A 60490-nucleotide genomic window follows, 5' to 3' on the forward strand; every position below is an offset into this window, starting at 1 on the left:
GTTCTGATGCTTTTGCTGTTTTGCAGTCCCCTTGGAAACCACGGCGTTGCTTGGAGCAAAGTTGAACACTTGGTGCAGGAGATCGTTTTCCTGCAAGTGCCTCTGAAAGCCTTCGCCCAGGAGCCTTCGGAAGGCATTGAGCTGCACGGTTTGGCTCCACGTACCGATCTTGAGCGAGTCACCATGCTTGAGCTTGACACAAAGTCTCATGACACGCACCACCTTGGAGAGTCGCCACCATGTCCCTGAAGCTGCTCCTCTGCTCGGATCTTTCTTTCTTCGTCTGGCCCTTCCGGCTGGAAGAGGCAGCCAGCGCTTTCATCTGATCCACCACCTGCAGCTCCATTGCCGTTGCTCCACCTTCGCCAAGAGCTTGCTCCTCCAACAGGTGGATGCTGCCAACTTCGAAGAGAAGAGCAATGGCTTCCCCGGCAGCCTTGCAAACACCTACATCTGGATCCTCGAGCAAACAGGACAGAGCTCCCAACACACTAGGGAGCTGGAGGGCCATGACTCTCTTGGAACTCAACGTAGAAAGCAGCAAACTCCAGGCCGTGATGGCGGCCGCCTTGACTGGAGGTGTGGGTTTGCTCGTACCAAGAGTTTGATCTGCGTGAGCACTGCCTTTGTGGATGACAATCTGCCACAGGACCTCCATCGCGCTTGCCTCCTCCAAGTCCACGCCACCAACGAAAGCCAACATCCCGAGAGCCTCAATCGCTGAAACCCTCGCGGCAGAATCGCGTCCGAGCTTGGAAATCTTGGAGAGATGAGGGAAGCTAGCCTCGAATACGTGCTCGGCCACTTTCCCTGCCCCCGCGGTGATGGAAACCATGGCCAGAGCACGCCCCGCAAGAGCAGCCTCTGTCGAAGAACTCTGCTTGATTGACGACAGGATTTGATGAGTCAACGTTTCATACTTGTCGTCGACGAAGTGGGTCATCACCCTCGCCACGAAAGCGTCGATCATGCCCTTCAAGCCGGCCTCTCGGGTGCTGGATCGCTTCTCGTACAAACAATCCAAGCTTGCCTCCAAGTCCAAGAGTGTGGACGAAGAGTCGTCGTCCATATGCTCCGTGTCACACTCGTGGTGTTGTTTGAGTTTGTTCTCCTTGTCTTCGGCATGCCTCTTGCACTTCTTGGACAATCTCTTTGACGATCGCACCTTAACGCACTCCATCGCCCGTTTGCTGACTGGGAGAATGAGAAAGCCCTAGTTCTTTGCGATCTTTTATACTCGCAGAGGGCGAGGCTTAATATTACTTTTGAACTTCACCTGGAGAAAGATAGCAAAGATGAGAAAAAACGAAAGAGTTGCTGATCACACGTTAAACAAGGGCAATCTTGCTAGACAAGGGGAAAACTAGGTTAACCATCTGGCCATGAATATTCCTTACTTTATTCTATCTATAAAGAGGAATCGAACCCGAGAGCTGTGGTTTGGGAAACCAAATCCTCAACCGATTGGTCTAAGCTTTTTTAGTGAGCTAGCAAACCAGAACTAGGGCTACTTATTGAGCAAAAAACTTTAGCATAAAGTCCTTGTTGGTTGGACTCTTCGGCATCGAACCCGGGTCTTCTACAACGGTTTAGATAGCCTTGATCTCAGCAACCGGGCTCCGATAATAAAATAACGTACCATGTACTTAAACCATATTGGCAGGGTGTGTTTACGTTTTGGTCGATTGCCTCATTACTCTCAAAAGCTTACCACTATGTTCACGCGGTCAATCATGTGACATTTACGTTCCTTTATCACATCTTCTTGCATCTTCTCTTGGTGGAGGCAAAGCAAGACGAACTTGCCAAAAATCGGTCCAATCGACAATGAATGTCTCGAAATCTAGTGATCTTTTGGATCGTTTTGATACAAAATAGAAGCAAGATCTTGGTTACCACCCGAAAGCTTAAAGGTGCAATTAAAACCAAGATGGGGGCTTTTTTGGGAGAGGACGACATCTTGAAATTGTTCACAGTCCACGCCTGCCTGCCATTCTTCTGCCAATCACCTTCAAGACCCCCACACTTGTGCACAACTTTCTCGCTTGCTCACTTTAATTCTGAGCATGTTTTTGGTTTGGGAAGTCAAGATTGGGGGCTCTGTTTTGCTCTTATGTCGCTGCCATACAGAGCTGAAAGAAGAGGCGGGAAAACCTGGTGAAACTCAAGGAGATGAAACGCGCTGAGAAGATGAAAGACAGGTATAACACGCAGTCACTACAAAGTCTGCTCGTTTTCCTCTCACTTGCGCTGCAGAATGAGGAGCAGAAAGTTTCTCCCCTGGAGGGTACGAAGCTAGAGAGAAGTTGTAAACATGCTAACGAGGCACTCAATGTTCAGCGCTCAAGAAAGGCCAAGCTGAAAAGTAAACCGCTTGAAGAGGTCGAGTAGAATTCTCGACATTTTTTCAGCTTGAGATCTTTGTAGTATACACAAGTCGTTTTAGTTCTCTCTCTTAAGTGATCTTAAGTTTGATACATTTGAATAGTAGAGATTTCCACTCCTCTAGCATATTTCAACGCTACCATCGTTAAACTTTCGAGTGGCCTCAAGCGCACACCTTCTCTGGTTCATGAGCTGGGTCTTCATTTTACTCGCCATGCAGTTCTGATGCTTTTGCTGTTTTGCAGTCCCCTTGGAAACCACGGCGTTGCTTGGAGCAAAGTTGAACACTTGGTGCAGGAGATCGTTTTCCTGCAAGTGCCTCTGAAAGCCTTCGCCCAGGAGCCTTCGGAAGGCATTGAGCTGCACGGTTTGGCTCCACGTACTGATCTTGAGCGAGTCACCGTGCTTGAGCTTGACACAAGTCTCATGACACGCACCACCTTGGAGAGTCGCCACCATGTCCCTGAAGCTGCTCCTCTGCTCGGATCTTTCTTTCTTCGTCTGGCCCTTCCGGCTGGAAGAGGCAGCCAGCGCTTTCATCTGATCCACCACCTGCAGCTCCATTGCCGTTGCTTCACCTTCGCCAAGAGCTTGCTCCTCCAACAGGTGGATGCCGCCAACTTCGCAGAGAAGAGCAATGGCTTCCCCGGCAGCCTTGCAAACACCTACATCTGGATCCTCGAGCAAACAGGACAGAGCTCCCAACACACTAGGGAGCTGGAGGGCCATGACTCTCTTGGAACTCAACGTAGAAAGCAGCAAACTCCAGGCCGTGATGGCGGCCGCCTTGACTGGAGGTGTGGGTTTGCTCGTACCAAGGGTTTGATCTGCGTGAGCACTGCCTTTGTGGATGACAATCTGCCACAGGACCTCCATCGCGCTTGCCTCCTCCAAGTCCACGCCACCAACGAAAGCCAACATCCCGAGAGCCTCAATCGCTGAAACCCTCGCGGCAGAATTGCGTCCGAGCTTGGAAATCTTGGAGAGATGAGGGAAGCTAGCCTCGAATACGTGCTCGGCCACTTTCCCTGCTCCCGCGGTGATGGAAACCATGGCCAGAGCACGCCCCGCAAGAGCAGCCTCTGTCGAAGAACTCCGCTTGATTGACGACAGGATTTGATGAGTCAACGTTTCATACTTGTCCTCCACGAAGTGGGTCATCACCCTTGCCACCAAAGCGTCGATCATGCCCTTCAAGCCGGCCTCTCGGGTGCTGGATCGCTTCTCGTACAAACAATCCAAGATTGCCTCCAAGTCCAAGAGTGTGGACGAAGAGTCGTCGTCCATATGCTCCGTGTCACACTCGTGGTGTTGTTTGAGTTTGTTTTCCTTGTCTTCGGCATGCCTCTTGCACTTCTTGGACAATCTCTTTGACGATCGCACCTTAACGCACTCCATCGCCCGTTTGCTGACTGGAAGAATGAGAAAGCCCTAGTTCTTTGCGATCTTTTATACTCGCGGAGGGCAAGGCTTAATAAAAATGTAATTTACTTTTGAACTTCACCTGGAGAAAGATAGCGAAGGTGAGAAGTAAAAACTCTGCTAGGATGTCTTTGGAAAATACATGACGTTTTGGTACCATCCCCCGCATTCTCGGCGCTTCGTCCTTGGAAGAACCCATTTGGTCGATAGATTGCGCTTGATCGTTGTGTTGAGCTGAGAGAAAGAGGAGAGAGGCGTCACCAAAGTTCTCCATTGTCATTTCATAAACTTGGTGTAACTTACCTGTTGACGAATTGGAAGTGATCATCAGGCAACCGATCCTTGGTAACTCTGAAAAGCTTACCACTACCAACGTTTCTGGGCCTCCTGTTGTATCTAAACTAATAGGCACGAGCTGTTACAACGAGTCAAACGAATGTCAAGAAAGACAAACCTGGACGAGCTCTCATTCGATTCCCCTTCGACAGGACCAGCCACTGCCAGCTTTTTTGGCACTTGGCATCTACTAGCTCATCGGAGAACTTCACAAACCGTCGCTTGTTTTCTCCTTGGTTGTCAAACTGCATCAGCTTCTTGGCTTAGCGTGACGAGGCATTGCTTGCGAGGTCATACTCCAGCCTACACAACGGCAGCTCGCTCAACACAAAACCTCTTTGAAATGTAAGTGACAAAGCCACCCTCGGAGTGCCAGGCAGATGTAAAGCTTCAAGTAGCATAGCCCATGCCTAGCATAAACTGAGCAAGGTCGTCATGGTGCTCTCGTCCAAGCCTGAAAGCCCTGCAAAACAAGGACTACTAGTAAAGCAAGTACTACCAATCAGTAAAGCATACCATTTCACAGCGCTAGCAGCGTAACGCCTCCGTGAGCAGCAAGACATCGGTGGATAAACCATGAACCTGTCATATACAAAGTGCACGTCCACAAATGATCATGCTCTGTTAAAATGAATGCAATCCAGTTACCTGTCAACAATCCAAAGGACGCCGTCTCAGACTCCAGGACGCTTGTGCCCCATAGGTAATCTGGATACTGCTACAGCAACGCCGCCTCCCCCATCGCAACGCCACGCCTGCAACCTTCTGGTGTCTTCCACATCCATTTGGCTGGCGGAGGCCGTGCAGTTGAAGGAGCAGTGTGGAATGGAGCGAGCCGGACAACCTGTGACCAAAACAAATTTACCAAACTTCTCAGCGTATAACCAACGTACCTCTAACGTCTAACGTGGTCGAAGTGTCCACAGTCAACAAAGCAATCTGCCAACTCTCTATTCTATCTATAGGCACAATAGAAGAGTCGAACCCCAGACCAAAGGTCTGGGAGACCAGGGTCCTAAGCGACTGGTCTAAGCTTTTTTAGTGAGCTAGCAAACCAGAACTAGGGGTACTTATTGACCAAATTTTTTTTTCATAAAGTCCTTGTTGGTTGGACTCTTCGGCATCGAACCCGGGTCTTCTACAGCGGTTTACCTCTACACTTACCTGATAGCCATCATCTCGGCAACCGGGCTCCGATAATAAAATAACAATACCATGTAGTTAAACCATATGGCAGATTGTCTTTGGAAAATACATGACGTTTTGGGCGATCGCCCACCATCCCCCCACCATCCCCAGCATTCTCAATGCTCCAGGCCGGCGCTTCGTCCTTGGAAGAACCCATTCGCGGATTTTGGAGTTCGGAGGAGGACGGAATCTATCGAGATTGGTCGATCTTTGCGCTTGATCGTTGTGTGTGAGCTGAAAAAAAGAGAAGAGAGGCATCGCCCAAGGTCTCCATTGTCACTTCATACACTTGCCTAAACTTCCTTTGTTACGGTTTCTCCGCTTGAGGCCACCTCTGTAACTTACTTGTTGACGAACTGGTCAGGCAACCGATCCTTCGTAACTCTGAAAAGCTCTTCTCCAGGTGGTCGATCTTCACAAGCTTCCCACCGATGTGATCTGTGGCCTCTTCTTTCGTGGCAAGAAGGCTGCAAGCTCTGAGAGCCGCCATGAAAACTCTCCCATCTGGGGAGATGTGGCTTTCCTCGTCGTCTTCTTGGATCATCCGGAAGAAGAGATCCATCGCCAGCTTTGCGTCGCCACACTCGACGTAGCCGAGCAGCAGGGAAGTCCACGAAACCACATCTCGAGCGGCCATCCTATCGAAAACCATCCGAGCGTCCCACACTTCGTATAGATGTCCGCGAGAGCGTTGGTGATGAAAGCGTTGGAGTAGCAGCAGCGAAGCGTGGACACTGCCCGAGAGTGGATCTCCATCGCCGTGCTAAGCGCCCGGACCTTGACGAGCTTATTCCTTCCGGAGCTTCCCTCGCTGCCAAGCTCGAGCAGGCCCTGAGAGCCGCCACGAAAGCTCTCGAGTCCGGCGATGGTGTTGCGGAGCTCTCATCCTCCTCACTTCCATCGTTTCTTCTCAGCCGGTGGAAGAGCTCCAGCGCGATCTCTCCCCGCCCAGCCTCGGCGTAGCCCAGCATGAGATTGACGAAGGAGGCGGCGTCGCGCCGGGGCATGGCGTCGAAAACCCTGTGAGCGTCGACGAGGCTGCCGCATTTGGCATACATGTAGATGAGAGCTCCGCCCACGCGAGTGGTGGAGCTGAAGAGCGCGCTGGCGATGGCGTCGCTGTGGAGCCTCTTGCCCCGCTCCAAATCCCTCGACGCCGCGCAAGCCTTGAGCGCCGTGAGGAGCTCGCGAGCCGCGGGCTTGTAGCTGGCGATGGCATCGCTGTGGAAATCTCTCGCGAGTGAGCGCTCGGCGCGAAGGAATGCGGCAGAGAACTCACCTCCCAGTCGCTTGGCCCAAAAAAGCATAACCTAAGAGAGAGGCGAATCTTTTAAGGTCCAAGAGCATATTCGTATAAATCGTAGAATATCCTTATTCTCCACTCGTCAAACTTTTCCAAGTCCTTATCGAATGGATTCTAAACAGGGATAGAAATTCTTGGAAGGCGCTCTAATCTAATCATCTGTTTCCTCCCATGCAGCGAATCTCCCGACTGGAGCATTCTCTAAGCAGCTGGCAGAGAAAGTTTGCGGGATTTCCCTAGGGCTGGGCCGAGGCTTGTTTGGGATGGTGACGAACGTCGGCTGGAATCCATACTTTTGACAATGCAGAGAAAACAGTGGTAGGTCGACTCTTGTGTTTGCTAGGAAGAAAGCTCAATTAGTACCACTACAGGAACCCTGGGCATTGCAAGGAAGATTTCTATGGAGAGGAACTCTAGTGCCGAAAGTACCTAGTTCACGATGAAATGATTTTAAATGGAAATAACGGTTGTTTTGACGAATCACACACTCTTAGCATTTTCTTGCGTGTTTTTTACTGCTCCTTAAGATCCACAAGTTTAAAGCTCTAGCAGAACAAAGCGACCTCCTCCAATCGTTTCAACGAATCGCTGGAAAGAGTAGTCGCTGAGCTTTTCCAACGAAAGTCAATACAAAGTCAAACATGACAATGACTTTGAGACTTAACGTAGAATTTCGCGATTCTTATGTTTCCATTCGAGGGAGAGCAACACGGCCTGGATCTTAAATACGAGCCGAGATCCAAATCCATGCCTGCCAGTGTAGCCCCTTCCCTCCTCCTACAACCTTCAGCGAAAAAATTCCAGCTCGATTTCTTTGGCAAGAGTATCGATCGCCTGCTCTTCCACGGAGCATAGCTCCGCACACACAATAAGAACAAGATGTCTGAAATAATCTTGAAAAGGTTTCAATTTCAATTTCAATTTCATCTGGTATAAATGGTAACCGGAATGTTGGCCACACATGTTGCTAGCTCTTGGAGCTCACTACGGTTGGCCTCATTCCCAAACAAGACAATACTTTGCAAAGCTGGGCAGGATTGCACAAACTTATCCAGCAAGACACGGAATTGTAATGGTTTGCCGCAGGATACGTCTAAACACACCTTCCTTAGCCTCGGAAGTTCTTGAATCTCACTTGGAAAACCCCTGCTGCATTGGCATCTGCTTCCAAAACAGCTGAGGATCAACTCCTGGCACTCCTTAAACTGTTCCAACACAAACACCGCCCATGCGACCTCATGAGGACAAGATCGTCGACAGAATGGTCCATTGCACTCCAACCTCATAGCTTTGAAATGCATCCTTTCCATAGCGGCAACTGTCGTCTCCAGCGCACCCAATCTAAACGCAAGAGTTTCCAATGCGTTACATACAAGCTTAAGCACCCCGGGTACCTTCTCCGACTCCACAAATGTCTCACAGTAGCCAAGCGACAGCTTCTTCAGGCGCGGAGCTCTCATCTTGAGCCTCTCGCAGTCACCAATGCAAGCGGTCTCTAGATTGGGAAGGTCCAACTCGATCAGGCCGCCCGCGCTGCCTGGCGTTTGAAGGCTCAACACTCTCAGGCTTGATGACGATAGGGAGCCCCAGAAGCCCCACACGTTTGCCGATAGCTCTTCAAGCGCTGGGCATGCAGGCAGGAGCTCCGTCACGAGGTCTAGACCAAGCACATTGTCAAAGCTGCAACGCGCGAGAGCTGGAAATGTGAGGCTTAGCGGAGCCTTTCTGCGGTACATGAGCTCCTTGCCCATGGGCACAAAGCAAAGCCTGTAAAACCTCACGAACTTGAGCTTGGGACACGACTTGGAGACCAGCTCTAGATCAAAGCAGCTGTACGGCGTGTACTCGTCGTTCTCAATCGTGAGCTCCTCCAGAGTGGCTGCAATGCTTGTGATCCATGAGTAGTTCATGTGTAGAGAGGAATTGTATCTGTGAATGACGAGCTTTCGGATGGATTGATGCACCAGCTTGAGACCCATGCCTCGTGGCTTGAGATTGATTGATACGAGACCAACCTCCTCCTTGGCAATTCTGTGCCACCTCTTGCTCACCAGAGCGTACATGATGTTGTGACGCGCGCCAGGAAACCTGGTATGGGGTACCTTGTCCAGGATGAGCGCAAGAACAGCGTCCGGTAGGCTGTCAATGGTGGTGCCCTGATCGCCAGGAAGATCTGGACCTTGGACGTCCATCCGGTTAGAATTTCCCTAGCCACGATCCTTTATCCTTTATCCTTTATAGCGTCGCTAAATACACAGTTGTAACCTAAAGGAGCCAATAATAGCATAACTCATACTCGTAGAATATTCTTATTCTCCACGAATAAAGAATATCCATATTTCAAGCATAGCTAGGGCTTTGCTGCGATGTCTCTCGCTCAGCTGCCTCCTGCGCGGCTCTTCTCTCCTCCTCCATCGGCGCAGCAGCGCGAGAATCGCTGCGGCGTTCATCGAAATCTCCATCGCCGCGGGTGTGCGCCTGCGAAATTCGTAGCGGCGGCGGCGCAGGATCAGAACGCGGAGCCGGATGAGTGGGATGTGAGCCGGAGCTGCGTGAATCCGGTGTTTAGAGGCCCCATTTTCCAGGTACGCCGCCTGCATTGTCTTGTTCTTGTGATGATCGAAGCTCTCAGGAGCCTAGCAAGGGCGAGCGGCTCTATGTTGTGTTTGCCAGCGAAGGGAATGTGTGCCGGTCTATACTTGCGGAGGCCATTTTCAACAAGCTCGCGGAAGAATCCGGCCTCTCGGACCTTGTGGAATGCAAATCAAAGGTTCTCTTTTCTCTTCTTCCTTTTCATAGTTTTCTTTTCCTCGTTCTCAAGCTTTGTGTTGGTGGTTTGTTCTTCGTTTTCATGGCCAGGCTACAAAGGAGTACAATGTTGGTGAATCTCCGGAGCCTCAGGCTATCCAAGTCGCGGAGGAACGCGGGCTAAAGCTCCCGGATGGAGCAGTGTCTAAGATGTTTGAGAACCCCACAGACATCGTAGAGGCGGATTTGATCATTGTCATGGACAAGGTAAGACAGAACTTTGTTTTTTTCTTTGATTACTGGAGTAGGATGCAGGGCTGCGGCCGGATATTGGATTCGGCAGTTCAATGCGTCGGACTTGCTGAAGCAAATAGTTTTGCAAGAGGTTGTTGACAAGAGGACTTCTTACTCGCACAAAGTACGTCGGCTTGGAGACTTTTGTAAATCGCGACTGGTAACTACAGCTTGCATCTTTTGCTGCTTCTTACCTTCTGATTTGCATTGAATGACAGATAGAAGATATAGATGATCCTCTTTACGGCAATATGGGAGGCCCGGAAGAACTTGTGAGTTTTTTTGCCATTCGGGTGTCTCCTCCTAAGTTTTTTGTTCCTGCAGAACCTTGTAAGACAAGTGTATAATGATATTTTGGAGTCCTGCGAGGGATTGGTACATTATCTGTTGCAAGTGAAACGAAATTTACAAGGTTTGCTACTTTACTACCGGAAATTTTGACTCACCAGATATAACACCCGAACAGGAACTCAAACTATGAAAGAGGGAGTGTCCAAGTTAGTCACTGAGCTAGGAACTATTGACTGGGTGGCACCACCTATGCTGCAACGCTCGTGATAAACCCAGAACCTTGCAGATTTTGAGAAACGCGTCTTACTTTGCAACAGGAGAGCTTGTAACTTGTAAGTGAAGTGGTGTCAGTGCTTGCTACTAAGAGTTTTCTTTTTCCAGAACTGTGATACTGTAATCCAATACCTAGGAAGAGCATATGTTTTGCAAGTTAAAAAAAGGTTTGCTGCCGCATTCCAGTGAGCTTTTGTTGACCACGATCTGTATTCAAGCAGGACTGAAAGAGCTAGGAACCAAGATTCTCTCGCAATATGCTTCCACTAGAGAGTTGGGATTTAGGAATTTAACCTTTTTTGTGCGCAAGGGTAGCAATCTGGCAATGGAGGAGCCAATGTCGAATGTGATTTTCGATTTGGACGGGACATTGTTAGACACAGGTGGGTGGGTTTGCTTTGCTTTGCGTCGCTGCTCCGACACCATCGGCCTTGCCTTGCAGAGAGAATTGTGGACGAAGTGTGTGAGGAGTTTTTGGTAGCTAAATACGGCAAACAGTGGGATGGGAGGAACCTGGAGAAGCGGCTTGGCAAGAAGCCTCTTCAAGCTGCAGCCGCGATTGTGGAGGATTACGAGCTTCCTTGCACTCCGGAGCAGTTTTTGGCTGAAACCGTGGATCTAGTACGTGGAAGGTAGTAAATCTTTTACAGCTTCCTTTTTTCTGAGGTCATTTACAGGTTCCGAAACGCTAAAGCGCTCCCAGGTGCTAATCGTCTTCTCAAACATTTAGTTGCGCACAAGATACCAATTGCGATCGGCTCGAACAGTTATCGGAGTTTTATTGCAGAAAAACTCGCTCCACATTCAGGTAACTCGGTCTGGGTAGAAGCGTTCGTTTACATATTACGATTTTTCTCAGGCTGGACTGAAAATTTTCCGGTGATTGTGGCTGGGGATGAGGTCCAAGAACCCAAGCCTTCTCCACAAATGTAACTGGCACATTTATTTATTTATTTTTCCTGGCTTTTGTAAGAAAAAATATGTTCCCAGATTCTTGGAGGCCGCTAAACGACTCAATGCCACTCCAAGCTGCTGCCTTGTCATCGAAGACTCTCCGTAAGTTCAAAACCTCCACGTTAGTTCTTGGCATTTTGTGCTAACTATCCGACATTATAGAACTGGTATCACAGCAGGCAAAGCAGCAGGAATGAAAGTAGTGGCTGTTCCGTCTCTGCCATCCAAGGCCTCACGTCATTTGTACGCATCTGCTGACCAAATTCTTTCGTCCTTGCTGGATTTCAAACCAGAGCTATGGGGACTTCCTCCATTTCAAGACTGTAAGTCATCTCATCACACTTTTCTCAGTCCTGATCGAATGGATTCTCAACAGGGATAGCAAATGCGCTGCCAATAGAGCCCTGGTACATCTCTGGACCCGTGATCAGAGGCTTTGGTCGAGGCTCCAAAGTCCTCGGAATTCCCACTGGTACGTAAAACTTCTTGCAAGGCGGTCTTGATCATTTGTTTCCTTCCGTGCAGCGAATCTCCCGACTGGAGCATTCTCCAAGCAACTAGCAGAGCAAGTTTGCGGGATTTATCTAGGCTGGGCGAGGCTTTCGGACAAGGGAGTGTTTAAGATGGTGATGAGCGTCGGCTGGAATCCATATTTCGACAATGCAGAGAAAACAGTGGTAAGTGCAAGTTTTACGTTTGTTAGGAAGAAGCTCAGTTGCTGCTACTACAGGAACCCTGGTTATTGCACGAATTCCCGGAAGATTTCTATGGAGAGGAGCTCCGGCTCATTGTTGTTGGCTACATTCGTCCCGAGGTAAACAATCTTTATCCATTTCGTTTCAGAAACATCTGTCGACAATGGTTGTATCTGTCCAGGCCAATTTCTCGTCGCTAGAGGATCTGATTAACAAGATCCACGAAGATGGACGTATTGCCAAGGCGGCTCTTGACGTGCCACCTTATTCGGCTTTTCAGGAGGACAAATTCTTGCAACAGTAAGTGTTAGTGTTCACGATCATCGAATCAAAATGGAAATAACAGTTCCTTTGGCGAACTTGGGCCAAAGGAAGAAGAAACCAAACACTCTTGGCATTTTCTCGCGTGTTTTTCACTGCTCCTTAAGATCCACGCGTTTAAAGCTGTAGCAGAACAAGGATGTTTCAACGAATCGCTGATAGAACCAAAAAGAAAATCTAGAGCCGTCATTGTAGAGTTTTTGAGCTCACAAAAGCTCGAAATGTCAACGACAGTCACTACATAGTCAATATTAGTCAAAACAAATCTTCAAAGACTATGTGGACTTTCATTGACTTAAACGTAGAATCTACGGCAACTTCTCGCGGGCACAGGTGTTCTTATGTTTCCATGTGAGTCTCATGGAAAATGCGTCTCAATTTCTCAAAGATGAATACTGCAAGATGGTTTGAGTAAACGAGTAGAAGCTTGCCTTCATAACAAGAACCGAGATACCATTTTTGGCGAAATGATTGTGCTGCCCTTGGCATGGACGGCAGTAAGGATTTCTGACGAAGACGGAGGAAACAATATCAAAAACTCGTTTTGTTCCAGATTTCAGTTTTGGCACAGCTCTTCGATTGTCGGTGATATTTGATTATTATTTGAAGTTGTAACTTTAGGAAAATACGATCCTTCCGCTATAAAGACATCCTTCCCATTGACATCGAGAATTCACAAGAAACCAACCATCCGCCACTCCAATGTCATCCCTCACGCATTCGACTTGTACCTCTCCAGGCGTGGGTGCTCCCCTACGGTCGCATCCTTTCCTTCTGAATCAAAGCTTGTTCCTGTGCAAAAGGAGAATTGGTAGCTGCTTAATCCAGTGCTGCATCCTGCTGTTCATGACAAGAGCTCTTTGAATGCAACCTTACAAACACAAACACAACACTTGCTAAAAACAATTCTATGCAATCCGGTTTTCGTCATGAAGTCAAAAGCTAGAACACGAGGTGAAGATGCGGGATATCTATCCCAGTGCCTAAGCGAGCGCTCTACCATCTGAGCTACATCCCAAAATTTGCAAGCTTCTCTTTTATGTTCTGTTAACTAGGAAATCCAAGTAACCTTCTTGACGATGAGCAATCTGGACAGACCTAGCTCTATACTACTCTCGGCTTCTAGAAGGCATAGTTTGGAATATCATTTGTTTTAAGCAATATTGGAGATGATGATTGATTTTATTCCTTCAAAGTTCTACTACATTTTCTACCTAGGGAAACGTTTTTTTCTCGTCCTTGTCTTCTCCCTTCTCACGCTTCTCTTGATTGTCTCTCAGTTCCTTGTCTTCGGCCTTGTGCTTTTCTTCTCTCTGGTCATCCTTTTCCTTGTGAATGTCATCCTTTAAATCAGCACGATCACACCTATTTTTGAAGTTGATGTTGATGTTGATATTGTTGTTGTTGTTCATGTGCTTGCGCACACCTTGCCCAATATCATCACTGTCTTCCACAGAGTGCAAAAGAAATTTAGGAACTGATTGAGCTTGATGTGAATCTTGCTATTCATGAACTTCGACAGAGAAGAGCTCCCTCTTTGAAGAAGACAATGCAACCTTCACAAACACAAGCACAAGAAACACTAGAGCAGCCTGAGAAGAGACAACCTTCAAACAAGTATTGCTTGCTTGGTGAAGCAGGTTTATGGTCTAGCATGCATTTCATACATTGCCAAGTGTGTCTTCATGCAATTACATCTTTTGCTATACAAGATTTGCAAAATTAAGAAATGGAGATGTCGGGTATCGATCCCGATGCCTCTCGCATGAAGATTCTCCAATATCGAGAAACCTTTAAATGGATCTCTGATTCCATAGCAAAACCTCGTCGCTCCCCAACACCTCTACGATTTTGATGTCTCTAATGAGCCCATAGAGCTCTCCAAAAACTGTAGAATTTGGATAGAGCATGATCCACTCGTCCCAAACTCGAGCCCACGAAAATCTCTCCTCCGACCACAGCATCTTGGAATTGAATGCCAATCCAGTCCACTCGTGAGCGGGGACACTTTGAACAAAAGCGATGCTGGTGTTGGAGGAATTGGACGAAAGCTCCCAGCCGCTGACTAGCTTCCCCGCAGAGCCAAAGGTTGTTCTTTGAGTGAAAACTCCATGTAAAGATGGTGAGGTCCTTGCGAGACCTGCTGGGAATGCCGCTACCCTCGCCACCTTTTGGAGTTCGTCAAAGAGATGGAGGCTGGCGGTGCTGTGCTCGTCGATGAAGACGATGATGCCTTCCATCTTATTTTCTCGTATGAAACTGGCCAAAAAGATTGATCTAGTTTGTAGAAAAGATAAGTCTAGAGAACTTACCTGAGACTTTGGATCCTTCTCGACAACGCCATGGAAGAAGCCAGATCATCCATCCGCGGCTCCAGCAGCGCAAACTTCGTAGCGCGGCTCCTCGAGAGAACCTCTCTCGTGGTGTCTCTTTGGTGATCATTCGTGAAATTGGAGCATTCCATGACGATCCACGAGATGGAGGCCCGCGAGGCAGCGCAAGCCAGAGTGTTTGCCATGGCCCCCAATCTGAGCAACACTTGCATTCTTCGCTCTCGCTGCTGGCCACCTTTGCAATCTCCCAGCGTGGTCACCACGATCACCTCTTGCTTCTTGTTCATGAGCTCTTCCTCCTCAAACGCCCTTCTCTGCTCGAGCTGGACGCGATCCATGATCGCCTGTGCGGCGGCAAGTTCGCGCGGATTTGGGTGAGGCCAGGGGCGGACGATGATCGGGTGGCGACCCGGATGGACGCAACTCGAGGGGGAGGAGCTCGCCATCGTCTTGGGTGGACTGGCCGCGCTCATAGCCATCCTTGGAGCTCCTCCGGTTCCATGGCTAGCTATCGTGGACTCGAGCAACAGGGGTTGACCACGATTGGCGCGGTGGTAATCGCTGGAAGAAGAGAAGAGGATCAAGGAGAGCTCCATCCCCAGCATCAAGCTCGCGATGCAAGCCACTAGATGGACCGACACGCCCAACGCCGCGATCGACGAGAATCCACTGCTCCATCCACTCCAAATCATCAGAGAAGAGCCACTGCTCATTGATTGCTAGCATTATCCTCCTCGAGAAAGAATCGATAGAAGAGAGAAAGGAGCTGGAGAAGTCGATCGATCGATGGAGGAGAAACGCTGTGGAGGGCGTGAACTCACTCCTGGGGCGTGCTATGCCAGTGGCAGTGTTTCCTCTGTACTAAAGTCACGGGCTTCATGGCATGGCCAACTTTCTTCCATTCTTTTTAATTAAATTTCCCTGCTTTGCAGGTCTTTTTTCTTGTTTTTCTTTTTAATTTCTGCAAATGCCAGCAAAGGTGGCATAGCCCATCATTCTCTCCAAAGTGTTTGCCAACTCACACTAGCTATGGGGTTTTATTCATTCCACTGCCGTATGGACCACCTGGCTGATACTATACGATCGTATACTAAAAGTTGGCAGACTTCCCCGTGGAGACCAAAAGGTTCCTTCTCGCGAGAGGTGGCTTGCCTGGAGCTTTGACAAGCTTCTCCCTGAGCCACGATTCAGAGGGTCCTCTTGGAACCGGAAGAGCAATGCTAGCACCATCGATCTCCTCCCGAAGATCACGACTATCATCGCTCTCTCCCCAGTAGATCCTCGCGTTTGATGGAGATTTGTCGTGATCCTCGCGATCTTCGGCTTCTCCGAAGGGGTTGTTCTTCGATGATCTCGGTGTGACTGTAGAACTGGCTGTGATCTTGGTCTTGGAAGGCACGTAGATGAACAGCCGATCTTCCTCCACACGCTGCTTGGATCCCATCGACGAGAAGCTCTCGTCTGGGATCACCACGCCTGGATGAATGCCTCTCTCGTCCAGAGCGTTCGCGCTCTTATTCCTGGACGACTTGATCATCGTCTTGACGGGCTTGGCTGGATCGAAAGTTTCCGTGAGAACTCCCTGCCGCATCTGATCGAGCGTGTCGAGGCAGAAAACTTTCTCCGTGGCCAGGCCGCCACTGTAGGAGTTCTGCCTCGAAGCTCGTCTCGAAAGTTGGATCGACGTGAGTGACTCGCTCGAATCGCTCTCGTTTCCATTCGCTGGATTGCTGGTAGCGTTCCTGCTGTTTGTCTGGAACTTTGCGGCTGTTTTGCTGTCCGACTTGACGATGGGATACATTCGCTTGATGAACGTGGATCCAACTCGTCGGTCTCTCGGCATTCCCAGGAAGCCTTTGCTCTCCACCATGGCCGGAGATTTGAGACCGCCGCGGGATGGAGTGTAGCGGCAAGCCAAGTAACTGGTGTTCTTCCGAAACTCGCTCGATTCGTCCTCGAGATCATTCTCGTCGCGACCACCATCGCCACCCTGAAGGAAGCTCAAACTTGTGTCAAGAGTTTGGAATGAAAATGAAAAAACGTAAAAGAATTTGCTACTCACCTCGTCACTCCACCACTCCGTGCTGCAGCTTTCATCGCCGTCATCTTCGCAATCAAGACTTTCTCGTTCCACCTCCAACTTTTTCTTTGAAGCTCTCGCTCGTCGAGGAGAAGAAGAAGATCCCCTGCCTTCATTGCCGCTGGCTTGGATCATCCTGAGCAGCGGGAAGAAACCACAAACGCTGCCAACAATGGTGGTGTAGCGCTGGCTGGAGAGATCCCCGTCGCCACCCTCCGAGTCACGAAGACCACCACTCCTCCTCGGCTCACTCCGAGAGTTTCCAGCATCGTCATGCATCTTGATCAGCTCTGCAAAGCTTTTCTTCTCCGGCCTTGGCGGTGGATGGTGGTGTTGTTCTTTGCGATACTGGTGGCCTTGCGGAGAAGGATGAGCGATCAAAGGCCTCCTCCACGCCAACTCTGTTTGCTGCGCCATCTCGCGAGCCACAGCCTTGGCCGCCGGCAAGAACCTTTGCATGATCATATCTCGATCGCTCGAGTTATACTCCACCATAGCCATAGCCTCCTCTTCGTTGCAATCCCACTCGCCACCATCTTCTCGATCTTCTCCCTCTTCCTCTCCTCCTCCAAGCTCACTCACCATATAAGTTGGAGCAATCGACAGCGTCTCGGTGTGAGCAAAGTCCGACCTCGCGTCCGCGAACTCCAAGAAGCTCGTCGTCTCTTTCCTTCCTTTCTTCTTGCTCGTTGTCTCTGGAGGTGGAGCGAGCACCAGGGCAGTAGCAGTAGTAGCATCTGATTGGTCTCCACCATAGCCAGTCACAGCGCGATCGTCTCCCTCGCGAAGAGCGATGGATTCGATGGGTGGCCGCGGCGGTGGCAGCTCCCAAGTGAAGAATGGAACCAAAGGCCGCTGGCTGAAGCTACTGCTGCGCCGGGAAGTCCTGGCGGAACTGCGAGGATTGGGATCGCCGCGAGAGCCACATTCCCCGGGCGCTCCATCTCGATTCCTTCGCACCGACAGCAATGGCGCATTCAAATCCAGCTGCTTCTTACCGACATTGCTCGCGGGCGCGGGCGCCCTCTTTGCGTCCTCGACGCCGCGGAATTCCTCGCCCCAGATCCATGGCTTGAGCAGCCGCGCGTCGCCCGCCTCGACCTCTTCCTTGCACCCCCTGCCCTGGATTGGATAGAGTAAAAAAGGAAGAAAGAGCGAATTTTAGATAGATTCCTTCTTCTTCCAAGACGAGATTTTGGCCAACCTTGTGAAGCATTCTTCCAATCCAAGCGATTGCATTGACGAGGAATGGATTGCGCGCGGCGCTGCTAGAGCTCGTCCTCCATGAATCATAGAGGAAGAAAGGTTTGCTAGAAGATAGAAGAAGATAGAAGAAGCGAGGTAATGTTCTTGGGAGTATGTGGTAAAAATTGCAAAGCTTTGGTACTAGCACGCGCGATAAATGCCGGCTCCAAAGCTTGGTTTTCACAACACACCACGACGAAAACACGATATGCCCAAGTCTGGTATCCGCTGGCTACTTCCCACCAAATCTCCTTCAAGGCCAATCTTTCTCCTTCCTCCACGGAAAACTTTTCCTCCTCTCATTTTTTCTTGCTTGGACTCTCACGGGGGTTCGAATCTCACTTCCATACCGCTTAGCTTAGTTCGTTGCCACATCCTTTTCCTTGCCAAGCGATGGAGATTTCGCGAAACTCTCGTCGCTTTGATCGTCGCTTTTCTCTTACGTTGATCCACACAGAGATTGCTCGAGGAAAGCTGCCGCGCAGCGAATCTCTGCCGACATCTCACCAAACACACACGATGGACGAGAAAGTGAGACAAAAAAAGAACCAAAGAAAGCGTACGAAGCACAGACAATCGAACCAACCTGGTTTTAAGGCATTCGTACGAAAGAATGGAGAACTTAGCTACGTGCCTGGAACTATATCTCTAGCTCTAGCTCGGTGGAATGCAAATGAATGAAGGAGAGCCCAAGTACCTTGCTCCGAGAGCTCACACCTTGGTGGCTGGGAGGATTTCCTCCGGCTGCTGGATCTGCTGTGTGGACGACGAGGAGACTTTGTGGCTCACGTATCCATAGAACGTACATCCCAGCAGCGTTATCGTGCAGCCGATCCCGTTCATGACAGAGATTGGATTCCGGAACACAAACCACGACACCGCAATTGCCACCGCAACCTGCAAAGATAGTAGTAGAAATGGAGAGGTTAGAACGCAGCTCGAGACAGCTGACGAGCCAACGACCGGAGCTTTCTCTCTTTCTTTTTGAATTGAAATGTCTATAGCATACCTTTAAGTTGCCGGCGACATTGAATGTTAAAGCTGTCGTGGACTGGATCACGTAGAAAATAGAGAAGTTGAGACAAAAGGCCACAACGCCAGAGCCGACGAGGACGAGAAGCGGCATGCCGAGAGACTCCTGCTCCTGGATCCATCTTAGAACGCCGCCGCCTTCTACGAACGGTGCCACCAGACAAAGAACTGCTGCGGCGTTTGGAGCCATGTAGTAGACAGTGTTGATGCTGTGCAAAACCAAAACAGAGAAAAGAAGGCATCAGCTACAAACTTAAAACTCCGACGACGTTTCAACAATACCTGTCGAAGTTGAAGCCGTGTAGAAGCCTTTCTGCTAGGATTGTCTTCGTGGACGTAACCAGGCAGCCGAAGAAGGCAGCGAAGAAGCCAATTGTGTTGAAGCTAAGCTCCGTGAGCGAGGCCAGTAATATGCCACCCACAACAGGCAGCAGCGAGAGCCAGACTTTTCGATCGAACACCTTCCCCCAGACCAGCCACTGCAAGATCACTAATCCAAGTCCAGGTACAAGTAAACAAACGGAAAAAAAAAACCAGAAAACTTACGAGTTGTGGCTGGAGTGAGGGACTTGACCGTCTGCATGAAGGAAACCGGGATGTATTTCAGGCTCACATTACCCAGCACGATGTTGAGACAAAAGACAAGTGACATAGGGAGTATCCTCTGAGCGCGATCTACAGAATTTACATGGATCAGAGGTTTCAATCTCAACAAGCTTATACTGATGAAGGCTCCTACTGAAGAAACAACCAGGTGAATGATTGTTACTGTTAGAGGGAACTTAAACTCGAGAATCTGTCAAGCGGCATGCAAAGTCAGTGGAAGTACACTTTTTTTCTTGTCTCTCGTATTTGTTCTTGACTCTCTCTGTGTCTATCTCTTTCACAAGCCAAACTTACCTGAAAGATCCACTTATTTGAGACCACCGTCATAACGTTGAAACACCACCACAGAAGTATAGCACCAACACCCATGCTCAAGCTCCTCTTGCCTTCCATCTTGGAGCTCCTAGTCCCTCCTTTATCCTGCACAGCAAGAGCAAAGGCATTAGAAAACCACTTCCTTCTCTCCAAACTTTTCTTTTGCTACACTTCTGACGGAGCCCATCTTTCCAATTCAGAGAAACGCTTCACAGATCTGCACCTGGAGCGAGCCAGCCGTTTTGCTCATCTCTCCTTGCGATAGCCCAAGCGAGCAACACTTTGCTCCACACAGCCGAAACAAGAAATGGTATACCTAGAAAAAGGAAAGGAAGAAAATGTTTGTACCTTGAAGCGGGACCGAAATGCTGGAAGGATCGACCTTCCCGATCTTCCTGTAAGCTTGAAAAGTGAGTGATACAAGGAAGAAGCGAGAGAGAAGTAAAGAGAAAAGGTCTCGTACAACAATAGGAAATACATGACAACCCACCAGAAGCTTACATCACTTTTATAGTCACACTCTCTTGCTTACTCGCTAAGGAGCAATGAACAGCTTTTTAGCTCGCTCACAGTTCGTTCTTTATTCTCGCTGCTAGTACCTATGGAGAAAAATATAAAAACCCGTTATCATCATCTAAAGCCGAGAGAAGAATAGCAGACTACCACCACCATCGCATTGGCGCTTCTCCGCTTCTTTGCGCAGCGTGTGCGAATGCCAGCCTTCGCTTCGGTCACTCACAGCTTGTGATAGTTCTTCTCGATTTTCTCAATCTGTACCAGGCGCTTCAAAAATTGCTGAACCTGCGAGCCCGCCAAGCTCAGCTTTTGAGAACCTTCCTTCCTCGGAAGTTGGATGTGATAGATCAACGTACCTCAGATGTGTCCCGTAACGAGTAAGTCGCTCCTGTTGTTTTTGGAACGTTGGAAACTAGGATCCCGTAGCCATTAAACTTGTTATTTAGTATCTGCACATGCGCTGGAGTTTTAGACTGGAAAACCATGAGCTTGTACTTACCTCAAACGCATCTTCGTCCGTTCGATCATCCCCAATATAGACCGGCAGAACATCTCGGCTGTCGCCTAGGCCTTCAACCAAAGAAGTTTAAAGATCGCACCTTCAACAAAAAAATAGCAAACACTTACCAAGAGCTTCTAGAAGATATTCGACTGCTTTTCCTTTGTCCCATTTTATGGATGGACGGATTTCGAGTACCTAAAAGTTTGAAACCAAGTCACGCAATGTCTAAAACAAAAAAGATAGACAAAATCACACGCGGCACAAACCTTTCGGCCGTGCGTTATGGATAATTCAGGATATCTCTTCAAAACGCTCTGAACTTCCTGAGCTAGAAATTGCCAATCCTGTAACGGCTTCCGGTTGTAGACAAAAGAAAAAGACAAGACAACTCCCACCTGTTCTCTGACTTGGCGGAAATGTACGCTAAGACAAAACTTGTTGTCCTCAACGCGGGCTCCCTCAATGAAACTCATCTGCCTTTCCAAAATGTCGAAAACCTCCCTCATTGTGGTAAGAAATCTACTGGCCGGCTGAAAGAAAACCACGTCTTCTCCCTGCACAGTTTTACGTGAAAATACTGGCACACGGAAAAATATCAAACCTCTTGATTTTTTGTCAGTGTTCCAGAAACAGTGACACCATGAGAACCTTTGGCAGGTCCCATAATATCCATCCCGTGGCTGCCTGCGTAGTAAAGTTCTGGCAGCTGAACAAATTCATACACCTGTAACATCAAAATCAGAAGATTAGGAGTTGCAAATATATATATGATTCACCTTCTCTCTGGATCTTCCAGTAATTATCGATGTCGGGTACAGCTTAGCCACGCTCTTCACTGCCGATCGCATCTGAAACCGAAGAATTACTTCACAACCAGGAAGCAAAACACATGTATTTTATTTTACCTCCGTTGACATGAATGCCCGCGCAGGATCTTCAACAATGGGTGACAAAGTTCCATCGTAATCGAGGAACAACGCAAGTTGCCTTCCTTTCAGAGCATCGACAATTTCTTCGAATGAGTCCAAAGCCGATGGATGTTCCACCTGCGCAATCAGATTCGAAGTAGTACCTTGCAAATCATAAACAGAACAGAGCACTCAGCACTCACGACCCAGTCCAAGTAGTCAGGATTTCCAGGAAGTCGATGCCCCTCCTTAAGCGCGTCTATGTGAGCCTCTTCCTTAGAACGTGGAGGCGAGCTAGCTCTCATGACAGTAAGGCAGCCGTTGACAGAATCGCTTTGCACAGAAGTTTTCTTCCAGGCTGCAGAAAAATGAGCAAACAAAGGGCCCGATGGAGGTGAACATTTCGATGGGAAAGTTGCAGCTTCTGTGAAGAGAATTGCCTGCTCGGAACTCAAAGGCATGGCTGCAAGCGGCAGTCAAGCTGTACGAAGGATCCCCTGCGACCTTAGATACTTCGTGCAGCTTGTTTCCTAGGAGGAAGAACAGAGAACTGGTTCAAAACCAAAGCAATTTATCGCCACCACACAGCAACAAACAAGACTTGTCGAAATAATGGACTACAATGTAGGAGCGAAAGCTACACTGCCAAAGTGGACCAGTAGACAGGCAACAGCGCAACTAGGAAAAAAACCGAAGATAATAAAATTTACCTCCTGCTTGAGATACGACGATCCTTTAATACTGTACTATCTTTGATACGTAACTATAGCTTAAAAGTCTGAAGTATGATCCAAACAAAATTGCACTTCCGAATCTGCGATGACAACATGAGCTCCCCGTAAGCAACAACAATAATGCACGCTACGAATCACTTAAAAACTCCCAGACGCAGACGCGGGAGCTAGAACAAAAGAAAAGAAAGAAAAAGAGTTGCCACAGTTCCATAACTCACATAAAAACAGGACCAAGTCGACGTAGCGTATATATGCCAAGAAATCCACACACACAGACAGTAAAAATTTAGGGATCCCATCACACAGGGAGGGAAATGCAGCTGGCTCTCACCAGAAATTCAAGCAGCCAGCCAAACTCTGGAAAAGCGAGAGACGAAAAGAAAGAACGCCCATCCTAGTCGAGGACAATGACAATGAATGCCGACCAGACCTGACCTGACCTCACCCCGCCTTGCCTGCTCTGGCCCGCGCGTCCAACAAATCCTGGAAATATCAGCCTGGCGCCAGGATCAAGTCACGCAATTCGAGCAATTCGTGGCCAGATCGACGAAATCTTTCACGAAGGACGAAGAACCCTAGAAATCCTCGCCCGAGGGAGGCGGAGGCGGAGGACTCCGAGAATGCCAAAGAGAAGAAAGAGGGGGAAAACCAAACGAAATACTATATTTATAAGCAAAGGGAATTGAAGCACGTGGCACAACGTGAGTCGTTAATCCGTTGGCGGCCGATGGCCTCCATTCCCTCTCACACTCGTGCGCGCTTTACACTGTTGGATTAAGACAAATCCGACGGCTGGCCGATGCACTTTTGCCAGTTAGGCGGATATTCTGTCTCCAAGTGGCACCTTTTAAACCTTGCGTCGGGCATATTATATATAGCCACGTGGGCCCAAGCGCAATATTCTTTACAGATTATTAGAAAGAACGCGAGTGGAGTTGGCACAATGTGAATGGGCCAGATAATCAATAGAAAATTCCTAATTATTGGCGGGAATAGAAGCATCGCATTGTAGAAGAATCATAGCGATTTTAATAATCCAAAGAATCAGGTAAAGGACCAAAGAAAAAAACAGTGAAGATTCTTGGGATATCTTGACCTTCCGTGTCGTTTGGTATTTCGTACGGGGAGGCTACCTTTAAACTTGTTAAGTCAAAATGTTTAATAGAAGTGGTATAATAGAATATTCCCTTCATTGTATTTTCGTGAGAACTTGGCTAGGGTTTAAGCGCGTCGCCTAGGTCGCGGAGGAAGGGATGAGCTGATCCAATGCGTCTCCAGGTAACGATAGCGCGCTTTGTGTAAGCTCGATTTGCTCTCGCGCAGGGATTTCTTTCCGAGATGATCGTCTCAGGCCGGGCTTCTCATCGAATCTCTAAAAGAAGCCTCTACGCTGGATTATGGAAGTCCTTCGCTCGCATCAATGAGGTATTTTGATAGGTTTGAAACTTACATTGCCTTGCGATCGTTTCTCTTTTCTCTCTTTTCTAGAACGAGTCGCGAAGGTGTTTCTCGAGTCCTGCAAAGGCTCCAACACCGGATGAGGCCGGGCAGCAAAAATCCGAGGCTACGAATAAAGCTACTCCCGCTGGATCGCCGAAAGTCCAGCCAGCAGCTGGAGCGCCGCCAAAGACCTCGAATCCACAACAGGCTGTGCAAAAGCCTCCAGTAAAGCCCGCTCAAGTTCCAGTCGCCGGCGCAGCAAAGCCTATCGTTTCTGCTTTCAAACCTCAGGTAGCTCAAGCTGCTGGATCTGCTAGCCAGAAACCACAAGCTCCACCTTCCACCGTCCACAAAACTCAAGCTTCTCCTCCTCCACCAGGTCAGAAAGCTCAGGTTTCTCCAGGTGGTGGTGTGAAGACGGTGCCTCCTCCAGTGACCAGAACTGTTCCTCCAGCCGGACAGAAAGTATCTCAAGCAACTTCTAGCGTGAGTCAGAAACCAAGTACGTGGAAGGTGTTAATGGCCTCCGGGGCTGTCGGAAGCGTGGTGCTGGGATTGTTCTACTGGCAGTTCCCCAGAATTCACGACGGATCGACAGATGCTGGAGATAAAGGGAAGGATGCCGGTGATGCTGGCTTTCTTCCTGATCAGCAGAACGCGGATGAGAAGTCAGCTGCGGAGGTTGGGAGTTCCGTGGCAACTGATTCTGGTGATACAGAGAAGAAAGAAGAAGAAGCTGTTGTGAACGTCGTGGTGGAGCCTGATAGCATCACAGTGGAAACTGTGCCGGTGGAGTCATTAGCTTCTGATCACGCTGAAAAGGACGAAACCGAGACTGGGAAAAGTAATGAGGTAGTAGAAGTTATCGAGGCAGAGGTCCCCTCGGAAGAAATCGTCGTGGAGATCGAACCAGATTCGCATGAAGATGTTTCTATTATCGTCAGCAAATCGGAGGATGAAGAAGCTCAGATAACTGTATCTGACGATAATCTGGTATACTTTCTTTCCATTTCTACCTCGTTTGTTTCTAATCTTTCTGCATATAGGTAGTGAAAATAAGAGAAGGAAATGCAGATATCTCAGAACCTGTTTTGATTCAGCGCGGCCACGAAGATCTTGTTCAAAGGCACGACAAGGGAAACCTGGTGGCATCTGATGACAGTGCTACCCCGAAAAGCACTGGATTGGATGTTGTCGCTGCCATTCATGCAGCCGAACAAAGGCAAGCAGAGATTGATGCAATGGTTTTCAAGGAACAGCTACAATTTCTTCAGGTTTTAGTTCTTTTGGAAGCGTGTTGATGCCTGAATGTTTGTTCAGGAGAAGTTCCAACATGAGTTGACAGATGCAGAACGGAAGGCCTCGTCGTACCAAGAACAGATCAGACGCCTTCGGGAGGTACGTGGTTCTTGAACAATTTCCAATGGATGGATGAAATATCGTTTATATTTATTATAGGGCATGGAGAACCAGAAGCTCACTCATGTCAGCCATCTGAAGAAGCAACAAGAGGAAGCTGAGTCTAGATTTCAAGAAAAAATGAAACTAAAGGTGATGATTTTGTTCTTGTATGGGTAGTCATCCATATTTTTTCAGGACGAAGAAACTCAACGGCAGTTGGAGGAAGCTGAGCTTCGTGCGAAGGCGGAATCGGCTGCTGCAATAATAGAAGAACGGACATCCTTTTTGAACGACATTGGTAGTGTTAAAGTGCATGTCCGTAAGAAAGTGTTGTAACTTTATTCTTTCTTGGCTGCTGAAACACGTCTTTTGTAGATGGAGGCTATGAACGCTGCCTTGGAAGCGAAATCGGAAGAAGCCCGTGAGGGCCACGAGATAAAGCAGCTTTCTTTGGTAATGTCCACAGCTTTCTTGGACGTGATCACTTACATTATCATTGTCAGGGGGCTTTCGCTTTGGAGGACGCCTTGCAAAACGGAGCACCCATTGAGAAAGAGGTCACGTCACTTCTAAAATCGGCCGGTGGCGACCCGCTGGTGGAAGTTGCAGTGATGACACTGCCAAAAGAGGTATTGGAAGTGGGAACCTTGACCCCCGCAGAGCTGGACAGAAAGGTAATATTCTTTTTTCTCTTTTCCTTTGGGATAAGTCTTATACCTTGCAGCTGAAAGACATGGAGGGAGCATTGAGGGAACTTGCGTTGATGCCCCCCACTGGCGGGGGAGTCTTGTGCCACTTAATCGCTCGTCTCGCTTCGGCCCTCAAGGTTGCATCTATGAGATCAAACCACTGCTATTGTGACTTACAAGCTCGTGTACGCAGTTGCCTGATCACGCTTTGTATCTCGACTCTGGAGTGGACGCCGTCCTCGCTCGAGTCCAGGCCTTCGTGGCGAGCGGCAAGCTTCTCGACGCAGCCGAGGTCCTGTCGCTGGGCTTGTCTGGAACAAACGCCGATAAGCTTGCCGGGGAATGGGCCACTCAGGCCCGAAACAGAGCCGTCGCGGAACAGGCCTGCGCACTGCTGAGAGCTCACGCAGCGGCACTGGCACTGAGTGAGAGCGAGCAAGCAAGCTAGAGGTATAAACAACTCTTTTCTATATCAAAAAACATCGAAACGCGATTTTTTCAGATAGAAGACGCCATTGTGTGCTTCCTCTTTAGAGGCACAGGCAAGCGATTGACAAAGAAGATGAGATAGGTGACGAGGAGCAAGAGAAGTAGAGCAGCGATGAGAGCCAGCGAGATTCTATTCCTCTTGACGGCTTTTCCATAATGCTTTGGCCTTGGCGGCGGCTGTGCTGCATCCGAGGAAGAAGGGAAAACGATGCGAACTTCGTCTGACGATGCGCTCTTGTTCACTAAACACCACTCGTCCATGGCTGCCCTAATAAAGCCGCTCGCCACCTTTTTTATACGGCCAACAAATAGCCATTGTCATATATGGAAAGCATTCCGGCCACCTTTAATAAGAATATCTTTAAGATAATGCCCAATGATGGCATCAAGCTTAAAAGCTGCCTCTGCAAGCCTCGTTTCAATCTCATTTGGCTAGGGTATACATTTCTTTTCTCTGCAACATCAATGGCACAATCCAAGCTGTTTCTTGCGCTTTTGGTAATGGCAACGAGTTTGTTGTGGTAGAGAATTCCATTTGCCCGATATACATTGGACCAAGTGAATTATGTGTTCTTGGCTGCTTCTACACTTTCTACATTTGCTTTGCTACACTAGGCACTGTTCGGGGCTCAGTTTCTTCATGTTACTGTTAAGCATGTCCCATCAAAGCTAGAAGCCACCTGACATGTGTGTGATATATTGAATAATTAGTGTTCCATTTCATAAGAATCCATATTCCAATATAACAAGAAGAAGAAATAAGGCACACGAAAAAAGCTATATATATTGTTTGCATGGTTTTGCAAAGCATGAAATTGGAAAGATATTTCTTGGATGATTGTTATTACAATGCCCACACTGTTGTCTTCATCTTTTGCACCATCCTCATCCTCAAGAAAAAACTCATGAAAGCTTTATATTAACAAGGCCTCACCAAGCTCAAAAAAAGTCAAATGGAAAGTCAATAAGTCAAATAAAGTATTCAAAGACTGTTTGGCTACTAATTTTGATCTATAAGTTTTATATTTAGATTTAGTTTGACTAAGAAGCATTTTTATACAGCCAACAAATAGCTATTTTCATATTCATATAATTTTATTTCACTGTGCCACTTTTAAAATATTCTTTAGTGACTCAATTGATGATAGTGTTCATGGTGTGTGGTGTAACTCTTTTGTTCTTGTTGTTAATATTTGTGTTTGGCTAGATTTCTTTTGTGAGAATCTCAGAGATAGTATGTGCCATTGGATTGATCACTTTATAGTGATTGCCATCTATCATTTTTGAAATGATATGTAAAATTTGTGAGAGTTTACAAAGGATAGTGTTGCAGTATAATTTGAGCATAATCATTTGCTTGGATTGGAGTTTTCTTCTAGATGTTTTCAAGCATGCATTTCAACATATTGATTAATATGACAATGCATTTTAACAATTACATTATTTTTGTTAAGGGCTCTTTAAGTCATGGTATTTGCTTTTGGAGGCTCTTACTTTGTACAAAATTAAATATATTGGAATGGATTAAGTAGGACTCTTTATTTATGTATTTTTTATGAAAGTTTGCAAGTTAATTCTAATAAACTTGTGGTTATTTTGACATCCCATATTCCAAAGTGTGTGAATAATATGCAACACAAAGTGCAATATTTCAATTGTCTTATTGATCATCTTTTTTATCATACTACACCATTACGAGTATTGTTGAAGTTATTAACACTATTTTTCATTTGGTCTCAAGATGTAAGCAAACATTTGTGAATTTCAAAGAATTATTAATGACTCCTTTAGTTTTAACGTATCATAACTAAACTTAATCTTTCATTTTGCACATAGATGTTTTTGATATTAGTTTTAAGGGTATATTGATGCAAGAGACTATAAGTGTACTTGTTCAGTATCATCTTGTTGTATATCAATCATTATTATAATAAGTAAAGATGAACCACTCTATAACATAGAAGGAATGTTTAACAATAGTTTAGGGTTTTGATGTAAATTTGCATGATTATACTGTTATTATTTCATTATTGAAGTGAAAGAACTTAATTAGTTGTATTATTTGGTGAGCTCTGAAGCTAAAGATATATAATTTTGAGATTGTTCATCACCTAGAGAGTTTTATAATTATTATTAATGCCCTTTCTTGAATTCCTTTTCCTTCTTCTTTCTCTTCTCATGTTCTTAATAAATCTATTGTTTCAGTATTACTGAATTTTCTAAACAAGGATTTTATGTTGATGGTACTTAATATTCAGTATCCACAAAGTGCAAAGCAAATTTTACTTTATTTTGATGAGGTTTATGAAGCTTATAAAGTCAAGCCATGGACTTGAAGGTTTTATAATTGATTTAAAAATTTTGCATCATTTTCTAATAATTTATCATTTTGGCATTTACATTCTTTTAAGGATGACCCTTATTTTTTAAAGATTAATTTAAATAATTATTTATGATTGGTGGTGCCTTCAATCTTTATTCCACACTTTCTTCACATTTACTATGACTCTCTAATTCTAGGCAAGCACATGGGATATTGTTGTGTGACCAAGAAGCTACATAAGTTTTTCTATTGGCAAAAAATATGGCATATTATCCAATATAATTGCATTTTGTGCAAATGTTATAATACTTCCCTTGTGCTGTAGAAGAACAGTTTGAGTTAATTGCAATTTCTCATTTGTTTGGGTTTGTGGCATTTAATCTTATATAGCCTTTTCCATGGTTGATTGTTAACAATGAATATATCATTATTACCTTTATCATGGATTATTTAAATTAAGGGATGATTTATGTAAAGCACTATTATGTACTTAAAAGGAAAATGGAAGTTTTGTAAATGAAGAACCATCACTATTATTTACTGTGAATTGTTGATATCAGTGGACCTTTTAACCACCGAAAGTAAATGTTTAGAATATCAGCTTACAAGTTTCTGTCGTCCTTCTAACTCTTGTGCTTCTGGGACCATCTCCATAAAAACAAATTCATGTGTGTATCGGCAACAAAAAGCAGCCAGCCAGCTGGCTGAAATCAACGTTTCTGTCGTTGCTGCAAGCTTCGAGCATAAAAGCCTACGCAATCCTCTGCTCAATCTCGCTGGGCTCGCATATATATTTCTTATTTGCACAATTCTACACTTGTTGCTGCTGCTGGAAGTTGCGTTGAGGAGCGCAGCGCGCTTGTTGGAGCTGGCTGCGATGGATGCCACTGTACCGAATGCGTTTGCCCGGTAGGAGTTTGGACCAGGATGCACTCCCGCGTGCCACTGCACTTCTTGCGTTTGCCCTGCCTCGCCGCTAGCTCAGGAACTGCTCGGGGCTCAGTTTCTTCGTGTTTCCGTTAAACATGCCTAATCTCTCATAGCTCATGGGAGAAGCCGCCTGATGTGTGTGTACTTGTATCGAATATAATATGTTGCCACTGCATCGAATAATATGTGTTGCCATTTCATAGAAGAAGAGAAAGAACTCCAAACAATTCAGTGAAGGCCCCACAATGCAATAGAGTGAACATATATTGTCTGTTATTTTTAACTCTTGGAAATCCCAAAACAAAACATTACAACAAAAAAGCCTATCAAAGTCTCTCGCGAGCTATACATCTCAATACACCTCATGTACACTTCTAGTCAACTTCCTCGATCTTGGGCCCCGGGCCATCGGATCCGCCCGAGCCTCCTCCAAACCCAGCGCCGCCGCCTGGAGCGGCGCCACCAGCAGCAGCACCACCACCACCCTGGTACATTCTCGCGATCACCGGGTTGCAGATCCCCTCGAGCTCCTTCTGCTTGTCCTCGAGCTCCTCCACCTCCGCCAGCTGATTCGCATCCAGCCACTCGATCGTCTTGTTGATCGCCTCCTCGATCTTCTTCTTGTCCGCGGGATCCAGCTTCCCGGCCACATTGTCGTCCCGGATCGTGTTCCTCATGTTGTACGCATAGTTCTCCAGCGCGTTCCTGGCGTCGATCTTCTTCCTCGCCTCATCGTCCTCCGCCTTGAACTTCTCCGCCTCCTGGACGAGCTTGCTGATCTCCTCCTTGCTCAGCCGCCCCTTGTCATTCGTGATGACGATCTTGTTCTTCTTGCCGGTCGTCTTGTCCTCCGCCGAGACGTTGAGGATACCATTGGCGTCCATGTCGAACGCCACCGTGATCTGCGGGACACCCCTCGGAGCCGGAGGAATGCCGGAGAGCTCGAACTTCCCCAGGAGATTGTTGTCTCGGGTCCGAGCACGCTCGCCCTCGAACACCTGGATCAAGACGCCCGGCTGGTTGTCCGAGTACGTCGAGAAGATCTGCTCCTTCCTAGCCGGAATGGTGGTGTTCCGCGGGATGAGCGTCGTCATGACTCCTCCGGCCGTCTCCAGTCCCAGCGAGAGCGGAGCTACGTCGAGGAGCACCACCTCTTGCACCTTCTCGTGCTCCACGCCGCTGAGGATCGCCGCCTGGACCGCCGCGCCATACGCCACCGCCTCGTCCGGGTTGATGCTCTTGCACAGGTCCTTGCCATTGAAGAAGTCCTGGAGTAGCTGCTGGACTTTGGGGATCCGGGTGGAGCCGCCGACGAGAACCACGTCATGGATGGATCCCTTGTCCATCTTCGAGTCCTTGAGGCACTTCTCCACTGGCTCCATGCACTTGCGGAACAAATCCATGCACAGCTCCTCGAACCTGGCCCGGGTGATGCTCGCGTTGAAGTCGATCCCCTCGTACAGCGACTCGACGTTGATCGTCGTCTGGGACGTGGACGAGAGCGTCCGCTTGGCTCGCTCGCAGGCCGTCCTCAATCGCCGCAGCGCTCTGGCGTTGTCACTGATGTCCTTGCGGTACTTCCGCTTGAACTCCTGCGCGAAGAAGTTCACCATCCTGTTGTCGAAGTCCTCGCCACCCAAGTGCGTGTCTCCGGCCGTGGCCTTGACCTCGAACACCCCCTGGTCGATCGTGAGGATCGAGACATCGAAAGTTCCACCGCCCAGGTCGAAGATCAAGATGTTCTTCTCGCCGGTGCTCGACGACTTCTTGTCCAGGCCGTAGGCGATGGCCGCCGCGGTGGGCTCGTTGATGATCCTCAGCACATTCAAACCCGCGATCACTCCAGCGTCCTTGGTAGCCTGGCGCTGCGAGTCATTGAAATAGGCAGGCACCGTCACCACCGCGTCCTTGACGCTCTTGCCCACGAAAACCTCCGCGATCTCCTTCATCTTGGTGAGAACCATGGAGGAGATCTCCTCGGCCGAGAATTGCTTCTGCTCGTTCTTGTAAGTCACCACGATCATGGGCTTGTCGCTCGGCCCCGCGATCACCTTGAAGGGCCACAGCTTCATGTCCGCCTGGACGGATGGATCGCTGAATTTCCTGCCGATGAGCCGCTTGGCATCGAAGACGGTGTTGGAGGGATTGAGCGCGACCTGGTTCTTGGCGGCGTCGCCGATGAGCCGCTCCGTGTCCGTGAAGGCGACATAGCTGGGCGTCGTCCGGTTGCCCTGATCGTTGGCGATGATCTCCACTCGATCGTGCTGCCAAACCCCGACGCACGAGTACGTCGTGCCCAGATCGATCCCGACTGCTGGCGCTGTCGACGACATTGCGATCTTCGCGCTGCTCACTCGATTTCTAGAGAATCTAGCTAAGAATTTCTCTCTTTCCACTCACCGATCGATCGAAATCTTCTTTCTTGCTTCTTGGAATGCCAGAGAAAAACCCTCGCATTTATATACCGGGATTGGAAAGCTCCAGAGCGCTCTGGAAAGCTCCAGAGCGCTCTAGATGAAATTTGCCACGTGTACACCACCAGTATTTTACCTGGCCAGGTGTCAACGAGTGGCAGGGTTAGGGTTTAGGGCGATTGTTTAGGGTTCTTGGGGCGGCGATGGCGCCCAGCGTAGCGAGCGGCGGCATTGCCATCGGCCTCAACAAGGGCCATGTCGTCACCAAGAGGATGCCGGCGAAGCGGCCGATCGCGATGCGAGGGGTAAATCTTAGATCTGGTGTTTCAGCTGCTAGAAATCCTCGAAATCTCTCTTGTCTTTTGTGTAGAAAGGGCAGAAGAGGACGCTGTTCGTGAGGAAGCTCATCCGGGAGGTCGTGGGGTTTGCGCCCTACGAGAAGAGGATCACGGAGCTTCTCAAGGTCGGCAAGGACAAGCGCGCATTGAAGGTCGCCAAGCGAAAGCTTGGGTCTCATCTGAGAGCCAAGAAGAAGCGCGAGGAGATGTCCACTGTTTTAAGGAAGATGAGGTACCTATGCATTTTTCTTTCTAGCCATTGTATCTTTAGCTCACAGTTCTTGTGACTTTCAGGTCTTCCGGGAAGTGAGAGACACTGTTTTTTCCAAACTTTTTTCTTTGAATCAATCGCAACGACTCGTATTGACAGATCGATCGAGCTCGATATGGTACAGACCCGTGTTTCGTGTTATCTCTATCGTTTCTTCTTGAGCATATCTCTGACTTCGTCTAGTACAAGCCATGCCTGGTGGCCGCCTATAACTTCGCCTTGCTTCTCTCCGTTTCGCCAAAGCTTGAGGAAAATCCGAAAGTGAGAATGGACAAGGGAAGAGGATCGATCATTGCTTGCTTACCTGAATCGTGGGCATTTTCTGCAGATCAAACAAGCGAAGAACTCAGAACTTGGAACTTCAAAAGCAAAGAAAAAACTCGAGGTTCGTTCGATATTTTACCGTGACTGACGCTCGCTCTATGAGTGATTTTGGCACACAATTCACGTCCACGCAGTAGAAGTTGATACTGTTTCACGACTCGAGATGAGAATCGCCAAGAACGTCGAGACAAGAGGGATTTCTTACTGTGGATAGAACTCGGCCCCAAGCTTCTCGAGCTTGGGCTTCAAGTAGATGCACTTCCGACACCACAGTGCCATCCTGGAAGGTTTGGAGTTTACGAAATGATATACGGCGCTCGAAAGTTACCATTCGATCACTGCTCCTTTGTTGGATTCCTGGCAGTCGAGTAGAACTCGGTCGAATTCCTCCTCGCTTGTGATGGGGTGGAGCTCAACCTTGTCGGGCTTTTGGATTCCTCCCCACCAGGTAGCGGCTTGGATTGCCATTCCTTTCCTTGAGTTGGGCGTATTGGGCGGACAGGGAGAGAATCTAATGAGAGATTGCGAGGGCAAGAGCGCGCACGCCATGGATAGAGATAAATCCGATAAGCGAATATTTTTAACCAACATGGAATATTCTTTATTAGGGCAGTTGAAATTAAAGGACGAATAGTTTCAACCCTAGAGCAATTAAGCAAATTAGAGAATATTCGTTAACCAGCAAAGAATATTCTTTAGGGCAATGGCAAAGACGAAGAAGCACAAGCCGAATCCGCGGAAGAAGAGGAAGAAGGGGAGCGATTGCCTTGCGCTCAGCTGCTTAGAGGCGTGGTCTCGATGCGATGGCGCTGTGTTGGTGGATCTACACTGCCACACCACTTGCAGCGATGGATTGCTCAGCCCGCCAGCGCTCGTGGAGCGAGCTCACAAGAGAGGGGTACGCGCTGGCTCGTGTCTTTCTCGACTACACTCTTGTCTTCCAGGTTAAAGTTCTGGCGCTCACGGATCACGACACCATGGCCGGCGTCCCAGCCGCCATCGCCGCCGCTCGGAGCTATGGAATGCGGATCATCCCTGGAGTGGAGATCAGCTGCCGATATCTTTCCAGGTAGAGAAGAAGCAAAGTTTTCTCGTTTCTCCGATTGATCAACCCAGGCAATGATTTTCTTTCTGGCAGCTCCGGAGAGATGGGAGAGCTTGTCCATGTTCTAGCTTACTATGGATGCTGCGGTCCCGCTCAAGGATTGGAGGAGAGGCTGGCTCACATCCGCGAGGGGAGATACGCTCGAGCGCGTAGCATGGTGGACAAGCTCCGGGATTTGAAGAAACCAGTGAGGTGGGAGAGTGTTCTTGAGTTTGCTGGCGATGGAGTAGCTCCTGGACGGCCTCACGTCGCTCGGGCTCTCGTCCAGGCCGGGCATGTTAGCAGCGTTGGCGAAGCGTTTCACAAGTATCTCCACGATGGCGGACCTGCGTACTCCAAGTAAGTTTTTCTAGCGAGCTTTCATGGATGGAGATAGAAGTCTTTCTTTGGTTTTGTGCTATAGTGGCTCCGAGCTTCCGGCGGGAGAAGCTGTGGAGCTCATCAGAGAAACGGGAGGGATTGCTGTGCTCGCTCATCCCTGGAGCTTAAAGAATCCCTTGGACGTTGTCAAGCAGCTAAAGGACGCCGGGCTTCATGGAATGGAAGTTTACAAGTCTTCTGGACGGGACAAAGGTATGATCGTCTCATATTCACGTTCGTGTCATGTTTAGAACTTCGCTTTCCCGTTGCAGCCTTTGCAGATCTAGCTGACGCTTATCATCTCGTAAAGCTCGGCGGATCAGACTTCCATGGAACTGGCGCGGCGGACGAGACCGATCTGGGGAAAGTGGAAGTTCCCGCCAAGGCATTGCACGAGTTCCTCCGTGCGGGTGATCCGGTATGGTTGGATTCCGTGATGAGCATCTTGTCGAGTTTTGCGGCAGGGACAATCACGGCTCAAAGCCCGGATTGTGACCGGAAAGAAGCCAAGAGCAACACAAATACTCTAGATTTATCTGGAGACGCTGAGCTCCGAGTGGTTTCCAACGGGACAGCGCTGAAACTCTCGTCGTGGCTGAGTGACGAAGAGAAGCAGCGAGTGGTGGCAGCAGCAGCCGAAGCCCATGGTCTCGACGCTAGGATCACAGATGGTAGAGGAGAAGTTCTCGTAACCAAGATCACGCAGGGTGACTGAGTTGTCTTGATTGTCCAAGTCCTTTTCTTTAAAACGTCCGGATCCACCACTGGAAAAGATCACCAGATTTCATGACATCATCCAGCAAGCACCTGTTCCTTGCAACGAGCCACCTCACTAGTGCTTGGACCTTCTACAAGTCCGATTTTTCGCAAGTTCGTCTTGCACTGAGAAGATGAGGTGTGTCTTGAAGCTGTGATAATGAATGTTAACATCACTGACCATGTGAACATAGTGCTAAGCTTTTGTAAGCTTTTGACAGTAATAAAGCATCGCTTGCCTGATGAATTCTTCCAGTTCGTCAACAACTAAGTCACAAAGGTGGCTTCAACCAGAGGTCCGTCACAGACAGGAAGTTCAGGCAAGTTTATGAAATGACAATGGAGAACTTGGGCGACGCCTCTCTCTTTTTTTCAGCTCAACACAACGATCAAGCGCAAGATCAACCAATCTAGAATCTCCAAAATCCGCGAATGGGTTCTTCCAACAAAGCACCGGCCGGGATGGTGGGCGATGGACCAAAACGTCATGTATTTTCCAAAGACATCCTGCCATATGGTTTAAGTAGATGGTATGTTATTTTATTATCGGAGCCCGGTTGCTGAGATGATGGCTATCTGGTAAGTGTAGAGGTAAACCGTTGTAGAAGACCCGGGTTCGATGCCGAAGAGTCCAACCAACAAGGACTTTATGGTAAAGTTTTTTGCTCAATAAGTAGCCCTAGTTCTGGTTTGCTAGCTCACTAAAAAAGCTTAGACCAATCGGTTGAGGCTTTGGTCTCCCAAACCACAGCTCTCGGGTTCGATTCCTCTTTGTAGATAGAATAAAGTCAGGAATATTCATGGCCAGATGGTTAACCTAGTTTTCCCCTTGTCTAGCATCTTTCCATGGAACACAAAACGTTTGGTCTCCCAGAGTTTTTACTTCTCACCTTCGCTATCTTTCTCCAGGTGCAGTTTAAAAGTAAATTACATTTTTATTAAGCCTCGCCCTCTGCGAGTATAAAAGATCGCAAAGAACTAGGGCTTTCTCATTCTTCCAGTCAGCAAACGGGAGATGGAGTGCGTTAAGGTGCGATCGTCAAAGAGATTGTCCAAGAAGTGCAAGAGGCATGCCGAAGACAAGGAGAACAAACTCAAACAACACCACGAGTGTGACACGGAGCATATGGACGACGACTCTTCGTCCACACTCTTGGACTTGGAGGCAAGCCTAGATTGTTTGTACGAGAAGCGATCCAGCACCCGAGAGGCCGGCTTGAAGGGCATGATCGACGCTTTGGTGGCAAGGGTGATGACCCACTTCGTGGAGGACAAGTATGAAACGTTGACTCATCAAATCCTATCGTCAATCAAGCGGAGTTCTTCGACAGAGGCTGCTCTTGCGGGGCGTGCTCTGGCCATGGTTTCCATCACCGCGGGAGCAGGGAAAGTGGCCGAGCACGTATTCGAGGCTAGCTTCCCTCATCTCTCCAAGATTTCCAAGCTCGGACGCGATTCTGCCGCGAGGGTTTCAGCGATTGAGGCTCTCGGGATGTTGGCTTTCGTTGGTGGCGTGGACTTGGAGGAGGCAAGCGCGATGGAGGTCCTGTGGCAGATTGTCATCCACAAAGGCAGTGCTCACGCAGATCAAACTCTTGGTACGAGCAAACCCACACCTCCAGTCAAGGCGGCCGCCATCACGGCTTGGAGTTTGCTGCTTTCTACGTTGAGCTCCAAGAGAGTCATGGCCCTCCAGCTCCCGAGTGTGTTGGGAGCTCTGTCCTGTTTGCTCGAGGATCCAGATGTAGGTGTTCGCAAGGCTGCCGGGGAAGCCATTGCTCTTCTCTTCGAAGTTGGCGGCATCCACCTGTTGGAGGAGCAAGCTCTTGGCGAAGGTGGAGCAACGGCAATGGAGCTGCAGGTGGTGGATCAGATGAAAGCGCTGGCTGCCTCTTCCAGCCGGAAGGGCCAGACGAAGAAAGAAAGATCCGAGCAGAGGAGCAGCTTCAGGGACATGGTGGCGACTCTCCAAGGTGGTGCGTGTCATGAGACTTGTGTCAAGCTCAAGCACGGTGACTCGCTCAAGATCAGTACGTGGAGCCAAACCGTGCAGCTCAATGCCTTCCGAAGCCTCCTGGGCGAAGGCTTTCAGAGGCACTTGCAGGAAAACGATCTCCTGCACCAAGTGTTCAACTTTGCTCCAAGCAACACTGTGGTTTACAAGGGGACGGCAAAACAGCAAAAGCATCAGAACTGCATGGCGAGTAAAATGAAGACCCAACTCATGAACCAGAGAAGGTGTGCGCTTGAGGCCACTCGAAAGTTTAACGACGGTAGCATTGAAATATGCTAGAGGAGTGGAAATCTTTAACATTCAAATGTATCAAACTTAAGATCACTTAAGAGAGAGAACTAAAACGACTTGTGTATGCTACAAAGATCTCAAGCTGAAAAAATGTCGAGAATTCTACTCGACCTCTTCAAGCGGTTTACTTTTCAGCTTGGCCTTTCTTGAGCGCTGAAACATTGAGTGCCTCGTTAGCATGTTTACAACTTCTCTCTAGCTTCGTACCCTCCAGGGGAGAAACTTTCTGCTCCTCATTCTGCAGCGCAAGTGAGAGGAAAACGAAGCCGAGAAGCTTACTCGCAGTACTTGCGGGCGAGACTTTGTAGTGACTGCGTGTTATACCTGTCTTTCATCTTCTCAACGCGTTTCATCTCCTTGAGTTTCACCAGGTTTTCCTGCCTCTTCTTTCAGCTCTGTATGGCAGCGACATAAGAGCAAAACAGAGCCCCCAATCTTGACTTCCCAAACCAAAAACATGCTCAGAATTAAAGTGAGCAAGTGAGAAAGTTGTGCACAAGTGTGGGGGTCTTGAAGGTGATTGGCAGAAGAATGGCAGGCAGGCGTGGACTGTGAACAATTTCAAGATGTCGTCCTCTCCCAAAAAAGCCCCCATCTTGGTTTTAATTTCACCTTTAAGCTTTCGGGTGGTAACCAAGATCTTGCTTCGATTTTGTATCAAAACGATCCAAAAGATCACTAGATTTCGAGACATTCATTGTCGATTGGACCGATTTTTGGCAAGTTCGTCTTGCTTTGCCTCCACCTGAGAAGATGCAAGAAGATGTGATAAAGGAACGTAAATGTCACATGATTGACCGCGTGAACATAGTGGTAAGCTTTTGAGAGTAATGAGGCGATCGACCAAAACGTAAACACACCCTGCCATATGGTTTAACTACATGGTATTGTTATTTTATTATCGGAGCCCGGTTGCCGAGATGATGGCTATCAGGTAAGTGTAGAGGTAAACCGTTGTAGAAGACCCGGGTTCGATGCCGAAGAGTCCAACCAACAAGGACTTTATGGTAAAGTTTTTTGCTCAATAAGTAGCCCTAGTTCTGGCTTGCTAGCTCACTAAAAAAGCTTAGACCAATCAGTTGAGGCCTTGGTCTCCCAAACCACAGCTCTCGGGTTCGATTCTTCTTGGTAGATAGAATAGAGAGTGGGAAAATGCGGCAATATGCTTGCAAAGCTTGAGCCCTAGTTTATTTTTCCCCTTCTCCGTCGTCGTTTCGCTTCGCCCTATCGCCCTAGCAACGACAAGATCGTCCAGCTCGAGTTCCATCCCGCGCAGCCCTGCCTCGCAGCTGCTCGTGGATCTGGCGCCGTCGCATCGCCAGGTGAGCTGCTCTTGCTCGGGAAATCGCGAAACCTCACATTCGGGGTTTCTACCTCCTGTATGAGCTCAATGCTGGGGCATAAGCGCCTCGTTGTGGAGATCCGGGTAACATATTTCTGGATGCGTCTCTTTGATCCACCCTGTTAGATACGATATTTGTAATTGAAGGAAGGTAACGACTGTGACAGGCTTCCTTAGTTGTAACTTGTAATGGTGTTCTTCTTCTTTGCCTTGGCAGTGTGAAGCACATCAGATTTGACGATGGGTGGATCAGTTGGACACGCTCATTCCTCTCCAGCTCACTTCTCTCCATCCCGTTGTTTGGGTAGCTCTGGCTCCACTCGAGGCCGACACTTCCTCCTCGTTGTCTGCTGCGAGAACAAAGACATCTTCTCCGATCTCAGCACAGTGCGTGCTCGGCAAACAAATCCTGGAAAACAAAGCGCCTCTATGGTATGTTTGTGAGCGTCATTTCTTTTTTATCTAGCGTCGTCTTGGGTGATGCCAGGGTGCTTCGCTTGTGGAGATGGCACGACTCTTATGACGTCTAGCGCGGCGGTAAGTTGAGAGCTCTCGGGTTTTTGATAGAGAGCCTAGTTAAATCTCTGAATTTCCAGACGCTTTTGGTGTCCGTGGCTATGGAATGAATGGAATTGCTCTTTCCTGATTTGCCTCTGCGGGCTCACGATGGTGGTGTGCACGGGATGGAAATGGCCAAAGTACCACCAAAGGGACCTCCTCAACTTGTAAACCAAGATGGCATTGGCCATCTGGGATACCACTTCTTTCAGGGTAAGATACAAGTATTTCAAATGATCGCTGCAGGAACTTTCTATTACTGTACAAAGGTTTCGTTTCTCTCGAGTCAGTTTGTGTTTACTGTGAATGCGCACCTGACTTTCAGTTTTACCGTGCAGGTGTGTGTTCGTCGATGCGGGGGTACGTGCCATTGATGTTGAAAGAAGGAAGAGATGAAGAACCGTGCAGCTCAGGGAGCCTCCATGGCAGACTGCTTTGTTCGACCACCTATGTTACAGGTACGTTGGTTATACGCTTAGAAGTTTGGTAAGTTTAATTTCTGTCACAGGTTGTCCGGCTCGCTCCATGCCACACTGCTCCTTCAATTGCACGGCCTCCGCCAGCCAAGTGGATGTGGAAGACAAGAAGGTTGCAGGCGTGGCGTGGCGTTGCGATGGGGGAGGCGGCGTTGCTGTAGCAGTATGCAGATTACCGATGGAGCGTCCTTTGGATTGTTGACAGGTAACTGGATTGCATTCATTTTAACGGAGCATGATCATTTGTGGACGTGCAGTTTGTATGACAGGTTCATGGTTTATCCACCGATGTCTTGCTGCTCACGGAGACGTTACATTGCTAGCGCTGTGAAATGGTATGCTTTACTGATTGGTAGTACTTGCTTTACTAGTAGTCCTTGTTTTGCAGGGCTTTCAGGCTTGGACGAGAGCACCATGACGACCTTGCTCAGTTTATGCTAGGCATGGGCTATGCTACTGAAGCTTTACGTCTGCCTGGCATTCCGAAGGTGGGTTTGTCACTTACATCTCGAAGAGGTTTTGTGTTGAGCGAGTTGCTGGTGTGTAGGCTGGAGTGTGACCTCGCAAGCAATGCCTCGTCACGCTAAGCCAAGAAGCTGATGCAGTTTGACAACCAAGGAGAAAACAAGCGACGGTTTGTGAAGTTCTCCGATGAGCTAGTAGATGCCGAGTGCCAAAAAAGCTGGCAGTGGCTGGTCCTGTCGAAGGGGAATCGAATGAGAATACTCGGGCGCTCGTCCAGGTTTGTCTTTCTTGACATTCACTTGACTCATTGTAACAGCTCGTGCCTATTAGTTTAGATACAACAGGAGGAGGCCCAGAAACATTGGTAGTGGTGAGCTTTTCAGAGTTATGAAGGATCGGTTGCCTGATGATCACTTCCAGTTCGTCAACAGGTAAGTTACACCAAGTTTATGAAATGACAATGGAGAACTTTGGTGACGCCTCTCTCCTCTTTTTCTCAGCTCAACACAACGATCAAGCGCAGCGCAATCTATCGACCAATCTAGAATCTCCAAAATCCGCAAATGGGTTCTTCCAAGGACGAAGCGCCGAGAATGCGGGGGATGGTACCAAAACGTCATGTATCTTCCAAAGACATCCTGCCATATGGTTTAAGTAGATGGTATGTTATTTTATTATCGGAGCCCGGTTGCTGAGATGATGGCTATCTGGTAAGTGTAGAGGTAAACCGTTGTAGAAGACCCGGGTTCGATGCCGAAGAGTCCAACCAACAAGGGCTTTATGGTAAAGTTTTTTGCTCAATAAGTAGCCCTAGTTCTGGTTTGTTAGCTCACTAAAAAAGCTTAGACCAATCGGTTGAGGCTTTGGTCTCCCAAACCACAGCTCTCGGGTTCGATTCCTCTTTGTAGATAGAATAAAGTCAGGAATATTCATGGCCAGATGGTTAACCTAGTTTTCCCCTTGTCTAGCAAGATTGCCCTTGTTTAAAAGTAAATTACATTTTTATTAAGCCTCGCCCTCTGCGAGTATAAAAGATCGCAAAGAACTAGGGCTTTCTCATTCTCCCAGTCAGCAAACGGGCGATGGAGTGCGGTTTCAGCGATTGAGGCTCTCGGGATGTTGGCTTTCGTTGGTGGCGTGGACTTGGAGGAGGCAAGCGCGATGGAGGTCCTGTGGCAGATTGTCATCCACAAAGGCAGTGCTCACGCAGATCAAACTCTTGGTACGAGCAAACCCACACCTCCAGTCAAGGCGGCCGCCATCACGGCTTGGAGTTTGCTGCTTTCTACGTTGAGCTCCAAGAGAGTCATGGCCCTCCAGCTCCCGAGTGTGTTGGGAGCTCTGTCCTGTTTGCTCGAGGATCCAGATGTAGGTGTTCGCAAGGCTGCCGGGGAAGCCATTGCTCTTCTCTTCGAAGTTGGCGGCATCCACCTGTTGGAGGAGCAAGCTCTTGGCGAAGGTGGAGCAACGGCAATGGAGCTGCAGGTGGTGGATCAGATGAAAGCGCTGGCTGCCTCTTCCAGCCGGAAGGGCCAGACGAAGAAAGAAAGATCCGAGCAGAGGAGCAGCTTCAGGGACATGGTGGCGACTCTCCAAGGTGGTGCGTGTCATGAGACTTGTGTCAAGCTCAAGCACGGTGACTCGCTCAAGATCAGTACGTGGAGCCAAACCGTGCAGCTCAATGCCTTCCGAAGCCTCCTGGGCGAAGGCTTTCAGAGGCACTTGCAGGAAAACGATCTCCTGCACCAAGTGTTCAACTTTGCTCCAAGCAACACTGTGGTTTACAAGGGGACGGCAAAACAGCAAAAGCATCAGAACTGCATGGCGAGTAAAATGAAGACCCAACTCATGAACCAGAGAAGGTGTGCGCTTGAGGCCACTCGAAAGTTTAACGACGGTAGCATTGAAATATGCTAGAGGAGTGGAAATCTTTAACATTCAAATGTATCAAACTTAAGATCACTTAAGAGAGAGAACTAAAACGACTTGTGTATGCTACAAAGATCTCAAGCTGAAAAAATGTCGAGAATTCTACTCGACCTCTTCAAGCGGTTTACTTTTCAGCTTGGCCTTTCTTGAGCGCTGAAACATTGAGTGCCTCGTTAGCATGTTTACAACTTCTCTCTAGCTTCGTACCCTCCAGGGGAGAAACTTTCTGCTCCTCATTCTGCAGCGCAAGTGAGAGGAAAACGAAGCCGAGAAGCTTACTCGCAGTACTTGCGGGCGAGACTTTGTAGTGACTGCGTGTTATACCTGTCTTTCATCTTCTCAACGCGTTTCATCTCCTTGAGTTTCACCAGGTTTTCCTGCCTCTTCTTTCAGCTCTGTATGGCAGCGACATAAGAGCAAAACAGAGCCCCCAATCTTGACTTCCCAAACCAAAAACATGCTCAGAATTAAAGTGAGCAAGTGAGAAAGTTGTGCACAAGTGTGGGGGTCTTGAAGGTGATTGGCAGAAGAATGGCAGGCAGGCGTGGACTGTGAACAATTTCAAGATGTCGTCCTCTCCCAAAAAAGCCCCCATCTTGGTTTTAATTTCACCTTTAAGCTTTCGGGTGGTAACCAAGATCTTGCTTCGATTTTGTATCAAAACGATCCAAAAGATCACTAGATTTCGAGACATTCATTGTCGATTGGACCGATTTTTGGCAAGTTCGTCTTGCTTTGCCTCCACCTGAGAAGATGCAAGAAGATGTGATAAAGGAACGTAAATGTCACATGATTGACCGCGTGAACATAGTGGTAAGCTTTTGAGAGTAATGAGGCGATCGACCAAAACGTAAACACACCCTGCCATATGGTTTAACTACATGGTATTGTTATTTTATTATCGGAGCCCGGTTGCCGAGATGATGGCTATCAGGTAAGTGTAGAGGTAAACCGTTGTAGAAGACCCGGGTTCGATGCCGAAGAGTCCAACCAACAAGGACTTTATGGTAAAGTTTTTTGCTCAATAAGTAGCCCTAGTTCTGGTTTGCTAGCTCACTAAAAAAGCTTAGACCAATCAGTTGAGGCCTTGGTCTCCCAAACCACAGCTCTCGGGTTCGATTCCTCTTTGTAGATAGAATAAAGTCAGGAATATTCATGGCCAGATGGTTAACCTAGTTTTCCCCTTGTCTAGCAAGATTGCCCTTGTTTAATGTGTCATCAGCAGCTCTTTCCATGGAACACAAACTTCTCATGTTTGCTATCTTTCTCCAGGTGAAGTTTAAAAGTAAATTACATTTTTATTAAGCCTCGCCCTCTGCGAGTATAAAAGATCGCAAAGAACTAGGGCTTTCTCATTCTCCCAGTCAGCAAACGGGCGATGGAGTGCGTTAAGGTGCGATTGTCAAAGAGATTGTCCAAGAAGTGCAAGAGGCATGCCGAAGACAAGGAGAACAAACTCAAACAACACCACGAGTGTGACACGGAGCATATGGACGACGACTCTTCGTCCACACTCTTGGACTTGGAGGCAATCTTGGATTGTTTGTACGAGAAGCGATCCAGCACCCGCGAGGCCGGCTTGAAGGGCATGATCGACGCTTTGGTGGCAAGGGTGATGACCCACTTCGTGGAGGACAAGTATGAAACGTTGACTCATCAAATCCTATCGTCAATCAAGCGGAGTTCTTCGACAGAGGCTGTTCTTGCGGGGCGTGCTCTGGCCATGGTTTCCATCACCGCGGGAGCAGGGAAAGTGGCCGAGCACGTATTCGAGGCTAGCTTCCCTCATCTCTCCAAGATTTCCAAGCTCGGACGCGATTCTGCCGCGAGGGTTTCAGCGATTGAGGCTCTCGGGATGTTGGCTTTCGTTGGTGGCGTGGACTTGGAGGAGGCAAGCGCGATGGAGGTCCTGTGGCAGATTGTCATCCACAAAGGCAGTGCTCACGCAGATCAAACTCTTGGTACGAGCAAACCCACACCTCCAGTCAAGGCGGCCGCCATCACGGCTTGGAGTTTGCTGCTTTCTACGTTGAGCTCCAAGAGAGTCATGGCCCTCCAGCTCCCGAGTGTGTTGGGAGCTCTGTCCTGTTTGCTCGAGGATCCAGATGTAGGTGTTCGCAAGGCTGCCGGGGAAGCCATTGCTCTTCTCTTCGAAGTTGGCGGCATCCACCTGTTGGAGGAGCAAGCTCTTGGCGAAGGTGGAGCAACGGCAATGGAGCTGCAGGTGGTGGATCAGATGAAAGCGCTGGCTGCCTCTTCCAGCCGGAAGGGCCAGACGAAGAAAGAAAGATCCGAGCAGAGGAGCAGCTTCAGGGACATGGTGGCGACTCTCCAAGGTGGTGCGTGTCATGAGACTTGTGTCAAGCTCAAGCACGGTGACTCGCTCAAGATCAGTACGTGGAGCCAAACCGTGCAGCTCAATGCCTTCCGAAGGCTCCTGGGCGAAGGCTTTCAGAGGCACTTGCAGGAAAACGATCTCCTGCACCAAGTGTTCAACTTTGCTCCAAGCAACAGTGTGGTTTACAAGGGGACGGCAAAACAGCAAAAGCATCAGAACTGCATGGCGAGTAAAATGAAGACCCAACTCATGAACCAGAGAAGGTGTGCGCTTGAGGCCACTCGAAAGTTTAACGACGGTAGCATTGAAATATGCTAGAGGAGTGGAAATCTTTAACATTCAAATGCATCATACTTAGGATCACACGAGAAAGAGTTAGTTACTAAATCAAAAAATTACTTGCTGAAAAAATCTTGAGAATTCTAACTCTACCTCTCCAAGCGGTTTAGCTTTCAACTTGGCCTTTCTTGAGTGCTGAACATTGAGTGCCTCGTTATTACAACTTCTCTCTCGCTTCACACCCTCCACGGGTGAAACCTTCTGCTCCTCATTCCGCAGCGCAAGTGAGAGGAAAACGAAGCCGACAAGCTCGAGTGACTCCATTCGAACCAACTATTTTCTTTCTTTGTTCGAGCGATTCGATTCACTATTATTGAGGAACTCTGTTGCAAAGAGAAGAAAGTTACTATATATCTAAACCATGTCAGAAAAGTGTAAAAAATAATCCATGCAAGTTGATGGGACCACGGCTTAAAGATTTTAAATCGCAGTACTTGTGCAGTACTTGTGGACCAGACTTTGTAGTGAATGCGTGTTATACTTCAACGCATTTCATCTCATCATCCCCAAGAGTTTCACCCTGTTTCCTCGCCTCTTCTTTCATCTCCGTATGCCAGCGGCGCAAGTGCTTGAAGGCTGGCCCCTGTTAGGTCACTGGAAAAAGAGACTCAGTAGTTCTTCCACCTCCTCGCCAGTTGTCCAAGTCCTTTCCAATTTCCTTCAAAAGCTCTTCGCATCTTCCGTATCTCCATCTTTTTCTACTTCTGCTTCTCTTTTTTCAAGTTTGGTTGATCAATGCCTGCTGGTTTATGCTTCACGGCACCACTATTGCTGCTGTCTCTTGCGGATTACAATTAGCAAACATTAGGAAACAAAATCTCATCGACTTACAGCGCTCCATTATCCAGTGCAGTCTGGTTGTTTGTGATACTCAGAACGGTGCTGGCTTTGGACTTTTCACGTTGGGCAGCCACATTTTAGGTGCCGTGATCAATCATTCTTGACACAACAGGAAAATCCATGCCCGAGTCTCGTACTGGATCTCCGCATCGTAGAGAAGTAGGATCATGCTGGATATCATGCCCCAACTTGAGTCTCTGCAGTACCTGTTGTTCCTCATCAAGGAGTAGCAGTTGATCATTGAGTTTGCTCAAATCGTTTTCGAGTGCTTGACGAGCCACTCAATGATTACTTCGATGTTGGTAGAGTTCTTGCGCGAGATCATGTAGCACATAACCCCAATCTTGTCTGCCTGCCAATCACCTTCAGAAGGCCCCCACCCGTGTCCACAACTTTCTCTTGACCCTGAACATGTTTTTGGTTTGGGAAGGCACAATTTCAAGCTAAAAGCCTCATCTCACCTATCCTTTCAAGCATATCAAATTTTCAGGTGGTGACGAAGATCTTGCTTTGCACCACATTAAACAGATCCAAAAGATCGCCAGATTTCCAGACATCATCCAACACCAGCAAGCACCTCTTCCCTGCCAGCCCCCTCCTCAATGTTTCATTGCTGACACGATCTTCTAGTCTGATTTGTCTGGCATGTTCGTCTTGCTTTGCTTCCCATAGTAAGTAATGTGTCGAACATTGCTTAAGCTGTGATAAGGAACATACGCGACACGACTGACCGAATGTTGGCCACAAAACTGGAGCCTTCACTTGGTCGTTGTCACATATGCGTTTGGCCAAGAGTGTTTTTCCAGCACCTCTTACTCCATGGACTCCGATCCACTTGCTGGTTACAGGGGATCTCAGCAAGTCCGATACAACCTGCTCCCATCTCTTCCATGCCAAAAGTGTGGCCATCCGAGTAACAACATGCTCTTCTTCCTTTAGAACCACATGAGATGGTACCTTCTTCAACGTAACTCTGTTCAGAAGCTCAACCCCCAAGATTTCGAGGAGCTGCAGCCAAGTGCCCTTCAATTGCCTTGGAGGAGTGGTCAATCTTGGTAGCAAGTGCTATCCTGGAACAAAATCAGAACTCAATCAGGCAAGAGGAGCACAACACTAGCCAACCTTTTTGGGAAATCTAGAATGGGTGTTTGTAGAGATTGGCACTCGAGAACAAGAGGTTTAGCCTTTGCGACCTTACTTTTGAGTTTCAGCCAGGTGTCCAAGCGTGAGGAGCTCAGAGCCTTCAGTAGCAGAATTCACGAGCAGAGCCGATGCTTTCAAGGAATCTTCCAACTCGATGCAGTGCTCCTTGCAATGAATGGCAGACCTTGGAAAGCCCAATCATCACTTCATTGACAGCTGCAGAAACAAGCGCACTCAGCACACCGGTGGGATCAAGGTACAGGCCGGTCAACCTTTGTCTAAGAAAGTCAGCAATTCGGTCAACGGTCTCGAAGTTTAATAAGAGCTTTGAGCTAATTAGCGCTTAGGGTTTTGGCGCAGGAACGATGCATTCGTTCCTGTTGAGAGGGAATGCGGTGCTCACCTTCGCGCTCACGGTCCTGGCCGTGGCTTGCGTCTTGGCATCGCTCACCGACACGCTCCACTCCTCCAAACCCGAGGTTAATGTCGAGGTATGGGATCGTGGTTTTGTTTGCGCTTCGATTTTTTGGCTCACGGATCCATTTCTGGCTGGATCGGCTGGCTTGTAGATCTTGAGCGTGGATGCGTTCGGCAGGAACCCCGGCGGCAATGACGAGGTTGTTTTGACACTGCACATATCGGCCGACCTTCAATCGGTCTTTACATGGAACACAAAGCAGGTGTTTTGATTTTTCTTTGTTTGTTCTCCCATCTTTGTGTTGGGTTTTTTGTCTTGCTAGCTCTTCGTGTTTCTGGCGGCCGAGTATGAGAGCTCCAAGAACGTCTTGAACCAGGTAAGAGATCTTCCTACAAGTGTTTAGTTGAGATTTCCAAGCTCGGCTGGGTTTCCTCTCTTGCGCAGATTTCTATCTGGGATTCGATCATCCAATCCAAGGAAGACGCGAAGATTCATCGAAGAACTCGCAACAAGTACTCCTTCGTCGATCAGGTGACAAAAGAAAAGAAAACATCCCCCAAAACAGTGGATTTGATTTTTTTTCCAGGGAAGCAATCTCCGCGGCAAGGATTTTAACCTGACACTGCACTGGAACATCATGCCCGTAACCGGTGCAATGTTTTCCGAGAAGAGAGTGCTCACAGGCTTCCGCCTCCCTAAGAATTACATGTAAGCTCATTAATCTCTCTGTTTTGGACTACACATTAAGAGACTATGAACGAAATAATTGGCCCTTTTTTGCTTAAAATCTTTTTTAGAGCCTAATATATACATAAATAAAGCTGTAGAGTGGTAATGAATATACTTTAAATATATTTAAATATTCTGGGATATTTTACAATTTAACAGTTATTATTTATTTAGATTAATTTTGTATTTATGATTTATAAACATATTTATAATTTACAAACTTTCTTTCTTTAAACACTTTCTAGTATATTCTAGTTTATTCTACCATTTAATAGTTAATTTGCAATAAAATTAATCTTACATTTATAAATTATAAACATGTTTATAATTATATGATCAATTGGATTAATTAATAGAAATAACACTACTAAAGTGCTGTTGCATGCAAATTATTATATTAGTGTTATTAACCAATCACATTCAAAATATTTATGGCAGACAAAAAAATTCATTATTATATTTTAGCAGGTTCTCAAATTATTAGGTTACAAATTTATGTTTCTTTTAATTGGTCCCGATAACCGTTAGTTTAAAAGCATATTCTAAAATATTACTAATATATGGCGTACACGTCATTTTGGCGCCAAGAGATGCTTAATCTTTTGGCGCCAAGAGTCGTCCCGCTTACACTCTCCTGGGGAGTGCTTTTTTAGAGCCCGAATTTTGTCCAAAGTGCTGCAGGACTCTCTGCTTCACCCAGTGAGTCGTTGCACGTCAAGATCAACAGCACCATAGCAGCAGGACAAGATGAGGGAGTGCATCTCGATCCACATTGGCCAAGCAGGGGTCCAAGTTGGTAATGCTTGCTGGGAGCTCTACTGCCTGGAGCATGGAATCCAGGTACTTAAAACACTCCCGCTTTTATGAGGCCTGAGCGAGCCCCTGCTGTGCTCAGCCCGATGGCCAAATGCCGACTGACAAGACAATTGGCGGAGGTGACGACGCCTTCAACACTTTCTTCAGCGAGACAGGTGCGGGAAAGCACGTACCGCGCTCGGTGTTTCTCGACTTGGAACCCACGGTGATAGACGAAGTGAGGACTGGTACATACCGGCAGCTCTTCCACCCCGAACAACTTATCAGTGGGAAGGAAGATGCCGCCAACAATTTCGCCAGAGGCCATTACACAAGTGAGTGCCCGACTTACAACAAGGCCATAACGATTCAACGCAAACCTTTGTTTGTGTGCAGTTGGGAAGGAGATCGTCGACCTGTGCCTGGATCGAATCAGGAAGCTTGCAGACAACTGCACTGGCCTCCAAGGCTTTCTTATCTTCAACGCCGTGGGAGGAGGCACCGGCTCCGGCCTGGGGTCGTTGCTGCTGGAGCGCCTCTCGGTTGACTACGGCAAGAAATCCAAGCTTGGCTTTACGGTCTATCCGTCGCCTCAAGTTTCCACGGCTGTTGTGGAGCCCTACAACAGCGTGCTCTCCACCCATTCGCTGCTGGAGCACACCGACGTCGCAGTGCTGCTGGACAACGAAGCCATCTACGACATCTGCCGCCGCTCACTGGACATTGAGAGGCCCACCTACACCAACCTCAACAGGCTCGTGTCACAGGTACACTTGTTTGTGTGCTGTATGCGTGCGCGTGTAACCATCCGTTTTCCCAGGTGATCTCGTCCCTGACGGCGTCACTCCGCTTCGACGGTGCACTCAACGTCGACATTACAGAGTTCCAGACCAACTTGGTGCCTTATCCTCGGATTCACTTCATGCTCTCCTCGTACGCTCCAGTCATATCCGCAGAAAAGGCATACCACGAGCAGCTATCAGTTTCCGAGATAACGAGTACGGCGTTCGAGCCCGCGTCTATGATGGCCAAGTGCGACCCCCGTCACGGCAAGTACATGGCCTGCTGCCTCATGTACCGAGGTGACGTGGTCCCCAAGGACGTGAACTCTGCGGTGGGAACCATCAAGACTAAGAGAACCATCCAGTTCGTTGATTGGTGTCCCACAGGCTTCAAGTGTGGCATCAACTACCAGCCACCAACAGTTGTTCCCGGGGGTGATCTCGCCAAGGTCCAAAGAGCCGTCTGCATGATTTCTAACTCGACCAGCGTCGCAGAAGTCTTCTCCAGAATTGATCACAAGTTTGATCTCATGTATGCCAAGCGCGCCTTTGTGCACTGGTACGTCGGGGAAGGCATGGAAGAGGGAGAATTCTCTGAAGCCCGGGAGGACCTTGCGGCACTCGAGAAGGACTACGAAGAAGTTGGTGCAGAGTCCACTGAAGGGGAAGGCGAGGAGGAAGGAGAGGAGTATTGAATAACCAAACGCAGGCGCTGTAATTTTTACGAGACAGATAAAGATGCATTCACCGCCTGTATGTCTGTGTCTGCGTGTGTGTGTGTGCAAACCCGCAGGTGGAAGACGAACAGTATCCTGGAAACAGCAACTCGTCAAGTTGGCTCTAATAAGGCGTTTACCCTTGGCATTTTTGACATTTTTTTCATTTCCCTTTGTTATGAATGGCTGACTTCGAAGCGCAACACTACGTTGACCCGTGGGATAAAGATTGGCCATGACTGCATTTGCTACATACTGCCAAATTTACATGCAAACGTTGAGCGTTAGCCACACGTCACGAACAACAACAGGCCGGTGACATAATCCGGTTCAAGCACACCTAAAACCAAGTTTTATAAAAGCTTTGGGTTTTAGGAGCACAAACATGGCATAATAATTTAGATCCCTCAATCTAGCCCTTTAACGAATCAGGGTCTGCGAGGAATATCTGTTTTTATTTTTTCTTGCAAAGTGATCCATAAATTATGACAAATGTTATAGCTAAATGTTAAAAAGATTAAGATTTTATCAACAATTTCAATTTACATCCCCAGTCAAATACAGAATATTAAGATCATTGATAAAGTATCTACCATTAGCTATCTAGTGGTTGCAGGTGTGTTTATAAATGCTAGATTTTTTTTATAATTTATAAACTTTTTTAAATAGCCAATCACACAACAATACACCATCTTAGTGCAATTGTAACACCGTATAATTATAATTGTCAAGTTTCTAATGATCTGCACCTTGCTCTTACCTGCAGGACAAGAAAGCCATATCCTTCCAACCACAAACTTAACTTATTCTAGAGTTTTTTTTAGTTTTATTTCGTAAATTTTAAATTTTACTATTTTTTAATTAAAAACAATAAACAGGTATACAATAAAAGAAAGCAAAAGAACACGAAGTAATTGAAAATAATGTAAAAATAAAAAGAACAAGTAAAAAAGTAGCAGAACATTGACATAAAATAAATTGCATAATTTAAATTATTAATTTGTTTGGGACATTATTTAAAATTTAGATACGTACAAATACTTTATCATCAGCCTTGGAAACGAGGTTATCTCTTTTATGGTCCACCTGGGACAGGCAAGTCTAGTCTCGTAGCATCTATATTATCTGGGATTTATGGTAATTAAGAACTCTGAGGACATTGACTTCTCGGTTGACTTATAAAGGTCAACACAAGGGAGGTGGTCCAGTTCTCAACTTTTGCTGAGTGACAGTGGCGATGTGAAGATATTCATTTTCACAAGTAACCATCCGGAAAATCTTGACCCTGCTCTGCTTCACAGTGATCGTATGGATCTCCAAGGGCACCTCACGTACTGTAGGTTTGAGGCGCTCGAGGCGCTCATGAAAAACTACATCTCCCAGCACAGGAGAAGAAAAAAAACAGAATAAAGAAATATAAGTTAAAGAGAAGTTAAAAGGAAAGTATAATATGGAACCTAACCCTTTTTATTCGAATTTCATTTCTTTCCTCGATACAAATATATATACATATATATATTTGTTTCGTTTGATACAGAACGGATTTTTTTTTTTCTCCTTTCCTCGTGTTATTGTTTTTCCATCTCATTGCATATAATAGACAGGCCCTGGCATTCCAAACGGTTGAGCGCCTCCATATTGCATTGGCGGAGGAGCAAAGTGTGAAGGCTGAGAGAAAGCACCTGGCATTGGCCCCGCCATTGGAGGTGGCGGCATTTGCTGCTGTGGAGGCATGGGTGCCGGCGGGGCGCTGTAAGCCATGGCGGGCATCATCGCTTGCATCTCCGGGACGCCCTGTGTGTGATCCCATGCCGCGTACGCCGTGTACTCGGCACCCCCGGGAGAGGTGGCCGGGGCCTTTCCCAGCACCGATGGCGATTGAGAGGAAGTGTAGTCTCGGCTCCGGTCGTTGTTAACCTGTGAGGAAGGACTTAGAAAACGAGCTCTACCAGCGAAAAAGCTTTCTTAGCTTTTGCGAGACTGCTTACCCGTACCTTTACATTCAGGTCTGTGTGCCGGGAGTAAGAAAGGTGTAGCTTGCAGTATCCACCTTCGTATATACAGTGGCCCTCCAGGGCCTCTTTGGCTGCCACTGCCGTGGTTACGTCTGGAAGAACAAGCTTTCGTTAGCTATGAGCCTTCAAGGAAAAAACTATGCACGCATCAATCGTACCAGCATATTGTATCAACGCTTGGAAGCCAGCGTTCTTCTCGAAGATAGCGATCTTTTGGATGGGACCAAAGGCGGCAAATACCTGCGGACAGAGAGCACAGCACACGGAGAGTTAGTGCCTCCCAGTCGTTTGAGTGTAAACAGCAAAGTATCTACGACAAAAAATAAAAACCCAGGCAAGAATACCGTGTGCAAGACATCAATCGTGACTGAATATTGCATATTTTCTATCGAAGCAAGTAAGACATTACTTTCAGGTTCCTTCCTCTTGCCATCAGGTCCAGTAGTGTATTCCTGCAAGAAAATCGAGTCGCATTAGGAAAGAAGAGATTTTTCGAGGCTCTTACCTGGCTAATACCATTGATCGCTGATGGAGCAACGGGTAAATAAGGATTTGTGTAGTCCCTGGAGTTAGAAAAGGAAAAAAAGAAAAGAAAAATGAGAATGGGTTGAGAATAACCTGGTGCTACCTGCTGCGGTGACTCTGAAATTTTACATTCAAATCAGTATGAGCAGAGAACGAAATACGAAGATGGCAAGAGCCGACGTGTTCTGGAAGTAAATATCTGAAAGACAAAGAAGTGTTAGTAAACGAGCACCAATATCTGGGCTGCCTACCTAGGAATGCTTCGCCCGTCTAGAGCTTGTCTAGCAGCAGATGCAGTGTTTGCATCACTAAACTGTACCAAAGCCTACAAACTCGAGCAGGTCAGAAGCTGGGCAGGAGAACAAGATAATTACCTGAAAACCAGCAGTTTTCTCAAACGTTGCTATCTTATGGACAAATCCGAATGCTGAAAATACCTGCGTTCAATCAAAGTAAACGTTTTTAGGAACAGAAGTCTCAAGAGCTCGTCCAAACCAGCCAAAGCAGCCACAATTCAAAACTACATGCAGGAAATCAAACGAAAACAAATAAATGCTGCCTATCCTGCAGAATGGAAAACATCCAGCAGCTCGTAGCCAAATACGATTCCTGAGCTAAAGTCCTCCAGGCTAAAGAAAGTAGAAAGCGAGCAAAGGAGAAAAGCGAAAGCCAAATAGGATGGAAGGAAAAAGAAATAATCACGAACTATGAGCTTTTAATGGTTGGAAAAAACTAGTAGGGGTCGAGAGAGCAGGGATCGAAAACGAACACACATGCGCTTTCTCCCATGCAGCAACCTGCCATCGAGGGTGCAGCCGTGACATGGACCGGGCAATCCATGTATCGTTACGTCAAACACCCAAACCAAGCATAAAACAACCCATTAAACGACCTGCAATTAAAAATAATGAAGGAGCTGAAAACCAAAACGTGAAAGTGTATAGACGTGTGACCAAATCGAAAACGAGCTTGCAAAAGTGAGAGTGACAAAAGAAAAAGAAATAAAAACAAGCCACAAAACATAGACTTACCAAGTGTAAGACGTCAATGCTCACGTCGCCAGCCTCCACGCCCTCAATGGTAACGAGCAAAACGTTGCTGGCAACGTCACCGGTGTTCTTGCTGTTTACAATCTCCTGCCGGTTGGAGTACTGTAAGTACACAGTCTTCCCCCTCACTTGCGCTGGCTCCGACGACGAGGCGTAGAAGGAGACCATCGCAATCGCTTGGTTTAAATCGGCCTACAACAAGAGATATAGCTTAGCAGTTCGTAAATCAAAACAGTTTCTAAAGAAGAAGAACGAGGCAAGCAAAGTATACAAGACCACCTTTGCCAGAAAAGTCACGAGAAGAACCAGCAGTAGCAGTGAAAGCAAGCACAAGGTATCAAAGAAGCTCGTTTGTCACAAAGATCATGGACCAGCTAGCTTAATTTTCAAAAGAAAACAAAACCAAGCAAGCAATTCATGGTGCTGGAGGAAAAAAATCTCCAAGAAAAAATCCGAAAACAAAGCAAACCAAGCAAAAGGGAATGGAGGCGAGCTTACGAATTCCACGAATGCCTGGTTCCGGTTGGTTCCCACATTGCATTTGGTATTGACGACCTTGCCAAACATCTTGCACAGTTCGATGAGCTCCTCCTCGGTACACTCCCACGGCAAGTTCCGGATGTGCAAGACCTTGGACGGGGGCTGTGTGTATCGAAACTGGGGCTGGCTGGCTGTGGAAGTCATGCTTGCTCACTCAAACCCTAACGGAATGCTGCCTAGAAGCCCCGGCCTGGAATTCCAGCCATTACCAGCAGCGAAATTCGATGCCGAGCGATCAGAATATCGCGGCAATCAGCGCCCGGCCAGCAGAGGAGGAGCTATCCGCGACGGTGCCGATGGCGACGACGAGATCCTCAGCACTCGCAAGCGCCGGAGTACGGCAAGCTGGATCATCAAGTCCCGATCGCTGGCGCCCTAGTGATTCCTCCTTCCCTAGCGAGAGGCGTGCCACCGAGAGAGGGAAGGAGGAGAGAGAAAGAGAGAGGAAGAGAGAAAATGAGAGAATGAGAGGAGAGAGAGAGACAGTTTTAGGGCTTGTAGCGATAGGGCTGTGCTTGTTGTATGGAGAAGTTACCACTCATTCCGTTGCGTGTTCGATCCTCGTGGCCATTTTTCTATCTCTGGGAGGAAAGAAAGAGTTCGTGGTTCGATTCTCATCCCGCCGCTCATAATCAGTCAGCGAGGGTTGACATGTCAACGATAGTCAACGCCATTGCGAACGATCTCTATTGAAATATCTAAATGATCCAAAAGAAACATCGGTCAATGAGCTTTGATTGGAAATCCACACGCCGAGAATGCGAGAAATCTTCTTTCAAGTCTTTAGAGCTGGATTGGAACTCTGGATGATCCAGAAGAATCACCCCCCAGCACGTCCCAGGTGAGATCGGCGAGCATTGGCGTGCTCTTGTGCAGGCTCTCGTCAATCTCCGCCCAGTGATCACCGTCCATCACGCCTTTGCCGCTGCTAGATCCATTCTGGGCGCTGGAAACCCCGATCGATCCTCCTCCCGGCCCTGGCTCCGATTTTGCGCGACACATATGCTCCATTTCCTCGATTTCTCGCGGCTGATACTGCTGCCGCCGCTGCTTGAAACACACTCTGTTGGACAGCGCCTCGATCTTGGCATCGAGCATAGATGGACTTCGCAAGAAATCTCTAGAAATCGGGATAGACATGCTCGGCATCGAAGGCGAGGAGGAGGATGAAGAGGACGAGGAGGAGGAGAATTGGGATCGCAAGTGGTGGATCAAGTGGGGGAAATTGAGGCGCGCGTACTCACCTCGGAGCTTGTAGGCTGCTTGATCGTAGGCAAACGCGGCCTCCTCGGCGGTCTCGAAAGTTCCCAGCCATAGCCTGGTCCGATTCCTGGGCAGCCGGATCTCCGCTACCCATTTGCCCCAGTGCCGCTGCCTCACCCCGCGGAAGAGCTTGGTGCCAACAACGGGCGATGATCGATTGCTCGTGCTCTCGAGCAAATTCTTGTCCAGTGCTGCGATCTCGATGGAGCCGGTGCTGGAATTCAGGATGATCTGCTGCTGATTCTCGCGATTGTGGCCTGGATTCGCAATGCTGCTCGTGAGATCGATGCTCCCCTGCTGGAAAGAGGTGTGGAGTGCCGCATTGATGAGAGGGATTTGGCCACCCAGAGAGAGGATCTGTGGGTAATTGGGCGTGGATTGGTGGTGATGGCGATCTCCCAACAACCATGCTGGGGATTGAGCTAGGGGTATTTGTTGATCGCCATCGCGTATAGAACTTGAGCTTGCCGCAGCTAGATCCATCAAAGCACTTATTGCATTGTCACTTCGAGGGCGATCCACCATCTTGTCACTAGATTTTGGCAACGATCGAATCAAGCGTTTTGCTCGATCGCTGGGCCAGGAATCTCCATCCACTGGGGCAGAGAAAGAGGATAGGAGCCAGCAGTCCCGGCTTCCAAGAAAAGGGACGAGTTTTTAAAATGGAATGTAGAGGAGAGGATGAGCAATGTGTGTGGAGAAAAAAAAAGAGAGAGAAAGGGGAAGAACACCTAAAGCCAAGGCCGAGGAATCAAACAAAGCAGCTATATTAGATTCGGCTGCGCTGTGAATTGTGATCTGGCTGATTTGTTTTTGCCGGGGTTATAACTGTTGCTCGCGCGTGCTCAAAGAATTTTGCGGCAAAGCGTTCTTGAAAATGGTTTCTTCGCTCATTGATTTAGACCTTGGAGAAATCGAGACGAAACGCTAGCCCTAAAGTCTTTCTTTTAAAAACCCTGACCGGCGGTTAATGTCGTTAAATACTGACGTGGAATTTAAGCGAACGTGGCCAGCATCCATTCGCGGGGCTGCCTCGTGAGTCATCCCTTATATTGGCCACCTAACCCAGTAAAAGGGGAAAAGTGGGGGACCATGTCATAGCATCTGTCAGGACGCGTGTGCGTTGCGCTTTTTCTCGTGCACGGACAGCTGTCAGCTCTGCCCTGGCCAGTTAGGTTTCTTGTGTGACAATGTAGCACATTACTATGATGGGTGAAACCATATAAAATATTTCTCCCATGCGTCAAACAATGTCCCGGCGTTTGATTAGAGTATGGTATGATGTCATGGGTTTGTGTATTTTTAGTGGAATGGCCCAGCAAACAAGCATGATCGCTTTCATGTGACTACCATCCTTGTGGCGATAGACGTGTCTTTGCTTTAGCGTCTTATTGTGCCCACCACCACAAAGGAAAAGAAATGGAGAAAAGCTAGAAGATTGAGGCGACGATAGATCACTCCAATCAATACTTTGGGCCTTGTTTTCTCAATCCTCTCCTCCTTGGCTTGATTCCACTTTGGTGAGAGTTCCAAAACTTCCTCTTGGATCGTCTTTGGGAGTATGCAGAAGTATGAAAGACTTGTAAACTAGAGACAAACACACATGCTTAAAGCGAAGGCTAAGAGTTATCAAAATCATAGTTTTGGTCAGCACAACGCATGGTCCACCAAGTTATAGAAGCACTCACTTGGTCCCCACACTTACACTTTCGCGGGAAAACGCTGGAACTTGGAACTTGGAGTGGCAATCAAGGCACAGATATAGCTCGAGCATCCATAGCTATAGCTAGATCCTTTATATCCTGGTGGAGTTTTCTTAGGATAAGAAAAGATACTGTGATGGATAGCGATGCAGCAAGCTTGTTCAATGATCTTCCATCACGAGGCAACTGTTTGGAGATGGGCCTCTGTTTCACGTCATCGTCCGAGGAAGAAAAAACTATTTCGTTAGAGACAGCCTTTGGCAACAGGCATTTACGCTTCTGTGGAAAAGAATGGTCGAAGTGTTTGAAGTGCTCACGCCCACCGTATTGTCTCAAGATCCGTTTGTGAATCAATCCTCCTCCTAAGTCACAAAGGTGTTAGGAAAACTTCCAACTGTTTGCAGCCTTGAGGAAGGCGATTGATCACGCTTTTCGGCAGTACCAGGTAAGAAATGTAAAGCTCACGGAGAATGCGATGTGAAGGAGTGAATGTTGCCTTTGAGAAAACCACGCATGCCTTTTTGACCACCTACAAACACAAGGCGAAGCCATCCTTGGATCAACTTGACGTAGAAGGAAAAGTGTAGCAATTTCATCACACGTTCCAGGACTACAAAAGGACCCTGCGCCGTCGATGAAATTTCCCACTTGGGTAGTTTGTAGCACTGTCACAGAGCTTGTCCACGCTTCCGAATACTAGATGCTCGTCATGCATACTTATGCAAAAATACCATGTTTTGCACAGCTCGCGATGTAATTCCTCCATCAGGTGTGTGAGATCTCTCTGTTTTATCTGTCCAATGCGGGCGATTATTTCATTGAAAGAGTGATAAATCGTTGATGAAAGTGCAACAGAAGAGTTTTACATGTATATATACAAGCAGATAGCCATAAAATATTTGTGAGGTATATGATATATGGTATACATGTAAATACCTGACAAATATTTGAATTTAGAATATTTCTTGAAAGTATGGCAATAAAAATTATTCGTCAAATCATTAAAAATTCTTATAATAACCAAACTTTATAGTTATTAAATTTACAAGAATATAGTGATAATAAATTTTTATTTATAATATTATTTTTCATAAGTATAAGAAATAATCTAAACATTTAAACATATATTTTTATCATTCACTCCTTAGTTTCCAATGATAGAATGAACAATTAAAATTCAAAAACTTTTAGCTATATTATAAGGCTTATTTTCTGAAAAAAACAAATGAAATGTTATTCATGCCTACTTCTACATAATAATATTAAATAAAACTGATCCAGTCTAATAAAATAGCTTGTTATTATATATACATTATATTATACAAAACGTTATATTTTACATAAATGTTTCAAGATATTGAAAAAATAGTTTAATAACAATCATATGTTAAATTTCATCACTTGCTTGTATAAAAATATTTTTAAAATATAATCAAATAATTGAGATTAAACTAGGTATATATTTTATTTGATTGCAATACACTTATTACTCTTAAATTAATTATCAAACTGTAATATACTATATCTAGAGTACATATATATATCTGATTATTCAAATATTTTTAGCATTTTAATATTTTGATATTATGAGTGCATGATGGAATATAGAAATATACATATCAATTAACCCAAAAACCATAACTTGTATATAGGAGCAAATGCTCTAGATTGAAACCAATTCGATAGCTATCAAAACTCTAATACACTAATCTTAGTGTATAGCTGTTAATATTAGTATACGGCATTATAGCTGTACACTCATGCTCTCCTCTCATAAAAATGAAAGTTAATCAAGATCCTTTGGTTGACGGGCCAAGATTTAGAGGAACATTAAGAGGAAGCATTAATGAATTTTTAGGTGGTACCAATTGTTCAAAATCCCTTTGTACAAAGTGTTTCAGCTATTGCATATACAATTGGGGAATTAATCTATTGAACATTATGTTAAACCTCATAAACTTATAGTTTAACTTGTCACAACACTTAATATAGTCCTTTTCACTGAGAAAGGAGCCCTTTAAACAAATCATATATTGTAAGATTGGGGAAATAGACTAAACTTAAGTTATCCACTTTATACTCTATAGGTGGATGGTGATAGACATTATAGCATTGCTGTTGTCCCATTTGTATATGGCCCAAGTGTTCAATAAAATCCATTCAGGAAGAATGCTCATTAAATTCCAGGATCTAGCATCGATAGCTCATGACAATCATGAAAGTAAGCTCAACTCTATTGGCAATATTAAATCATGACTATATAAAAGTTTATATAATGAAGCACTAATAGAACTTTGTACCCCTATGACATACACATATTGAAAAAATAGCAAATAACCATTCCAATCCAAATGCTGAAAGTTTATATATTTTGCGATCATCCCTTTGAAAGTCTAGATAAATTGTTTTTGTCGTGAATGTGATTGCAAGTATCGAAAGTTACTTATTGGATAATCTTTTTAGATATTCTTTCCTTACTGCCATGACGGCAGGAAGTCAGTATTACTAGACCCTTTTTCAATTTCCCCTTAAACTAGTTGAATAACTAATCATCATGTATGCATTTATGTTAGATAAACATAAGGTAAAAACTCCTATATATTTCTTGCTAAGCATATTCGGCCGGTATAAGAAACATATATGTTGGTTTACACTTGCTAGTGTTGGAACCTTGTAATATTGAGTCTAGTCTCTCAATATCATTACGTGATAGTTTATTGTGTTTACCAAACACCCTCGCATCATGCTATTTGCATTAGTCTCATTTTGGTCCCAAATACTATTTATGGAAAGTATTTAAATTTGTTCATTTGGCGTATTTATAGAATGTAAAGATTGTTTTAAACACAGTGGTGTTCGTACTATGTCCAAATTCACAATCTAAGAACATTCCATATTT

General features: G+C 47.2%; 19 protein-coding genes and 1 long non-coding RNA gene across 38 annotated transcripts; 11 read left to right on the top strand and 9 right to left on the bottom strand.

The window, feature by feature from the left end:
* Positions 1–2505: 2505 nt before the first annotated feature.
* LOC9656748 (interferon-related developmental regulator 2) lies at positions 2506–3783 on the bottom strand. The gene has a single exon (XM_002987158.2). It carries the CDS (start codon positions 3781–3783, stop codon positions 2506–2508), a length of 1278 nt encoding a protein of 425 aa, XP_002987204.2.
* A 5213-nt stretch (positions 3784–8996) lies between these two features.
* On the top strand, positions 8997–9948 carry LOC112341227. The gene is made up of 5 exons (XM_024661058.1): positions 8997–9219; positions 9267–9404; positions 9494–9649; positions 9698–9836; positions 9895–9948. Exons 1-4 carry the CDS (start codon positions 9001–9003, stop codon positions 9773–9775), a joined length of 591 nt encoding a protein of 196 aa, XP_024516826.1. The 5' UTR covers positions 8997–9000; the 3' UTR covers positions 9776–9836; positions 9895–9948.
* A 241-nt stretch (positions 9949–10189) lies between these two features.
* LOC9656750 (bifunctional riboflavin kinase/FMN phosphatase) lies at positions 10190–12290 on the top strand. Of its 2 annotated transcripts, XM_024661057.1 has the most exons (12): positions 10190–10299; positions 10349–10407; positions 10462–10623; positions 10683–10872; positions 10918–11048; positions 11100–11169; positions 11231–11296; positions 11357–11517; positions 11571–11666; positions 11720–11871; positions 11925–12008; positions 12071–12290. In XM_024661057.1, the coding sequence occupies exons 2-12, from the start codon at positions 10386–10388 to the stop codon at positions 12191–12193; spliced, it is 1257 nt and encodes a 418-aa protein (XP_024516825.1). In that variant the 5' UTR covers positions 10190–10299; positions 10349–10385; the 3' UTR covers positions 12194–12290. The 2 variants fall into 2 exon arrangements, with proteins under 2 accessions (XP_024516825.1, XP_024516824.1); XM_024661056.1 differs by having other exon boundaries at positions 10349–10623.
* A 1607-nt stretch (positions 12291–13897) lies between these two features.
* Positions 13898–15366, bottom strand: LOC9656751 (probable beta-1,4-xylosyltransferase IRX14). The gene is made up of 2 exons (XM_024660949.1): positions 14523–15366; positions 13898–14469 (listed from the first exon to the last, which is right to left on the bottom strand). Exons 1-2 carry the CDS (start codon positions 15254–15256, stop codon positions 14004–14006), a joined length of 1200 nt encoding a protein of 399 aa, XP_024516717.1. The 5' UTR covers positions 15257–15366; the 3' UTR covers positions 13898–14003.
* Positions 15367–15501: 135 nt separating this feature from the next.
* LOC112341201 lies at positions 15502–17958 on the bottom strand. Its single transcript, XM_024660948.1, has 3 exons — positions 17828–17958; positions 16606–17745; positions 15502–16533 (listed from the first exon to the last, which is right to left on the bottom strand). Exons 1-3 carry the CDS (start codon positions 17837–17839, stop codon positions 15634–15636), a joined length of 2052 nt encoding a protein of 683 aa, XP_024516716.1. The 5' UTR covers positions 17840–17958; the 3' UTR covers positions 15502–15633.
* Positions 17959–18439: 481 nt separating this feature from the next.
* Positions 18440–20311, bottom strand: LOC9662859 (UDP-galactose transporter 1). Of its 5 annotated transcripts, XM_024660951.1 has the most exons (8): positions 20170–20311; positions 20045–20101; positions 19801–19926; positions 19624–19696; positions 19447–19575; positions 19183–19390; positions 18878–19109; positions 18440–18765 (listed from the first exon to the last, which is right to left on the bottom strand). In XM_024660951.1, the coding sequence occupies exons 1-8, from the start codon at positions 20299–20301 to the stop codon at positions 18580–18582; spliced, it is 1143 nt and encodes a 380-aa protein (XP_024516719.1). In that variant the 5' UTR covers positions 20302–20311; the 3' UTR covers positions 18440–18579. The 5 variants fall into 5 exon arrangements, with proteins under 5 accessions (XP_024516719.1, XP_024516718.1, XP_024516721.1 ...); XM_024660950.1 differs by having other exon boundaries at positions 19447–19696; XM_024660953.1 differs by having other exon boundaries at positions 19447–19696; positions 19991–20101; positions 20170–20230.
* LOC9656752 (probable trehalose-phosphate phosphatase D) lies at positions 20305–23115 on the bottom strand. Of its 7 annotated transcripts, XR_002990461.1 has the most exons (13): positions 22917–23115; positions 22458–22561; positions 21951–22277; positions 21745–21885; positions 21616–21687; positions 21441–21563; positions 21235–21393; positions 21106–21183; positions 20965–21034; positions 20837–20907; positions 20694–20786; positions 20485–20622; positions 20305–20420 (listed from the first exon to the last, which is right to left on the bottom strand). XR_002990461.1 is itself a non-coding variant. In XM_024660959.1 (12 exons), the coding sequence occupies exons 3-12, from the start codon at positions 22206–22208 to the stop codon at positions 20557–20559; spliced, it is 1131 nt and encodes a 376-aa protein (XP_024516727.1). In that variant the 5' UTR covers positions 22209–22277; positions 22458–22561; positions 22937–23115; the 3' UTR covers positions 20307–20556. The 7 variants fall into 7 exon arrangements, 6 of the variants coding, with proteins under 6 accessions (XP_024516727.1, XP_024516725.1, XP_024516726.1 ...); XM_024660959.1 differs by having other exon boundaries at positions 20307–20622; positions 22937–23115; XM_024660957.1 differs by having other exon boundaries at positions 20307–20622; positions 22927–23115.
* A 560-nt stretch (positions 23116–23675) lies between these two features.
* Positions 23676–26870, top strand: LOC9656753 (MICOS complex subunit MIC60). Of its 2 annotated transcripts, XM_024661014.1 has the most exons (12): positions 23676–23759; positions 23805–23906; positions 23970–24914; positions 24968–25195; positions 25242–25319; positions 25380–25472; positions 25518–25637; positions 25698–25775; positions 25826–25996; positions 26047–26148; positions 26205–26461; positions 26514–26870. In XM_024661014.1, the coding sequence occupies exons 1-11, from the start codon at positions 23748–23750 to the stop codon at positions 26457–26459; spliced, it is 2184 nt and encodes a 727-aa protein (XP_024516782.1). In that variant the 5' UTR covers positions 23676–23747; the 3' UTR covers positions 26460–26461; positions 26514–26870. The 2 variants fall into 2 exon arrangements, with proteins under 2 accessions (XP_024516782.1, XP_024516783.1); XM_024661015.1 differs by lacking the exon at positions 26514–26870 and having other exon boundaries at positions 26205–26512.
* A 3129-nt stretch (positions 26871–29999) lies between these two features.
* On the bottom strand, positions 30000–32252 carry LOC9656754 (heat shock cognate 70 kDa protein). The gene has a single exon (XM_002987163.2). It carries the CDS (start codon positions 32084–32086, stop codon positions 30128–30130), a length of 1959 nt encoding a protein of 652 aa, XP_002987209.1. The 5' UTR covers positions 32087–32252; the 3' UTR covers positions 30000–30127.
* An 83-nt stretch (positions 32253–32335) lies between these two features.
* On the top strand, positions 32336–32878 carry LOC9662860 (60S ribosomal protein L36-1). The gene is made up of 3 exons (XM_002987085.2): positions 32336–32472; positions 32538–32737; positions 32800–32878. Exons 1-3 carry the CDS (start codon positions 32371–32373, stop codon positions 32813–32815), a joined length of 318 nt encoding a protein of 105 aa, XP_002987131.2. The 5' UTR covers positions 32336–32370; the 3' UTR covers positions 32816–32878.
* LOC9656755 (thioredoxin-like 3-2, chloroplastic) lies at positions 32837–33705 on the bottom strand. The gene is made up of 5 exons (XM_002987164.2): positions 33429–33705; positions 33306–33380; positions 33180–33246; positions 33081–33098; positions 32837–33019 (listed from the first exon to the last, which is right to left on the bottom strand). The coding sequence occupies exons 1-5, from the start codon at positions 33689–33691 to the stop codon at positions 32921–32923; spliced, it is 522 nt and encodes a 173-aa protein (XP_002987210.2). The 5' UTR covers positions 33692–33705; the 3' UTR covers positions 32837–32920.
* Positions 33706–33772: 67 nt separating this feature from the next.
* Positions 33773–35568, top strand: LOC9662861 (5'-3' exoribonuclease). Of its 2 annotated transcripts, XM_024661039.1 has the most exons (6): positions 33773–33998; positions 34045–34169; positions 34239–34544; positions 34609–34778; positions 34838–34983; positions 35030–35202. In XM_024661039.1, the coding sequence occupies exons 1-6, from the start codon at positions 33804–33806 to the stop codon at positions 35093–35095; spliced, it is 1008 nt and encodes a 335-aa protein (XP_024516807.1). In that variant the 5' UTR covers positions 33773–33803; the 3' UTR covers positions 35096–35202. The 2 variants fall into 2 exon arrangements, with proteins under 2 accessions (XP_024516807.1, XP_002987132.2); XM_002987086.2 differs by having other exon boundaries at positions 34838–35568.
* A 768-nt stretch (positions 35569–36336) lies between these two features.
* On the top strand, positions 36337–37614 carry LOC9657107 (interferon-related developmental regulator 2). The gene has a single exon (XM_002987087.2). The coding sequence runs from the start codon at positions 36337–36339 to the stop codon at positions 37612–37614; it is 1278 nt and encodes a 425-aa protein (XP_002987133.2).
* Positions 37615–38526: 912 nt separating this feature from the next.
* LOC9662862 lies at positions 38527–41405 on the top strand. 3 transcript variants are annotated; one of them, XR_002990474.1, is made up of 11 exons: positions 38527–39119; positions 39186–39400; positions 39456–39505; positions 39565–39739; positions 39865–39984; positions 40035–40207; positions 40260–40337; positions 40391–40490; positions 40550–40744; positions 40798–40898; positions 40968–41405. It is a non-coding gene; the product is annotated as an uncharacterized LOC9662862 (long non-coding RNA). The 3 variants fall into 3 exon arrangements; XR_002990473.1 differs by having other exon boundaries at positions 40803–40898; XR_002990475.1 differs by having other exon boundaries at positions 40272–40337; positions 40803–40898.
* A 178-nt stretch (positions 41406–41583) lies between these two features.
* Positions 41584–42384, top strand: LOC9662863 (interferon-related developmental regulator 2). Its single transcript, XM_024661003.1, has one exon. The coding sequence runs from the start codon at positions 41584–41586 to the stop codon at positions 42382–42384; it is 801 nt and encodes a 266-aa protein (XP_024516771.1).
* A 1390-nt stretch (positions 42385–43774) lies between these two features.
* Positions 43775–45052, top strand: LOC9662864 (interferon-related developmental regulator 2). The gene has a single exon (XM_002987090.2). The coding sequence runs from the start codon at positions 43775–43777 to the stop codon at positions 45050–45052; it is 1278 nt and encodes a 425-aa protein (XP_002987136.2).
* Positions 45053–47387: 2335 nt separating this feature from the next.
* LOC9656018 (signal peptidase complex subunit 3B) lies at positions 47388–48261 on the top strand. The gene is made up of 5 exons (XM_002987091.2): positions 47388–47547; positions 47626–47736; positions 47797–47850; positions 47919–48005; positions 48061–48261. The coding sequence occupies exons 1-5, from the start codon at positions 47422–47424 to the stop codon at positions 48184–48186; spliced, it is 504 nt and encodes a 167-aa protein (XP_002987137.1). The 5' UTR covers positions 47388–47421; the 3' UTR covers positions 48187–48261.
* Positions 48262–48950: 689 nt separating this feature from the next.
* Positions 48951–50475, top strand: LOC9656019 (tubulin alpha chain). Its single transcript, XM_002987092.1, has 4 exons — positions 48951–49043; positions 49099–49333; positions 49395–49765; positions 49819–50475. Exons 1-4 carry the CDS (start codon positions 48951–48953, stop codon positions 50473–50475), a joined length of 1356 nt encoding a protein of 451 aa, XP_002987138.1.
* Positions 50476–51942: 1467 nt separating this feature from the next.
* Positions 51943–54841, bottom strand: LOC9656020 (polypyrimidine tract-binding protein homolog 1). 4 transcript variants are annotated; one of them, XM_002987165.2, is made up of 10 exons: positions 54584–54841; positions 54068–54277; positions 53411–53473; positions 53288–53361; positions 53140–53235; positions 53017–53074; positions 52856–52963; positions 52670–52751; positions 52491–52603; positions 51943–52413 (listed from the first exon to the last, which is right to left on the bottom strand). In XM_002987165.2, exons 1-10 carry the CDS (start codon positions 54767–54769, stop codon positions 52081–52083), a joined length of 1323 nt encoding a protein of 440 aa, XP_002987211.1. In that variant the 5' UTR covers positions 54770–54841; the 3' UTR covers positions 51943–52080. The 4 variants fall into 4 exon arrangements, with proteins under 4 accessions (XP_002987211.1, XP_024516733.1, XP_024516735.1 ...); XM_024660965.1 differs by having other exon boundaries at positions 52485–52603; XM_024660967.1 differs by lacking the exon at positions 54584–54841 and adding an exon at positions 53810–53928 and having other exon boundaries at positions 54068–54164.
* A 487-nt stretch (positions 54842–55328) lies between these two features.
* LOC112341204 (ethylene-responsive transcription factor ERF054-like) lies at positions 55329–56594 on the bottom strand. Its single transcript, XM_024660968.1, has one exon. The coding sequence runs from the start codon at positions 56411–56413 to the stop codon at positions 55409–55411; it is 1005 nt and encodes a 334-aa protein (XP_024516736.1). The 5' UTR covers positions 56414–56594; the 3' UTR covers positions 55329–55408.
* Positions 56595–60490: the final 3896 nt, after the last annotated feature.

Source organism: Selaginella moellendorffii, unplaced genomic scaffold (assembly GCF_000143415.4).
Source record: "Selaginella moellendorffii unplaced genomic scaffold, v1.0 SELMOscaffold_79, whole genome shotgun sequence".
In the NCBI taxonomy this organism is placed as follows: domain Eukaryota; kingdom Viridiplantae; phylum Streptophyta; class Lycopodiopsida; order Selaginellales; family Selaginellaceae; genus Selaginella; species Selaginella moellendorffii.

Coding starts and splice junctions, on each gene's coding strand:
- LOC9656748 (XM_002987158.2), bottom strand. CDS start 3,783: ATGGAGTGCGTTAAGGTGCGATCGTCAAAGAGATTGTCCAAGAAGTGC.
- LOC112341227 (XM_024661058.1), top strand. CDS start 9,001: ATGTCTCTCGCTCAGCTGCCTCCTGCGCGGCTCTTCTCTCCTCCTCCA. Junction 9,405..9,493: donor TTGTGGAATGCAAATCAAAG/GTTCTCTTTTCT, acceptor TTTCATGGCCAG/GCTACAAAGGAGTACAATGT. Junction 9,650..9,697: donor TGATCATTGTCATGGACAAG/GTAAGACAGAAC, acceptor AGTAGGATGCAG/GGCTGCGGCCGGATATTGGA.
- LOC9656750 (XM_024661056.1), top strand. CDS start 10,386: ATGTTTTGCAAGTTAAAAAAAGGTTTGCTGCCGCATTCCAGTGAGCTT. Junction 11,049..11,099: donor AAAACTCGCTCCACATTCAG/GTAACTCGGTCT, acceptor GATTTTTCTCAG/GCTGGACTGAAAATTTTCCG. Junction 11,297..11,356: donor CTTGTCATCGAAGACTCTCC/GTAAGTTCAAAA, acceptor CCGACATTATAG/AACTGGTATCACAGCAGGCA.
- LOC9656751 (XM_024660949.1), bottom strand. CDS start 15,256: ATGAGCAGTGGCTCTTCTCTGATGATTTGGAGTGGATGGAGCAGTGGA. Junction 14,470..14,522: donor AGAAGGATCCAAAGTCTCAG/GTAAGTTCTCTA, acceptor CTTTTTGGCCAG/TTTCATACGAGAAAATAAGA.
- LOC112341201 (XM_024660948.1), bottom strand. Junction 16,534..16,605: donor CGGAGTGGTGGAGTGACGAG/GTGAGTAGCAAA, acceptor AGCTTCCTTCAG/GGTGGCGATGGTGGTCGCGA.
- LOC9662859 (XM_024660950.1), bottom strand. CDS start 20,301: ATGTATTTCCTATTGTTGTACGAGACCTTTTCTCTTTACTTCTCTCTC. Junction 20,102..20,169: donor CATTTCGGTCCCGCTTCAAG/GTACAAACATTT, acceptor TGTGGAGCAAAG/TGTTGCTCGCTTGGGCTATC. Junction 19,110..19,182: donor CACGGCTTCAACTTCGACAG/GTATTGTTGAAA, acceptor GGTTTTGCACAG/CATCAACACTGTCTACTACA.
- LOC9656752 (XM_024660959.1), bottom strand. CDS start 22,208: ATGCCTTTGAGTTCCGAGCAGGCAATTCTCTTCACAGAAGCTGCAACT. Junction 21,886..21,950: donor CTGACTACTTGGACTGGGTC/GTGAGTGCTGAG, acceptor CTGATTGCGCAG/GTGGAACATCCATCGGCTTT. Junction 21,688..21,744: donor GGGCATTCATGTCAACGGAG/GTAAAATAAAAT, acceptor CTTCGGTTTCAG/ATGCGATCGGCAGTGAAGAG.
- LOC9656753 (XM_024661014.1), top strand. Junction 24,915..24,967: donor CTGTATCTGACGATAATCTG/GTATACTTTCTT, acceptor TTCTGCATATAG/GTAGTGAAAATAAGAGAAGG. Junction 25,638..25,697: donor TTGGTAGTGTTAAAGTGCAT/GTCCGTAAGAAA, acceptor CGTCTTTTGTAG/ATGGAGGCTATGAACGCTGC.
- LOC9656754 (XM_002987163.2), bottom strand. CDS start 32,086: ATGTCGTCGACAGCGCCAGCAGTCGGGATCGATCTGGGCACGACGTAC.
- LOC9662860 (XM_002987085.2), top strand. CDS start 32,371: ATGGCGCCCAGCGTAGCGAGCGGCGGCATTGCCATCGGCCTCAACAAG. Junction 32,473..32,537: donor GGCCGATCGCGATGCGAGGG/GTAAATCTTAGA, acceptor TCTTTTGTGTAG/AAAGGGCAGAAGAGGACGCT.
- LOC9656755 (XM_002987164.2), bottom strand. CDS start 33,691: ATGTTGGTTAAAAATATTCGCTTATCGGATTTATCTCTATCCATGGCG. Junction 33,381..33,428: donor AAAGGAGCAGTGATCGAATG/GTAACTTTCGAG, acceptor CAAACCTTCCAG/GATGGCACTGTGGTGTCGGA. Junction 33,247..33,305: donor GGGGCCGAGTTCTATCCACA/GTAAGAAATCCC, acceptor GTCGTGAAACAG/TATCAACTTCTACTGCGTGG.
- LOC9662861 (XM_002987086.2), top strand. CDS start 33,804: ATGGCAAAGACGAAGAAGCACAAGCCGAATCCGCGGAAGAAGAGGAAG. Junction 33,999..34,044: donor AGCGAGCTCACAAGAGAGGG/GTACGCGCTGGC, acceptor CTTGTCTTCCAG/GTTAAAGTTCTGGCGCTCAC. Junction 34,170..34,238: donor AGCTGCCGATATCTTTCCAG/GTAGAGAAGAAG, acceptor TCTTTCTGGCAG/CTCCGGAGAGATGGGAGAGC.
- LOC9657107 (XM_002987087.2), top strand. CDS start 36,337: ATGGAGTGCGTTAAGGTGCGATCGTCAAAGAGATTGTCCAAGAAGTGC.
- LOC9662863 (XM_024661003.1), top strand. CDS start 41,584: ATGTTGGCTTTCGTTGGTGGCGTGGACTTGGAGGAGGCAAGCGCGATG.
- LOC9662864 (XM_002987090.2), top strand. CDS start 43,775: ATGGAGTGCGTTAAGGTGCGATTGTCAAAGAGATTGTCCAAGAAGTGC.
- LOC9656018 (XM_002987091.2), top strand. CDS start 47,422: ATGCATTCGTTCCTGTTGAGAGGGAATGCGGTGCTCACCTTCGCGCTC. Junction 47,548..47,625: donor AACCCGAGGTTAATGTCGAG/GTATGGGATCGT, acceptor GCTGGCTTGTAG/ATCTTGAGCGTGGATGCGTT. Junction 47,851..47,918: donor CCAAGAACGTCTTGAACCAG/GTAAGAGATCTT, acceptor TCTCTTGCGCAG/ATTTCTATCTGGGATTCGAT.
- LOC9656019 (XM_002987092.1), top strand. CDS start 48,951: ATGAGGGAGTGCATCTCGATCCACATTGGCCAAGCAGGGGTCCAAGTT. Junction 49,334..49,394: donor CGCCAGAGGCCATTACACAA/GTGAGTGCCCGA, acceptor GTTTGTGTGCAG/TTGGGAAGGAGATCGTCGAC. Junction 49,766..49,818: donor TCAACAGGCTCGTGTCACAG/GTACACTTGTTT, acceptor CCGTTTTCCCAG/GTGATCTCGTCCCTGACGGC.
- LOC9656020 (XM_024660965.1), bottom strand. CDS start 54,769: ATGACTTCCACAGCCAGCCAGCCCCAGTTTCGATACACACAGCCCCCG. Junction 53,474..54,067: donor GCATTGACGTCTTACACTTG/GTAAGTCTATGT, acceptor GATTGAACGCAG/GTATTTTCAGCATTCGGATT. Junction 53,075..53,139: donor TTTCAGAGTCACCGCAGCAG/GTAGCACCAGGT, acceptor TTCTAACTCCAG/GGACTACACAAATCCTTATT.
- LOC112341204 (XM_024660968.1), bottom strand. CDS start 56,413: ATGGTGGATCGCCCTCGAAGTGACAATGCAATAAGTGCTTTGATGGAT.